This window comes from Lactuca serriola, chromosome 3 (assembly GCF_051521515.1).
Source record: "Lactuca serriola cultivar US96UC23 chromosome 3, Lser_US96UC23_V15, whole genome shotgun sequence".
NCBI classification, from domain to species: Eukaryota; Viridiplantae; Streptophyta; class Magnoliopsida; order Asterales; family Asteraceae; genus Lactuca; species Lactuca serriola.
The window spans coordinates 63,414,363-63,486,451 of NC_136410.1; the positions used below are offsets into that span (position 1 = coordinate 63,414,363).

Below are 72,089 nucleotides of genomic sequence, written 5' to 3' on the forward strand. Positions count from 1 at the left end.
CACCTATAGGTACCATACAACCTTTTTCATAAATCTCCCAATTACCAGAAACCAACATAATTCAACCGGTCAACCCTTGGTCCAAGTCCATGTCCACAGTCAAAGTCAACAGTCTATGTTGACTCGACTCGTCGAGTGCAGATCACCGACTCGCCGAGTCCTTCCTAAACTCAAGAAGTCGTGAAATCCTTGATTGGCTCGTCGAGTTTCCCTTTTTAACTCGTCGAGTTCATATGTGGCCATGCTTTGGAAGAAACCCTAGCCAACTCGCCGAGTTCAAGGCAATCTTCTACGAGCTCGCCGAGTTCATGGCCATCTTCAACGGACTCGCCAAGTTTCTCATTCAACTCGCCGAGTCCTTGCAGTTCTTAATTCATGCAGATGCTTTTTAAGCCATGGCAGGGTCCCAGATTACAGATCCAAGCTCCTAAGGCATGTTTATCACGTAAAGTTGCAAACTTTACGCACATGCAAGGCTCTAAAGGCCCTAAATGATCAATCTAAGATTTTAATGGAGTTTTACACCTTGGGAGAGTCTCATCCTTGTACAAGTTGGGGACTTTATGGATCTAGAGGTCAAGGGAAGTCCAGATCTGAAGTTACAACTTCAGATCTTAGCTTAAACATGGAGAGCCCTTCATAAAACCCATCCAAGAGAGGTTAAAAGAGAAATGACCTTCAGGAACAACCTAATACCTTCCAGAGAGTGATAACTGAGGGAATCCCTTAGCTTCCCACGAGTTCTTGGCCTTGCTTTTCCTTGCTACCTCAAGTGTTTCCTTCTCCAAGGTCACCCCTCCAAGCTTGAACACACCAAAGAACACACACACATAATTTAGGGTTTGAGAGGGACAAGAAGTAGTAAGGGGAGGCTGGTGGAGACCAATGACCCTTTAAATAGGGTGCAAAACCCCCAAAATTTAGGGTTTCATCTGCCAACTCCTACTCACCGAGTCCTTTAGTGGACTCGATGAGTAGGTCACTAAACACGCGTTCTATTCCTGCTGCTACTCGACGAGTAGGGCAGCCAACTCGTCGAGTAGGACATAAGGCCAATTATTCTTTATTCAAAATCCATACCTGGAATCGGGGCGCTACAATTCTCCCCTACTTGAACTAGACTTCGTCCTCGAAGTCTGCTGCGGTGAACAGTCCCGGATAATGCTCCGGCATCTCTGCCTCTGCCTCCCACGTCCATTCGGACCCCTTCCGGTGCTCCTATTGCACCTTCACCAAAGGTATTTCCTTGTTCCTTAGTATCTTCACCTTTCTCTCCAGTACGGCCACGGGCCTCTCCACATAATTCAGGCGCTCAGCGACCTGAATATCATCCAACGACACCACCACCTCCTGATCCATGACGCACTTTCGTAGCTGCAAAACGTGGAAAGTGCTGTGTATCCGATTAAGCTCCTCCGGCAGCTCTAGCCTGTAAGCCACCTTGCCAACCCTAACAATGATCCTGAACGACCCGATATATCGGGGACCCAATTTTCCCCTCTTCTTGAAGCGGATCACGCCCTTCCAGGGCGAGACCTTCAGGAGTACCATGTCCCCCACCTGAAATTCCAACTCGGATCAACGTTTGTCGGCATAACTCTTCTGCCGACTCTGAGCGGTCTGCAAACGCTGTCTAACCTGCTGGATCTTTTTGGTAGTCTACAAGACTACCTCCGTACTACCCATCACCCTGTGTCCAACTTCGCCCCAACAGACTGGGGTGCGACATCTCCGCCCGTACAATAGCTCGAATGGCGGGGCGCCAAGGCTAGAATGATAGTTGTTGTTGTAGGCGAACTCCGCAAGCGGTAGGTGAGAGTCCCAACTCCCACAAAAATCAATGACACATGCCCTCAAGATGTCCTCGAGGGTCTGAATAGTCCGCTCGCTCTGGCCGTCTGTCTGCGGGTGGAATGCTGTGCTGAAGTGCAACCGCGTGCCCAGCTCCTCGTGAAACTTTTGCCAGAAGCGGGAGGTAAACCTGACATCCCGATCAGAGACAATGGAGACGGGAACCCCATGGCGAGACACGATCTCCCGAACGTACAATTCGGCCAATTTCTCAGCCGATGAGCCCTCTCGTATAGCCAAGAAATGGGCGCTCTTGGTCAATCGATCCACGATGACCCATATAGCATCAAAACCCTTTGCCGTCTTCGGAAATTTGGTAATAAAATCCATCGTGATCTGTTCCCATTTCCACATGGGAATCTCTAGGGGCTGCAGCTTTCCATGCGGCCTCTGATGCTCGGCCTTGACCATCCTACAGGTCAAGCACCTCTCAACGTACCAGGCGATTTCCCGCTTCATGCACGGCCACCAATAGCTCAAACTCAAATCGCTATACATCTTGGTGGCCCCCCGGGTGAATAGAGAAATGAGACTTATGAGCCTCCTCCATAACCGTCTGCCTAACCCCACCCGTCATTGGAACCCAAACCTGACCGTATCGGGTTAATAGTCCCCGACTATCCTGCACAAACTGGGTGTTCTCGCCCTTGATCCTCTCCAGCTTCCAATTTTCCGGGCGGATGCCCTCAACCTGGGCATCCTTGATCAAACTCACCAGCGGAGAATCCACTGCTATCCTCATACATACCGCTGGGGTGGAAGAACCCGCTGACTTGCGGCTCAAAGCGTCTGCCACTACATTCACTTTACCGGGATGGTAAAGGATCTCGCAATTGTAGTCCTTGACTACGTCCAGCCACCTGCGCTGCCTCATGTTCAGGTTCGGCTAATCCATGATATGTCTCAAGCTATTGTGATCCGTGTAAATAGTACAACGGACCCCATAGAGGTAGTGTCTCCATAACTTGAGGGCAAACACCACCGCCCCCAGCTCCAAGTCATGCGTAGGGTATCTCGTCTCATGCGGCTTCAGCTGCCGGGATGCGTAGGCTATCACTCGTCCTCTCTGCATGAGGATCGCCCCTAAACCTGTGATGGATGCATCACAGAACACCACAAAATCCTCGACTCTAGGGATGAGAATTTGGCCCGAAAACCTGAACCAAACCGAGAACCGAACCGAAACGAATTAGACCCGAATAAGCAATTCGATTCGGTTTTCGGGTATCTATATAAGGCTTATTCGGTTTTCGGGTTATTTGGTCCGGGTTACCCGAATAAGGGCTTATTCGGTCCAAAGAACAGAACCGAATATGAAGAGTCGTTTTTTTCCCTTGCACAATTTACGTATTTGGTTCTGTGATCATCACAATCGATCCCAAAAAAACCAAATCGAAGATCGTTACCCACTTAATACACCAAATCGAATATCCTATTACACCAAATCGAGTCGACTACTTCCATATTGATGATTGCGACAATTTTGTTTGATCGATAGTTGCTGATTGCGAATTGCTCCTTCCGACAATTTTTTCTGATCAAAAATTGCTCCTTCGACATTAGTTTTTGATCGGCATTAGTTTTTGATCGACTTCCATACTTCAAACTTCTGTGAATCATCTCCTCATCTTGTTTACTAGTTTTTACTCCATTCAATTCATGGAAAATTGGGTTCCAAATCAAGAAACACAAGTAAGAATTTGTATCTTAATCTACTAATCAATCTTTCAATGTGTTATTATGTATGTTACTCATTGAAAATTGGATGTGTTAATCAGCTACTCAATCTTTAAATGTGTTATTATGTATGTTATCAATTGAAATTTGAATGTGCTATGTTAACAGTTAACTTTTTTTCTATAAGTCCAAGCAATGGGGACTTTAACCTTGAATAAGAGAATTTAATGAAAACAACAATATATGTTCTTTTACTTGTTTCATTCCATATTGATGAAGTTATTCGGGTTATATATTTATAGATAGATTTTTGGGTGTTTTGGATGTTTAATTTTTAGTGTTTAATTTGTTTCTTTAAAAGATTTGTTATGAAATCATAAGCTACAAAAGTAATACAAAATATTCGGGTTACTCGAGTTATTCGAATCATTAATCATCTTGTACATGTTATTTGGGTTATTCGGGTCGGAACCGAACCGAATCGAATAATACCCGAACCGAACCGAACCGAACCCGTATTGCTTATTTGGTTCGGTTTTCGGTTCATACAATTACCCTTATTCGGTTTTCGGTTTATTCGGGTTGGTTCGGTTCGGTTCGGTTCCGACCCGAATAACATCCCTACTCGACTCCCTCCGGAAGTGTCAATACTGGAGCCTTGCACAATTGCTGACGGAGGGTCTCAAACGCCCTCTGCAGCTCGGGACTCCATCAGAAATCCACTCCCTTCCTTGTCAGACGAGTGAGTGGCACTTCGATCTTGGAGAAGTCCCGTATGAACCTCCGGTAGTACCCTGCCAACCCCAGAAAGCTCCTAATATCTGAGGGAGATTTCGGAACCTCCCACTGCATAACCGCCTCGATTTTGGCCAGATCGACCAAAATCCCTTCCTGGTTAATGAGATGTCCAAGGAACTGGACCTCCCGTAGCCAAAACTCACACTTCGAGAACTTGGCGTACAACCGTTCCCGTCTCAAAACTCCCAACAGCTCTCACAGATGTTCCTCATGCTGCTCTCGGCTCTTGGAATACACCAAGATATCATCTATAAACACCATGAACGAGCGATCAAGCATCGATTTACAGACCCGATTCATCAGGTCCATGAACACCGCTGGCGCGTTGGTGAGCCCAAACAGCATCACCACGAACTCGTAATGTCCATAACGAGTTCGGAACGCGGTCTTCTCCATGTCCTCCTCTTTGACCCTGACCTGATGATACCCAGACCTCAAGTCTATCTTGGAAAACCAAGATGCACCCTGCAACTGGTCGAAGAGATCGTCTATCCTCGGGAGTGGGTAACGGTTCTTCACTGTCAACTTATTCAACTCCCGGTAATCGATACACATCCGGTGCGAACCGTCCTTCCGGATGAAAAGTATCGGTGCTCCCCATGGAGAAATGCTAGGTCGAATGAACTGCTTGCCCAGCAGTTCCTGCAGCTGCGATGACAGCTCCTGCATCTCTGGCGGCGCCAATCGGTACGACGCCTTAGCAATAGGGGCCGCACCTGGCACCAGGTCGATCCTGAACTCGACCTGCCTCTCCGGAGGTATCCCTAGTAACTCCTCCGGGAATACGTCTGCGAACTCCCTAACCACTGGTACGTCGGAAACCGAAATCTGATTCCTGGCTCGCGTATCTACCACATACGCTAGATAACCTGCACACCCGTGCTGAATGTACTGTCGTGCCCTGGCAGCTGAACAAAACCCTGATCCCGCTCTTGTGCCCTCGTCATATATAATCAGTTCTCCCCCACTTGGGGTTCGAACTACCATACGCTGCCCCTCACAGTCGATCATGGCACCGAATCGACTGATCCAATCCATGCCTACAATCACGCATACCTCCCCCATGGGAATTGGAATCAAATCTATCGGAAATGACACCCCGGAAATCTCCAAGTCACACCCTTGATAAACTGAAGAAGCAAAAACCCCATGTTCGTTGGCGATAGACACTCGCAACGGACACTCTAACTCGCCCACTAGCGCACTGGACTCCCTACTAAATGTCTGAGATACGAAGGACCGACTCGCCCACGAGTCAAATAAGACCAAAGCAGGCAAGGAGTTCACTAAAAACGTACCTAACCACAGGTGCAACATATAAGAATACAACAGATATAGGAAAACGAGATAAGGATAGAAACATACCAGCAACCACATCTGATGCTGCTCTGGCCTCCTCCGCTGTAAGCTAGAAGGCACGTCCCTGAGCCTTTGGAGGCTCTGCCCTAACTGGTCTCCCATCCGTGATCCTTAAAGTAGCCGGTGCTGGAGCCTGCGCCGGTTTGGCGGCGAGTAACGGGCAGTTGGCCTTCAAATGGCCAACCTGATCACAATGGTAACATAACCTCATACTCTGAACTGGGGCGGCCTGGCGACAGTCCTTCGTGTAATGCCCCTCCTTGCCACACTTGTGGCATCCACTACCAGCTCAACACACACCAGAATGACCCTTGCCACACTTCTCACATGTGCGGCTCTGCTGACCCCCGGTCCTAGTATCAGTGGTTTTAGACCGCTTCGGCGCTGACTGAGAATGTGTCGGGGCCTGCCGTTGTTCTCTCAACTGCTTCTCAATCTCCAACTCACGTCGTCTGGCGGCCTCCTGCAACTCTAGAAGAGTATCACATCGCTGGGTAGACACAAACTGACGGATATCCGTCTTGAGCATGCTTAGATAACGGGTCATCTGAGCCTGCTCTGAAGCAAACTCCGGGCATAACATCGCCCTCTCAGCGAACATCCGGGTGATCTCCGTCATCGACTCCCCATCCTGTCTCAAACTCAAAAACTCCTGTGCCAATCGCTCCTGCTCAACCCGTGGAATGTAACGGGCACGGAACATATCCCTGAACTGCTCCCAAGTAACAGTAGCTCTCTGATCATCAGAGTATGTCCCAGTCGCAAGTCTCCACCAGTCCTTGGCCCCAGACCTAAGCAGGTTCAGGGCACACCTGACCTTCTGGTCAGCAGGACACGAGCAGGTGAAGAAACACCCCTCCACATCGAAATCCACCTCATAGACTTGATGGGATCCTGCGTCCCATCAAAAGTAGGGGGCTTCGTGTTATCGAAGTCCCTGTACTGAAAACCTCTACCAACTCCTCCTCCTGTCGCTGATGCTGCTGCTGCGGCGGCTGTCTCTGCAAGGGCTGCATAGCGCTCATCGAAATACTCCACCATGGCGGTCTTGATCGATCCGAACATCTCCGGTAACTGAGCCCGGAATGCAGCAGCAACCTCATCATGCAGGATCTCTCGAATCCTGGCATCCAAATCCTCTGTACCCATCTGCACCACTGGCTCAGGTGTTGTCGGCCCCTCCTGGCCTCTGTCCCCTGATCCTGATCCCGAACCGGACCCAGCCACGAAGCGCCTCGTCATCACCATTCTAAAACATATCACAAGATATCAGATAATTCATATAAATCACTGGGAGCCAACTCCCTACTAACCCTAGGGATTGTGACTTACGTGACACACGTATAGGTCCTGTGCTTTCAGTAGCATGGGCCCCTACTACCTTCCACACCTACCCATATTTGTCCCAAGTATCACCACAACACCCTAACAATATGCACAACATGGTGAGCGCTCAATCCTCACTCCTAGAGGAATGCTAAATATCTCATAACTAACCTCCCGGTCTCACTCAATCCCTCCTATCCATGAAACTTCCACCAACCCTGCAGCACTAATGTATGCTAGCCATACATAACGCTGGACCCTATAGACTTTCGAATATCCAATCCTACCCCAAGCTCCCAATCAAACAAGAACAGAACATAAGGCCAAATCAAACATTCTCAGGCTATAAGATCTTAATTATGTACAACTGTGATGCATACATTAGACAACTACAGTAATGATGTCAATCTCACATAAGAAAAACCCTAGGCTAGCAGGCATTATGTATTCAGACAATTCTATCATGCAATTCCTGAAGATCCCTAGCCTAGCACTAACATGCTGTTATATCATATCATATAATCGATTAACTTGTATGGTATTTTGGGGTCTACTTACTGGCTCTGGCTGATCGTACGCCCTGCATCCTCCTTTATTTATTTTGAAAACCTTTTTGAAAAAAAAATCATTTTGAAAATCCTTTCCTTGATTTGAGACTGAAGTCACACGAGTGTTCCTCCAATTCACTCAAACCAAGGCTCTGATACCAACTTGTAACACCGAAAAATTCAAACCAAATTTAAACTTTCAAAACATGTCGATTTCATCAAAACATTACAACTTTGTTTTCAAAATACATTTATATCAGAGTTTTCCCAGAAACATAACATAATAGGAGGAGTTGTATGATCATGCCTTCGCCTTGTCGCGATCCCCTGATGTACCTGAAACAATAAACTGAAACTGTAAGCCCGAGAGCTTAGTGAGTTACCCCCAAAATACCGATACACATACAGTCCACATAACCATGTCACATCATAACATATCATAACAAACTGAGCAGAACAACACATAACGGTTCCACAACTTTACAGAATGGAATCCCCCTGGGCCCACAGTGTGAGTCTAGAATGCCTACCGGGCCCTCAACTTACATCTGGATTGCCACCGAGCCCTCAGTACGAGTCCAGAATGCCTACTGGGCCCTCAGCTCGTATCTGGAATGCTCTCGAGTCCTCAGTATGAGTCTGGAATGCCTACCGGGCCCTCAGCTCATATCTGGAATACTCTAGGGTTTGTTGGCTACCGCACGGAGCAGTACCACCACAACCCATCCCACATAACATAACTAATGCACATACAGATAGTCATACAATATCATAGGTAGGCCTACAGATCTACCAGACTAGCATGTCAACTGTCATACATCACCAACTCATACTCAACATATCAATAACTACTAGCGTATAAAATCCAATGAGCCGGCCTTGGTGCCTTAGACCCCTTAGTATAGTGAGGATAACTCACCTCGCAACTGTCGTCGGAAATAAGAAAGCTCAACCCCCGGGTCCAACACGAACTCCACCACCTATAGGTACCATACAACCTTTTTCATAAATCTCCTAATTACCAGAAACCAACATAATTCAACCGGTCAACCCTTGGTCCAAGTCCAAGTCCACAGTCAAAGTCAACAGTTTATGTTGACTCGACTCGTCGAGTGCAGATCACCGACTCGCCGAGTCCTTCCTGAACTCGAGAAGTCGTGAAATCCTTGATTGGCTCGCCGAGTTTCCCTTTTTAACTCGTCGAGTTCATACGTGGCCAAGCTTTGGAAGAAACCCTAGCCAACTCGCCGAGTCTTCTAACAACTCGCCGAGTTCAAGGCAATCTTCAACGAGCTCGCCGAGTTGTTCATCCAACTCGCCGAGTTCATGGCCATCTTCAACGGACTCACCGAGTTTCTCATTCAACTCGCCGAGTCCTTGCAGTTCTTAATTCATGTAGATGCTTTTTAAGCCATGGCAAGGTCCAAGATTACATATCCAAGCTCCTAAGGAATGTTTATCACGTAAAGTTGCAAACTTTACGCACATGCAAGGCTCTAAAGGCCCTAAATGATCAATCTAAGCTTTTAATGGAGTTTTACACCTTGGGAGAGTCTCATCCTTGTACAAGCTGGGGACTTTATGGATCTAGAGGTCAATGGAAGTCCATATATGAAGTTACAACTTCAGATCTTAGCTTAAACATGGAGATCCCTTCATAACACCCATCCAAGAGAGGTTAAAAGAGAAATGAGCTTAAGGAACACTCTAATACCTTCCAGAGAGTGATAACTGAGGGAATCCCTTAGCTTCCTACGAGTTCTTGGCCTTGTTTTTCCTTGCTACCTCAAGTGTTTCCTTCTCCAAGGTCACTCCTCCAAGCTTGAACACAACAAAGAACACACACACACAATTTAGGGTTTGAGAGGGACAAGAAGCAGTAAGGGGAGGCTGGTGGAGGCCAATGATCTTTTAAATAGGGTGAAAAACCCCCAGAATTTAGGGTTTCATCTGCCAACTCCTACTCGCCGAGTCCTTTAGTGGACTCGCCGAGTAGGTCACTAAACACGCTTTCTATTCCCGCTGCTACTCGACGAGTAGGGCAACCAACTCGTCGCGTAGGACATAAGGCCAATTATTCTTTATTCAAATCCATACCTGGAATCGGGGCGCTACAAATAGATTATATTATATTAATAAATTATTGTTGTTTGAAATAATAATAATAATAATGATGATAATAATAATAATAATAATAATAATAATAATAATAATAATAATATAGGAGATAAAAAATATTCAAACAAATTATTTATAAATTAGTTAAAAATAAATATAGTTTAAAGTAATTTTAAATAAAAAACTCAGTTCAATTTGATTTAAGCACAATTTTTTATATCTTTCTTATCGTATACTTAAAATTATTATAATATTAGTTACAAGTTAATATAAAAATTATTATTTGAATGATAAATACTTATAATATTATTTTTATAACATATAATTGTTAATATTTATATTACATTATTTGACACAAATCAAGAGTTTAAAACTCCCATTACATTCAAAAGGTTTTTATTAATATGCAATGCTTTTTTATTTTCCACTTATTTATTATACACATTGCAGCTATATTAGTAGCATATTGTAGTGTTTTTATTTTATTAAAAGCTATAGTGTTTTTCATATTATTTGTTATTTGTTTTATATACAAGCCGACATATGTTTTATATATAATTTCCACAACTTAAAATGTTCTATAAAATCATCAAAAGTTGTAGTATTTATTTTTTCATACTACTTAGTTTTTTTATAAATAGGAATCAATATATGTTTGATCTATAATTTACACAACATAAAACAGTCTATAAAATATAATTTAATGAATAACTAATGATATAAATTTATTAAAATTAATAAAACAAGTATATTAAATATAGAGTTTGTTTTTCTATTGACATTGATTTTACATGTATAAATATTAAATCAGAATTTCTTAAATTTTATTATTTTAATTAAATAATTATATTTGCGCACAACGTGCGGAGATTCGATTAGTATACTTATAAAAGAAGCATTTTTCCTTTCACCACATTCATTTGAAACTCCCATGAGACATTTTTACTCAAACCATATTCATTTGAAATCTCTTATTTGAATGAATACCACTTAAAAGTCTCTTAATAATGATTAATCATTCAAAGGTTTTATAATTTATATAATATGTTTAATAAACAATTAATGGATAGTCTACTATACAAGGTTAATCTCTTTGAGTAGACACACAAATACCAATCATATACAAAATTCACAAAAAAAACAAGTCGAAAGGTTTTTGTGTTGGTTTGAGAGCTTTGGACCATTTTTTGAGCCATGTTATTATGTTAAAGTTTTTAATTTGTAAGTTTCTTATATACTAATTCTTTTTGTTATTTTATTTTTCTTGTTTTAAGTATTCTTTTAAGACAATCATTGTATGTTGTGGTTGCGGTTTTAATGTAAATTAGATTAGATTCATGTTATCGATCATATGTTATGAAATATGATATAGATAATTTTTAATTAAATATTGTATATATGTTTGTATGTTTGTGTTGTTTCAAAGCAATAATTAATTAAAAATCATGGATATGTCATATCACTCATATTATCCATGTAACTCTCTTTTAAAATACAAATTATCTATCTTATCACTTTATATTTTAGTATATGTTTAACATTTTAAGTATAGTAATAAGTGCTTTTTAAAAGTTTTCTTTCACTTATTATTAATAATAAGTGGTTCAAAAATTAAGAAAAAATAGTTATAAATAATAAAATCAAATTATAAATATCATGGATATGTTATACTATCCATGCAAGTCTCTTTTGAAATACAAATTGTCAATCTTATCACTTTATTATTTAGTATATGTTTCATATTTGGATAATAATATTAAGTGTTTCTGAAAAGTCTTCTTTAACTTATTAATACTAATAAGTGGTTTAAAATTAATGAACAATAATTTTAAATGATAATATCATCAAATTATAAATTACATAACCTTAGCTACAAATAAATTGTATTTTAAATGAACATCATTAATGAAATTACAAAATAATTGCATAAATAACAGTTTAAATTAATCAATCATAATAATTGTTAAAAATTATACTAAATAGATAATTATATTTAATTCTATTAATATAGAAGGTGGGTTGATTTCAATGAATATGATTGTTCAAAATAGTTGAGATTTTATATATATATATATATATATATATATATATATATATATATATATATATATATATATATATATATATAGATAGATATATTAGTGTAAAAAAATATTATGTTAAACTTAATGTCAATAACATAATCATTATAAACATATATTTTTCAATATTCTAACAATATATTTTTAACATGCGTCGTGCAACGCGCGGGAATTCGTTTAGCATCATATCATATCATATCATACTATATTATAAAGGAAACATATTTCCTTTCACCACATTCATTTGCAACTACCATGACTTTTCAATTTTTTTATAATAATAATTATAAGTTGGTTAATAAGGTTAAATAAATATCAAACCTAAAGTGTAGTCATATATAAACTAAATTTCAATATTAAAATAATATATTTACTTGTACTTATAAAGTTAAGTTTTTTAACTTTTAACATATTATACTTAATTTATTAGTATTAATATATTATTGGATATAAACCATTATCATTTTGTAACAGCCCGGATTCCCAGGTATTATTTATTCTTATAATTTTTGGTGATTTGTGAGGAGACTCGACGAGTTGGAGCTCAAACTCGCCGAGTATGATCGCGGTTTGGCCAAGGGTTCGCGTCCTGACTCGGCGAGTCCACACTGTTTAATGAAGCCCTAATTTCCAGGGTATGAGACCTATTTAAAGGGGCTTATGGCCGTCATTTGCGGCCACCAACCCCAAAGAGAACCCTAAAGAGTCTTTGAGCGTTTTGTGGGAGAGAAGAGGAAGATCCTTGACTATTTGTGGGTGTTTTTGCATATAGAAGAGGATCAAGGTACGAGGAGACCAAAGAAGGTGCTAATCCAATGATTCCTGAGCTCAGAGACTTCATTTGAGGTAACCATTCGTTCCTTTCTCAGTCCTTGGTGTAAATCTTAGAGTTAGGGTTTCTTTGTTGAATGATCCATGGAGTAATTGGCCTCTTCTTGTGTTGGTGCTTTAGATCTGGACCCAAAGAGGTCCAGAGACTCTTTTCCCTCAAGCTTTTTGAGTGTTAATGGAGGCCACGAGCTTAGAATAGCATTATAGAGACCATATCATCAAATAAGGCCTTTAGACCTTTGCATGAGCACCAAGATTGTAACTTTACGTGATGTATGTGCTTGGAAGGACTGGATCTATGAGTTATTGGAACGGATCTGACCTCAGGAGTGAGTTTGAGTACATGCATGGCATAGACTCGCCGAGTCCGAAGAACAGACTCGACGAGTAGCATGAAGATTGTCCATAACCACTCAGCGAGTGGTCTTGCCGAGTTAAGGGGTTGACTCAGTGAGTCAGGGAGAGTCAGAGAGGGTTGACGGGTGGACTAAGTCAAGTTGGAACTCGCCGAGTTGTTCTTGAGACTCGGCGAGTTGAGTCGTGGTGGCCCCGCGATTCATGGCAGGTGGAACTCGTCGAGTCAGGGAAGTACTCGACGTGTCAAGAGAGGATCCTAGGGAGTCAGTGAACACGTATAGACTTGCCGAGTCGCTCTAGTGCACTCGCCGAGTCCGGTCAAAGCTGACCGTTGACCGTTGACTAGAGTGTACCAAGTGTTGACTTGATAGGGGTAGTCAACCTTAGTTGTGAAAGTGTTAATTATAGATATATTGTGTTATAGGAGGATTATAGCTCGGGGGATCGAGCGCGAGTGATTTCTGGGATTTGCGAGTTATCGAGATACGCGAGGTGAGTCTTCTCACTATACTTTACCTTGAGTAGGTGATCAGAGTTATGTGACAGAGTATTTGTATGCTATATGTATGCTATGTGTTGTACTGCATTATTTCTATGTGATTTATGTTGTGCATGTTTATAGAGTTGGAACCGGAAGGTTCACAGAGTTAGAACCAGAGGGTTCACAGAGTAGGGTCCACAGACCCACAGAGTTATAGCCTTGAGTGGCTAATATGTGTTATGTGTGGTATTTTGGGTAACTCACTAAGCTTTGTGCTTACAGTGTGGGTGTTATTTGTTTCAGGTACTAGTGATGACCGTGGGAAGGCACTGGCTTCATCAGTACACACACACAAGATTTTTATGTTATCAGATCTTGGGAATTTTATATAGCATGGATTGAGTTTCAAACATTAATGTTTTGTGAATGTTAAATGATTTGTGTTTTTATAAAATGCGAAAAATTGTTTTGAAATTTATGGTGTTACTAGTTGGTATCATATCCTATGTTTGAGGGATTCGAGTACACCTTCGGGCGTATTTGAACTCAAACTGAGGATTTGAGAAGTATTTTCAAAAAGAGTAAAAGATTTTTGGAAGAACGCAGAGCAGAGTTGTGTGTACGATCAGTCCGCGCCCGAACGGTGATTTCCCAAAATACCCTCATGTTATGTGATATTGATATTGATATGATGTATTCTCATGCTAGAGTAGGCTAGGTACTCCTATTAGGACTAGAGTGGCCTGATTTGTGATGCCTTAGCCTAGGGAGAGGTGAGCTGCTATGAGATGCTTTAGAGTGAGTAGGTAGCAGCGAGGGGGTTATGAGAGATCTGTTAGAGAGTGGATTATGCATGATAGAGTACTTGGAATTTGGGATCCGAAGAGGAGGACTTGGGGTGTATTCTGATACGGTACGGACAGTAGTATTGGGCCCGTACTACTGAAATCACCGGAGCGGTGTACAGCCCAAGTAGGAATCTTTGGAATACCAAGGATCAAGGAGGAATGAGTTGTCGAGTGTGAGTATGCTCGAATGGATTCTAATTTATCGTATGTTGTATTTTAGAGGTAAATCTGTTGGGTTTTGAGTAATCTAACACTTCCTAAGTGTGCATGCAACCCTAATAAACCTTGGATCTATGTTTGTCTAATATATGCAAAATAATAATTTTTCCAAGGTTCATAACCTATCTATCATGGCATGGGGTACTTTTAAACATAAAAGAATTAGATGAGATTACATACCTTTCAATGATGAGTTTGATTCCTAAGGAGTTTGAGGTCCTAGCACCAATAGTGTGAATGCCTCAAATGGAATCACAAATCACCACAAACTCTTGGAAAACTTTGAGAGAGTGTATACACACTTATAAAATCGGCCACACACAAGCACACATACTTTCTAGTTACACTAGTCACACTAGTGGCTATTTCATGCAACATAAGCATGCTTATATAGTGTACATGATTAGGGTGAAACCCTAATAACCCATGACTTTTCCTTTTCCAAGGATCCATGGGTTAAAAGCTCCATGGATCATCCATGGACTTCCATATAAGCCTAGCCCATTAACAAATGAGTGTTAGCCCACACCATACAAAACAATAGCCCACAATTTAATTAGTCTTCCTTTTAATCTCTAAATTAATTCATAATTAATTTAAGACTAAGACTAATTAAATAACATGACTTCATATTAATATATTATAACTTATAATATATTAATAATCATATGTGTATAACTCTCATAAAATTATCCATAAATAGTTTGGATGAAATGCAACCCAAATGGACCATGCCGGGTCGGGTCAAGTATATACCAAATAAGTTATGGACTTAGACACCTTATCCAACAAGATCATGGTGAGGACACGTCTTATGCCTGAGAGCAGTGGGGCCAGTGATGAGGAGATCCGCCGGATCATCCATGAGGAGGTGGCTGCGGCCATCAGGGCAGAGATACCAGAGATGTTCGGGTCTATCAAGACCACGTTGATTGAGACCTTCGACGAGCGTTATGCCGCTCTTTCTGAGGCTGCTGTTGCAGTGGCCACCACAGCTATTGCTGCCGCGAGGCCGCAGGGTGGTGATGCGTTGCTGTTCCGAGAGTTCAACAACACAAAACCGTCGGAGTTTGATGGGACCCAGGACTCGATGGCGGATATGAGATGGATTTCTGACATAGAGGGGTGTTTCTTCACTTGCTCATCTTCTGAGCATTTGAGAGTACGGTTCGCGCTGAACCAGCTTCGCTTGGGAGCGAAGGACTGGTGGAAGTTTGTGACGGCGCACGTTACGCCTGCTGAGCTTGCGGCAGTGACCTGGGAGAGGTTCACTGCCATGTTCCGAGATGAATACGTTCCCCAGGTGGAGAGGGAGCGTTTGGCCTAGGAGTTTCTGACCCTCAAGCAGGGTACTGAGTCTGTTACGGTGATTACTAGGATGTTCCATGAGAGGGTAATGTTCTGCCCTGAGCACGTGTCCACTGAGCAGGCACGTATGAGCCGATATTTGAGTATCTTGAGGCGAGACATTCGGGAGTTCGTGGCGAACTCCTCGTACCGGACATTTGCCGAGCTTCAGGCAAAGGCTCGGAAGAGGGAGATTGAGCTAGAGACTTAGGCCAGGGAGGAGGCGGAGTCTTAGGGGAGGGATCGGCGACCGGCACAGTCTCAGTCGGCAGCCAAGCGGGCCAAGGCCGCTGATCCCAAATCAGGGAGCCAGAAGGGCCGCACTTGTGGGAAGTGCGGCAAGGGTCATGATGGAGTCTGTAGAGCGGGATCTTGCAACAAGTGTGGCAAGGAGGGGCATATGGCCAAGGACTGCCCCAAGGGGTTTGCGGTGTGTTTCCACTGCAACCAGACCGGGCACCGGAAGGCAGAGTGTCCGCAACTGCGAGGATCATCTCAGGGAGCACCTCGGGGATCTGCCCCTGCCGCCATCAGAGCTACCGAGAGTCGGCCAATGAAGGCCGAGGCGCCGAGGGCGTGAGGGAGAGCTTTTCAGTTGACCGTGGAGGAGGTCCGCGCAGTGCCCGATGTCGTGGCTGGTATGTATTCTTTCGTGTATTTATTTTGATGTTGAGATATTATGCTTATATTATGTTATGCGTAGGTACTTTTCTTGTGAATTCTGTACCTGCCTTGGTGTTATTTGACTCGGGTGCGAGTCGGTCTTTTTTATCTTTGGCTTTTAGTCAGCATATCAGTGTTAGTCGTGAGGCGTTGAGTCGGCCTCTAAGAGTTTCCATAGCTGACGAGAGGGTGATATATGCCACGGAGGTTCTCCGAGGGTGCGTATTTGAGATTTTCGGTGTTGAGTTCCCGATTGATTTGGTTCCTATTGCGATGGGTGATGTCTGTGTCATTGTGGGCATGGACTGGTTGAGCAGATTCGGTGCGGTTATCGACTGCGAGCGACAACTGGTGACCATACTGTTGGATTAGTGTCTAAGTCCATAACTATTTTGGTATGTACTTGACCCGATGGTGCATGGTCCTTTTGGGTTGCCTTCACCAAAGCAACTTGATAGGATGAATTATGGAGAGAAAGGATTGAATATGATTTATTAATATATTATGAGAATAATATATTAAAGGAGAAATCATATTGTTTAATTAATATTGGTCAATAATTAATTGGTAATTAGTTTTGTGACTAAAAGAGATTAATTAAACTTAAGGGACTGGAATTGTAATTATAAGATAATTGCAATTTGGGCCATGGATTGCCTTGTATCAAGGGTTGGACGAATTCTTATGGGAAGCCCATAAGGAAATCGTCCAAGGGCTTGATTAAAGGAGTCTATGGGTTGCTTAGGGCTTAAGCAACCAAATTAGGGTTTCCTTGTTAGATAACCCTAATAGCCTCACTATATATAGAACCCTTTAAGGCTCAAAAACCTGGGGAACTTCTTTTCTAGGGTTAGAACACGTTTTGGGCAGCCTCCATCCTCTCTCCTCTTCATCCTCTTGCTTATGGTGTTTGTGAGCCATTAGAGGAGTGACACTTGTGACTCTAAGCCTTCCAAAGTCAATTCAAGGAGGAATTGGGATTGTTATTGCTACATAACAATCAAGGTAATATCATAAACCTAATTATATGTTAATATTGATTTCCATATGCTAGAATTTGGGTTTATAGTCTTGGATACAAAGCATGTACAATAGAGAAACCTAGATCCAAGCATTAGGGTTTGTATGAGCACATAGGATGTCTTATGACCAAAACCCATCAGTGGTATCAGAGCCTAGCTTGGTTTCAATTGTATTGATGCATTGCATATCTGGAAAATTCGTTTTTTGGGTTTCTGGAGGCTGGACTCGCCGAGTCCATAGCTGAACTCGCCGAGTCCAAGGTGACTCGACGAGTCCCGGCTTGACTCGACGAGTCAACTCGTCAGATGGGAGTTATCTCGGGATTTCTTGCTATTTTTGCATTGGGATAGTTACCTTATCATGTTAGATCAATATTAATCCGATTATATGATATATTTGACTATAATTCTGATCTAATTGAAGATATTTATCAATTAATAAGATAATTGTTTCCTTATAAGATAATTGATTAGATATTTTGACTAAATTGATAAATTGTTTTAGCAAGAAATCATTAAACAAATCAAATATGGATAATTATGTGATTAAATGTTAATTTAAATTATTTGTCATTTGATCCTTGTTTTAATGAAAAGTTTCATATTTTTCCCTTTAGGTTTTATAGTTTAAATTTGAACCCAAAAGTTTTGTTGTTTTGAAATTTAAATAGTTGAAACCCTTATGTTTTGAAAAAGGTTTCAAAACTTGCCCTCAAGTTTTGGAATTTAAATTTTGATTAAATAGTTTAATTTTGATGTATATTTAAATTCTAAACCCTAATGTTTTGAAATGTTTCAAAACTTGCCCTCAAGTTTTGGAATTTAAAAGTTGATTAAAAGTTTAATTAGGAATGTTAAATTCTAAAACTCTAGTATTGTTTTGAAAAAGTTCAAATCACACCCTTATGGTTTTATTAATTAATTAAGGTGTATAATTAAAAGAGGTTTAATAAATCCATAAAAAGTTTTGGTTTACAATTTAATTGAATTAAAGGTATAGTTATTAAATTTGACCACCTAGTATTTTAAAAGTGTAAAATATACCCTATACTATATGTAACATTAAAAGTCTAACATTATATATATGTATGAGTAAAAGTCAGTCTTACCGTTAGTAGGCCTCATTCACGAAGCTGGTCTATAAGGGGTGTTTAAGAAAATTGTCTATAAAATGGCGATTGAATGGGTATCCACTCTTACCCACCACACTCTTGACTAGTGGAGGGTCGTTAGCCGAACGGGTAGGATAGGACGAAACCTTCCATTATAAGTATAATGAAGTATAAAAGTAACTAAATGTTTTCATAAAATTCCCAATCTTAGTTACTTAGGCAAAAGTGAATTGATGCAATTCCATGAAATTACACTTTGTGCCATTGCGAAGACGTTAGTGGAGCGTGTGTGGTTTACCGGCACACTAAATGGTTCTAAGCAAAGGTAGCAAAGGGTGACTCAATGTTTGTCATAGTTCGGTGGAGCGTGTGTGGTTTACCGGTACATCGAATAGGTGATTGTAACATGTGAGGGCACCATGTAAGTTTGCATGGTTATTCACACCCGCTTTGTGATCCTCGGCATCCCAGTCACAAACAAGAGGGGCATATCGAGATTTAAACATGCCATTGAAAGTTCAATGAATCTCAAAGGATCTAGGAGTTTTCATAGATTAAAAACTTAAATTTCTTTTTCGTTTTTTGTGGTGGAAATTAGTGAATCGTCATTCACTTACCTTCAAATATTCTGCAATTAGGGTTACGACATCCCTCTCCTGAGTTGTAGAATATTGTGTTGGGTCCTAGCCTTAGTATTTCATTTGGGTGATTTACTAAGGACTCATTCAATCAACTAACTTGAATTTGTTTTTCTCCCGTTTTGTAGATGTCAAAGTTTGACAACTATGGTCTTCTCAAATCCCGTGGAATAAGTATTCCACATGAAGATGATATTCCACGATTCGATCGAGGAACAAGAGATCATACTTCACTTTCTCCACCTCCTCCAATTATTCTCCCTAACCCACAAGTTCGAAGGCTTGAAAAGTTCAAGATCACTCAAGCCCTTTTGGCAAGTAAACATAAAGAAGGAAAGTCGGTGTGTGCACACGTCCTAGGGATGAAGTCATACATTGATAGGTTAAGAATGTTGGGATCCGTTGTCTGTGAGGAAATGGCTGTTGATTGGGTTCTTCAGTCACTTCCTAACTCATATAGTGAGTTCGTAAGAGAGTACTATATGATGAACCGCGACGTGTCCCTTATAGATCTCACATATATGCTTATTGCTGCTGAATCAGCAGTGGTTTGGCGCAATGGAAAAGCAAAGTTGATTGGTGAATCTGCCTTCAAGACCTCTATGGATATAGACAATGGCGACGAAATACATGCTATGATCGAAAAGTTTGATCATAAGAGAAATGCAATGTCTGAAGTAGTTCCATGTGTTGTTCCAAAAGAGTCGATTTGCTTTTATTTCCAAGAGAAGGGGCATTGGAGACGAAGCTGCCCTATTTACCTAAGAGATCTAAGAGATGGGAGAGTCGAAACGTATGGCTCTGTTTTAGGTAAAATCCATTGACTAACTCTTTTAAGCTTCTATTCTAGATTCTTAATACATAATGTGATAAGATTACAATTGATGTTTTGTAGGATCGAAGAAAAGAAAGGAAGCTTAAGGGAAGAAGTGAGCAAAATCTGACCGTGAAGGAATGGATTTCGATCGCATTTCTCGAAGATTAGATTCTTAAGCTACTACTTAGAGTTAGAGTCAGATTGCTAAGAAAGATGTATTAGCATAAGTTTTCAATGAATTGCATTGTAAGGACAAATTTTTCCGCAATAAAATAAATTTTGATTTTAAATTTTATTTATTTATCCTTGCAATGGCGTGTATGAAAAATTGATGTTAAAATGTTTCTATTATTAACAGTAATGGATTTGGTTCTTATTATGTCATTTATGGGAAGTCGAGAATTTACCAAGTAGGGAGAGTTTCTCATCGCCCAAAGTTTCAATTGGACAGAAATTTGGAATCACACAACTTGGTTGCATGATGAATGAGAAATTTCATATTTGGAAATTAGACTAATTCATTGACAAAGTGTCAAGTGAAGGACTAGGAGATCGAGTACACAAAGTTGTGTGTTGATCAAAGTCCACCATAAGAGTAACAAAGATATTCGTCATGATTTACTAAAGGTTTAGTAAATATGATTATACATATAGGATTAAGTGTAATTCTAAATTGATTGAAAAAGTTTAAATCAATAGCAGAACGAATAAGAAGAATCAAGTAGGCAGAAAGATAAAAGTTTCTCCATTCTAAGAAGAAGGGAGAGTACCTTTTATGCTATATGATAGGTCTTAATGATTAAGAACCATATCTCAATTGATCCTCTAAGTGAGTCTTAGTACAGTTGTATGTTTAAGAAGAGGAATCAAGGATTGGAGAAATGGTTAAATCAAGAAGTCAATCATACTTCGTTCCAATAACAAGTCTAAAAGTTAAGATTGTGACATTGAGTGAAAAGTATTAAAGGTTTATAACATTCATCAAATGTGGAAAGTTGTGATGTCTTGGATAAAGACAAAGACCAACTAGGACCAATTTATGAAGAGTTTTGATAAAAGCTACACTAACTCTTGAGTATTTGTTTGCCAAGAAATGTTTTGACAAGAGAATCTTATATGTCAAGGAGTCAGTGGGAGTCTTAATGGTCTTGAAAGGTTTCAAGAACAAATCAAATAGACCTTATCGATCATCACTAGCACACGAGTTGAGGTTTACAACCTATCGTGTTGACATTATTTTGTTTCTGTGCCAATCCAATCGAGTTAATTATGCATGTGAGTTCTATGAGTTCTTATTTTGAACGCATAAAAGGCAAAGCACCTTAATCAATGAAAGGTACATTGATAGGAAAGAGTGAGCTGCTTAACTACTTGGAAGACATGGTGGGCAGCTGTGCTACCATAAGGCAAGAAATCAAGATTAAGAAAGTTCGGTCCATATGAGTTTGAATTTGTCATAAACTTTGGTTTTGACAAATTCACATGGATAGGAACAACTACACCGTTTAAATCTAAGTATCATAAGATTTCCTCCTTCATGAAAATGATTGTGAGGAAATGCTTTCACTAAGAAAGATTTTAAGAAGATAGTGATTGTAAAATTGCATTCTCGAATTCGATTATGGTTACGGTATCCCTTTCCATAATTTGAATTGTGAGGTTTGGCAATTGTTTACACACACATATGAACTATCTAAGGCAAAGGTGTATAAGTTCAATAAGCCTTGATAAAAGATTATCAAAGCACTAAGTATTAGAAACATGAACTTAAGAAATTCAATAAGCATTGTTTTTCTGAAAGTTAAGCTGTTTCTGAATACATGTCAAAGCTAGTGGGAGCATAAGTGTTATGTTTTATAATAATCATCATGATAGTGGGAGCATAAATGTTATGATTGTATGATTATTAAGGCACGTATTGCAAGTTGGCAATATTAATTATAGAAAACAAGAGTTATACCTTGCAAAGTCGTAAGGGTTGTAAAGTTGTTTTGCTATAATTAAGGGAGAGAATATTATGCTTCATTTCAAATCTAAAGGATTAGGTTGAGAAATGTTAATAAATTTAGTCAAGGGTACATAGTGTGTTCTTAAAATTTCGATTATGATTATGGCATTCCTCTTCACAATTCGAATTTTGAGAACATAGCAAATAAAACATTATGCGTCGTGTCCCATACGCTTTGGGTATAGGATCGATTGCAAATGCTTTAATATTTGACCATTCTAAAATTTTCCAAATTTCTAGCGCATTTAGAGGGAAAAAGGACAAGAATCGGTTTTGACTAAAATAATTAAACAACTATCAAAGGACAATCCAAAGCTTGACGAGGATTGGTCGCTTGTGAGTAGTTGGAAGCATGGTATTGGATGGACCATATCGACATTATTATCAATAGAAAGGATTCTATTAAGAATGAGTTGTCATATGGAAATTATGGAAATGTTTCCATATTGGATGGACCATATCGACATCATTACGAATAGATAAGATTCTATTAAGAATGAGTTGTCATATGGAAAATATGGAAGCGTGTCCATATTGGGAATTGAATATTGAAATCTATGTCTAGATTAGAAACTTTTATGCAAAAGGATGTTCAAAGGAATGTACTTTGAGTGATAGACATCATATTTAAGGAATTGTCTTGTAACAATGTCCGATAGAGGACTTTGTAATATCATTGGCAATAGTCTTTGTGACTTTGGTGCAGTGACATTACGAAAGGATCGTTGCATACAATGTTAGAATCTAGCATATTCTATAATTAGCAAGAATTTGATATTCTTTCACTTATGAAAAAGGATTTGGAGTTGTGAAATGAGAATGATTGGAAATGTGCTCAATTTGGTCTATTTCACAAAGTAAGAACCATAGGTAAACATTGTGTGCATGCTAAGAGCATGGGACAAGTGTAATAATTCAAGTAAGAAGTTGATTACCCGAAACTACAAATAATGAGTAATCGATATGGTGATAAATAAAAGGTGTTTTATTTATACTCAAAGGTCTGAGGCCATATGGGATTAGTATTATTCTTGTGTTTCACATTTGCATGTTTTGACTTCCAGAATAATTGAATTTATTAAGAATAATCGAATTATTCGAACGGACCACAGTCGTTCATATGTTGGAAGTAGATATGAATGAAGACTGTCGTGAAGTGGTGTGTGGATTGTCTAAAGAGCATTATACATAACCAAATGTTTGCTACAACGTTCATGAGTGCTTATGAATATGATTTGAGCATTGGATTAAACCCATGCTCACTTGGATCACTCCATGAATTGTATCATGAGTGATTAGTGAGACGATAACATCTTATATTCTTGAAACCGAGATGTGTGAGTTGTATCTTGCAAATCGGTTGCACATTGATAATATGTAAACGCACTAGTAACTTGGTGTTATAAAACATATTGTTGTGTGTGATTCGGTGCGTGAGTGCAAGCAAGCATTGTATCAAAGTTTATCCGTTCCTTGTATCCAAAGTAGGATAAAAGCAATATCTTTGGGCCCCTCGATGATTTAGTGATGACAAACGTAAATGCTCGGCCGGGCTAGGGCTAATTTGATTTGTTCAATTAGTCAGTCTTCATAAATCGGGAATCGAGATATAGTACAAAGAGAATGATTTGAAATCATATCTCATACGATATCTAGAATGGAGGAATATATGATCCCTTATCTAAGGACACGCGTATCTGATAGGATCAGAGTTGATAGCGGCTTTGGAAAGCTACGATTGCAGATCAGGATCTGAAGTCATACGCAGAATAGTTATTAGACTTATCCAAGTGGGAGACTGTTGGATTAGTGTCTAAGTCCATAACTATTTTGGTATGTACTTGACCCAATGGTGCATGGTCCTTTTGGGTTGCCTTCACCAAAGCAACTTGATAGGATGAATTATGGAGAGAAAGGATTAAATATGATTTATTAATATATTATGGGAATAATATATTAAAGGAGAAATCATATTGTTTAATTAATATTAGTCAATAATTAATTGGTAATTAGTTTTGTGACTAAAAGAGATTAATTAAACTTAAGGGACTGGAATTGTAATTATAAGATAATTGCAATTTGGGCCATGGATTGCCTTGTATCAAGGGTTGGACGAATTCTTATGGGAAGCCCATAAGGAAATCGTCCAAGGGCTTGATTAAAGGAGTCTATGGGTTGCTTAGGGCTTAAGCAACCAAATTAGGGTTTCCTTGTTAGATAACCCTAATAGCCTCACTATATATAGAACCCTTAAGGCTAAAAAACGTGGGGAACTTCTTTTCTAGGTTTAGAACACGTTTTGGGCAGCCTCCATCCTCTCTCCTCTTCATCCTCTTGCTTATGGTGTTTGTGAGCCATTAGAGGAGTGACACTTATGACTCTAAGCCTTCCAAAGTCAATTCAAGGAGGAATTGGGATTGTTATTGCTACATAACAATCAAGGTAATATCATAAACCTAATTATATGTTAATATTGATTTCCATATGCTAGAATTAGGGTTTATAGTCTTGGATTCAAAGCATGTACAATAGAGAAACCTAGATCTAAGCATTAGGGTTTGTATGAGCACATAGGATGTCTTATGACCAAAACCCATCACATACGAGACCCTAGTGGGAGAGTTCTTACGGTGTACGGCGAGGGTACACGTTCTGGATCAGCGTTTTGTTCGGTCGCTAGGGCGAGGCAGTGTCTACAGCAGGGCTGTAAGGGTTTTGTGGCGTATGTGATGGATACGCGGGTGGATTCCGAGAGACCGAGGTCAGTTGAGGAGGTTCCGATAGTGCGTGAGTTCCCAGATGTATTTCCTGAGGAGTTGCCGGGTGTGCCTCCTGTGAGGCAAGTGGAGTTCAGTATCGATTTGGTTTCGGGGGCCGCGCCTATCGCTAAGGTGCCTTATCGCCTTGCACCTCCAGAGATGCAAGAGTTATCCTCGCAGCTTCAGGAGCTGCTGGGGAAGGGGTTTATTCGGCCGAGCAGATCGCCGTGGGGAGCGCCTATTCTGTTTGTCAAGAAGAAGGATGGTTCACACCGGATGTGCATTGATTACCGGGAGTTGAACAAGCTGACGGTCAAGAACCGTTACCCGTTGCCGAGGATCGATGATTTGTTCGATCAGCTACAGGGAGCATCTTGGTTCTCCAAGATCGATTTGAGGTCGGGATATCATCAGGTGAGGGTGCGAGATGAGGACGTCCAGAAAACAGCGTTCATGACGCGTTATGGGCATTACGAGTTTGTGGTGATGCCTTTCGGGCTCACCAATGCCCCGACAATGTTCATGGATCTCATGAACCGAGTGTGCAGGGCTGGATCGGTCGGTGATTGTATTCATCGACGACATTTTGGTATATTCGAGATCTAGAGAGCAGCATGAGGAGCATTTGTGGGAGATCCTCGGAGTTCTGAGATCGGAGAGGCTTTATGCCAAATTCTCCAAGTGTAATTTCTGGTTGCGAGAGGTCCAGTTCCTGGGTCATCTCGTTAACCAGAAAGGGATATTGGTCGACCCGGCCAAAGTTGAGGCAGTGATGAGTTGGGAGGTGCCGAGGTCACCTTCCGAGATCAGGAGTTTCTTAGGGTTGGCGGGTTATTATCGGAGATTTATCAAGGATTTCTCTAAAATCGCAGTGCCACTCACCAGGTTGACCCGGAAGGGTATCGCTTTTTCATGGGGCCCCGAGTAGCAGGCCTCCTTTGAGACGCTTCGCCAAAGGTTATGCGAAGCCCCGGTGTTAGCCCTGCCGGAAGGGATGGAGGACTTTGTGGTATACTGTGATGCATCGATTTTGGGGTTGGGGGCGGTGCTGATGCAGAGAGGGCATGTGATAGCATATGCATCGAGGCATCTGAAGCCTCATGAGATGAGATATCCCACCCATGATCTAGAGTTGGGGGCAGTGGTGTTCGCCCTCAAGATTTGGCGTCACTACCTGTATGGGGTTCGGTGTACGATATACATGGACCATAAGAGTTTGAAGTATTTAATGGATCAGTCCAACCTAAATATGCGACAGAGAAGGTGGTTGGATGTGGTCAAGGATTATGATTGTGAGATCCTGTACCACCCAGACAAGGCTAATGTTGTAGCCGACGCACTGAGCCGCAGGGTGGAGAGCACCCCGCTGCGGGATGTATGTTTGAGATTGACCGTGATAGCTCCAATGTTGGACACCATTCGTGGGGCACAGGCCGAGGCTGTGCAACCTGAGATGCAGAAGAAAGAGCGAGTGGTTGGATTGATTTCAGAGTTCGTTACCGATGGTCGGGGCTTATGACATTCCAGGGGCGTATCTGGGTGCCGTTTGTGGGAGGAACGCGTACCATTTTGATGGAAGAAGCTCATCGGTCGAAATTTTCGATCCACCCTGGGGCCACTAAGATGTATTTGGACCTGAGGAGGGAGTATTGGTGGCCCTGTATGAAGAGGGATGTTGCGTGGTTTGTTGGGAGGTGCTTAACCTGTTGTAGGGTTAAAGCCGAGCACCAGAGACCGCATGGTAAGTTGCAGCCGTTGGAGATTCCCGAATGGAAGTGGGAACAGATCACCATGGATTTTATCACCAAATTGCCAAGGACTGCCAGAGGAGTTGATGCAATTTGGGTGATTGTGGACAGGTTGACGAAGAGCGCTCACTTTCTTGCTATCAGCGAGAGTTCTTCCGCAGAGAAGTTAGCAGAGATGTATGTGAGGGAAGTGGTATCTCGGCATGGGGTGCCGATATCGATTGTCTCAGACCGGGATGTACGTTTCACTTCCAGATTCTGGAAGAAGTTTCATGAGGATTTGGGTACTAGGCTGCATTTTAGTACCGCATATCACCCCCAGACGGACGGGCAGAGTGAGCGGACGATTCAGACGCTCGAGGACATGCTTCGGGCATGTGTGTTGGATTTCGGGGGGAGTTGGGATACGTACTTGCCCTTGGCGGAGTTTTCCTACAACAACAGCCATCATTCGAGCATTGGTATGCCGCCCTTTGAGCTGTTGTATGGGAGGAGATGTCGGACCCCCATTTGTTGGGGAGAGGTTGGACAGTGTGTGATGGGCTGTACATAGATCGTGCTTCAGACGACAGAGCAGATCCAGCAGGTCAGGCAGAGGTTGTTGACCGCTCAGTGTCGTCAGAAGAGTTATGCAGACAGACGCCGGTCCGAGCTTGAGTTTCAGGTCGGCAACCTTGTACTCTTGAAGGTCTCTCCTTGGAAAGGAGTGATTTGATTAAGGAAGAAGGGAAAGTTGGGGCCCCGATATATTGGTCCATTCTGAGTGATCGCGAGGGTAGGCCGGGTAGCCTATCGTTTGGATTTGCCAGCAGAGTTGGGGCAGATTCACGACACTTTCCATGTGTCGCAACTGCGGAAGTGTATAGCCGATGAGTCGGCAGTGGTTCCATTAGAGGATATTCAGGTGGATGCGAGCCTGAATTATGCTGAGAGACCAGTGGCAATCAGAGAACAGAAAATCAAGGTTCTAAGGAACAAGGAGGTACCCTTGGTTTTGGTTCAGTGGCAGCATCGGAAGGGGTCCGAGATGACCTGGGAGCCGGAGCATGAGATGCGTGAGCAGCATCCGGAGTTATTTGCAGAGCGAGACTTCGAGGGCAGAGTCTAGTTCTAGTGGGGGAGAATTGTAACAGCCCGGATTCCCAGGTATTATTGATTCTTATAATTTTTGGTGATTTGTGAGGAGACTCGGCGAGTTGGAGCTCAAACTCGCCGAGTATGATCGCGGTTTGGCCAAGGGTTCGCGTCCGGACTCGGCGAGTCCAAAAGGTGGACTCGGCGAGTCCACGCTGTTTAATGAAGCCCTAATTTCCAGGGTATGAGAATTATTTAAAGGGGCTTATGGCCGTCATTTGCGGCCACCAACCCCAAAGAGAACCCTAAAGAGTCTTTGAGCGTTTTGTGGGAAAGAAGAGGAAGATCCTTGACTATTTGTGGGTGTTTTTGCATATAGAAGAGGATCAAGGCAAGAGGAGACCAAAGAAGGTGCTAATCCAGTGATTCCTGAGCTCAGAGACTTCATTTGAGGTAACCATTCGTTCCTTTCTCAGTCCTTGGTGTAAATCTTAGAGTTAGGGTTTCTTTGTTGAATGATCCATGGAGTAATTGGCCTCTTCTTGTGTTGGTGCTTTAGATCTGGACCCAAAGAGGTCCAGAGACTCTTTTCCTTCAAGCTTTTTGAGTGTTAATGGAGGCCATGAGCTTAGAATAGCATTCTAGAGACCATATCATCAAATAAGGCCTTTGGACCTTTGCATGAGCACCAAGATTGTAACTTTACGTGATGTATGTGCTTCGAAGGACTGGATCTATGAGTTATTGGAACGGATCTGACCTCAGGAGTGAGTTTGAGTTCATGCATGGCATAGACTCGCCGAGTCCGAAGAACAGACTCGGCGAGTAGCATGAAGATTGTCCATAACCACTCAGCAAGTGGTCTTGCCGAGTTAAGGGGTTGACTCAGTGAGTCAGGGAGAGTCAGAGAGGGTTGACGGGTGGACTAAGTCAAGCTGGAACTCGCCGAGTTGTTCTTGAGACTCGGCGAGTTGAGTCGTGGTGGCCCCGCGATTCATGCCAGGTGGAACTCGTCGAGTCAGGGAAGTACTCGACGTGTCAAGAGAGGATCCTAGGGAGTCAGTGAACACGTATAGACTCGCCGAGTCGCTCTAGTGCACTCGCCGAGTCCGGTCAAAGCTGACCGTTGTATGTATATTAAATGATATCAATAATTATAATTATCTTTTTATGGAAATTAATCAAATTTGTCATTAATGTCAGAAATAACATTCTTTTTGAATAAATTCACATCTAGCTTTTTATGTATGGGCTCGTTTTTTGTTTCACTACTCATTCACTTAAAATACAATAAAGTTGAATAGAATATGAAGAACAAGTATGTATTCTACTAGAATACATTCTCATTCTACTAGAATACATTCTCATTCTTCTTGATACGAATTCATTCTGAAAGAATATTATTATTAATATTAATGACGAATTTAAGGAATTATTAGTATGGATATCATTTAATATACATATAATTACTATTATTTTTGTTGGTGCATTCTAGCATACAATAGATATATGAAACATTTGAACCTACCTATATATATATATATATATATATATATATATGTATATATATATGTATATATATTCTACATCAGTTTTCTTACTTCAAATATTTTTTTTTACATCAGCTTTCGACACACACACACACACATATATATATATATATATATATATATATATATATATATATATATATATAGAGAGAGAGAGAGAGAGAGAGAGATAGAGACAGAGACAGAGGAGGGTTCAATTGAGAAAATAAAGTTGGAGTATCGTTCATATATGGATATAACACGTAATAAAGTTTTCTTACTTAAAATATATTTTTTACACCAGCTTTCGTCATATATATATATATATATATATATATATATATATATATATATATATATATATATATATATATATAGTTTTAATATAAAATAATTTTTTTAAAGTTTCAGCTCTCGTTATTCATAAGTGAATAAAAATTTATCAGATTTTTATTACAATATATTCGTTATTTACTTATGAATAAAATGTATGCTTAACTTTTTTTTTTCTCAGCCGCTCATTTATTTTTGCCACAAAAGCCTCTGTCGTACCAGCAGAAATGGGAAAGGAATAGACATGTGTTTTCCAGCAAAACATGTTTCCTTAAACTATGCTAATCATTACCTTAATATATAAAAAACTTAGTTTTTTTTTTTCGTTTTTTTTAATTTTTAAGAAGCTATTTTTATCGAAAAATGATTTTAAATATACCAAAATTCATGATTTTTTATTCTCTACAAATAGACATCCATATTGATATAGTTTTAAGATAAAATAATTTTTTTTTTATATTTTCAGCTATCGTAATTTATAAGTGAATACAAATGAATCAGATTTTTCCTACAGTACATTCGTTATTCACTTATTAATAAAAACTATGATTAATTTTTTTTATAATTTAAATATCATTCATATATGAATATAGCATATAATAAACATAGTATATTCATATTTAAATATTAGACGATGCATTCACTTGTGAATTACATAGTATATTCACTTGTGAATATTAGATGGTATATTCACTTATGAATATTAGATAATATTTTCATATCTGAATATTACATAGTATTACATGGTATATCACATGTGAATATTACATAGTATATTCACTTGTGAATATTAGATGATGTATTCAGTTATGAATATTACACAGTATATTCGCATATGAATATTACAAGGTATTTTCACAAATATATATATATATATATATATATATATATATATATATATATATATATATAATTTTTATATGTTATTCACATATGAATAACATACACACTTGCATATATGTTTTTTTGTTTTAATAATCATATACTGATTCAGGTGAAAAAACATATTCATATATGAATATAACGTGGTAATTTAGTTTATGCATTTCATTAAAGAGTTGGAGTGCATTCAATTTAACTTTTTTAAAAATGTTAAAAATATGATATTTTGACTATTTAAATCTTACAAAATAGTAGATTGATAGAGAATTATATGAAATTTTTCAAAAAAAAAAAAAACGATTTGATCTTTTTTTAACCTTTATTTTGAAGTTTTATTTGATAATCGGTGTTGAATGAATGATATGAAGTAAATTTTTTTTATTACCGATGATGTTGATCTAATGACGCTGGGAGTATAATTAATCGTAGATGTTGAAGATATTATCGTATTCAAGCAGAATTGAAGGTTGGATTAAAAGAACCAAAAACGAGTTTTTGTTCTTAACTGATGAATCATGTTGATAAACATGTTATTGACGAAGATCGATGATTGATTAACACTGGATGATGGTTTAATTGAAGAAATCTGGATGATTGTTGAAGGTTGGAGGAGAAATTTGGATGATGAACGATCGATTAGAATTGGGTTTGAACTGTTATCTATATCTATACAGTTACGTATTTGAGATTGAAGGTTATTATCATATTTACAAGTTTGTCACTGTGTCTTTTTATGCTTAGATTAAATGAGTGACTGGGAATGATTCTTTATTCTCAACTTTTTTTATTTTCTCAATTGAACCCAACTCTTTCTCTCTCTCTCTCTCTCTCTATATATATATATATATATATATATATATATATATATATATATATATATATATATATATATATATATATATAGAGAGAGAGAGAGAGAGAGAGAGAGAGAGAGAGAGAGAGAGAGAGAGAGAGAGAGAGAGAGAGAGAGAGAGAGAGAGAGAGAGAGAGAGAGAGAGAGAGAGAGAGAGAGAGAGTCTCACAATGATACCTAGAGATTTTACTTTCACGTGTAATTGAATGCACAATAATAAAATTCTCAACGAATATCTACAATTTTTTAATGCATATCTACAAGTTTTCATAAATGGCCACCAATATTGCAAAAAGTACATACCGATCCTCAAACTTATGCATTTACCAATATTAACACATTTTATATATGTATTTTCTAAAGTGTTGTATATAAGATTTGCTAAAATACGAGTTTTAAACATGTACTTATCTTGGATGGTTTGTTGATGTCTAAACATGATTAAGGATGTTATGATTTATTATTTAATTGAATTGTGTTTTGATCACCTTTAAATTAGAACTCTTAAAATTAACTTTATCAAAAAAAAAAAAATATACAGTTATGATTACATTACAGACAAACAACCATATTGTTATTTTTTTAATTTTACCACAACTTTAGAAAAAAAAGAGTTATAATCTCAATTAAAGTCACATAACTATAACCCTTTTTGTTTTCAATAAAATTTATGTTATCAAGAAGGAAATGTTTTAATTATGGAAATAAAGTTAGTATCAAGTAGTTTGTGCCCAAATTTGATTAATTAGAATATGTAAAAATTAGCTGCTCGTGGTGTATGTTGTAATAGCTCATTTTAACCCAAATCACAATACTTTTTAGTATTGGGTTTGCAAATATGATTAATAATACATTTTAGTATTCATACGGCATAATGGTTATTGTCTATTTCTAATTGAACTCACATAAAAAATAATAATCCCCATATACCAAAATAATAGTATTTATTAGAATTCAAAATCTTGTCTTCTACTCTTCCATCATCATTCCATATTCAAGGATATTTATGCGAAAGAGTTTCCTTATACAAGATTACGTATGAACCTAAGTAAGAAATAATGACTAATAGTAAATAATACTACAATTTAAATAATATTCAAACAATGATTTAAAATTTCCTAATATCTTTAAAACTTAAAAAACACAATGAAAAATATACCATCAATTATTCACCATCTTGACACACGATTATAATACATAACCGATTTTACAAATATCCCTCAACCAAATTAATTTGTTTAACACAATAGTTTTTTACTAAAAGATTTTATAATATATTTTTAATTGGAGGGGAAATAAAAATAATATTAATCTTGCCAAAATTATGGTATAATAAAATTGAAGAATAAGTTATTATGAATTTATGAATTTAGCAATTAGTCTATTTAAAATTTAATTTCTTTTGGCAAAGTAAAGTTAAAGGACTTAATTTGAGGAAAACATTTTATAGAAGGATCATCGTTGTAAAATTTAAAATATAAACAAAAATAGAGTCTTACGCACGCAAAGGTCTCATCTCCCTATAAATAGAGTAACCCAACTATTCACGTAAATCAAAAGGTTTCTAGTTTTCTTAAAACTCTAAGTTAGGGTTTTTCTTTCGGTTCTCAATCTCTTCCCGTCGTTCTAAATTATGGCCACGTCGTCTTCAAAGAAGATCGTTCTGAAAAGTTCCGACGGTGAGACGTTCGAAGTTGATGAGGCGGTGGCGGTGGAGTCTCAGACGATCAAGCATATGATCGAAGATAACTGCGCTGGCAGCTGCATCCCTGTACCCAACGTCACAAGTAAGATCCTCTCGAAGGTGATTGTATACTGTAAGAAGCACGTCGATACACCGAAAACCGACGATAAGACAGCCGAGGATGATCTGAGGGCGTTTGATGCCGAATTCATGAATGTCGATCAAGGCACTTTGTTTGATCTTATTCTGGTGCGTAATTCTTTTCGAGGATGATCTGAGGATGATCTATTACTGTTTCTTACCTTCTTGTAATGTTTATCCTTTCATCTGTTATATACATGTTTTCACTCTTGTACACCAAGATCTTCAAAAATCAATTACATGTATTTATCATATAAATTGTTTTGTTGAGAGAGATGATATATGAATTAATGTTATGGTTTATTGTTTAATGATTCCTTTTTATTTTTCAGGCTGCTAACTATCTAAATATCAAGGGCTTACTGGATCTGTCCTGTCAAACTGTTGCTGACAAGATGAAAGGCAAGACTCCTGAACAAATTCGCGAGCTCTTCAACATCAAGAACGATTTCAGTCCAGAAGAAGAAGAAGAAGTTCGCAGGGAGAATGCCTGGGCATTTGAGTAAATCATGTCGGTCTCAACTGTCGATAGCTAGTAGTATATAAAGTCGGTGACTTGTTTTTTTATTAACTTTTGTTTTGGGGGTGTCTGAATTTTGTCTTTTAGTCGTTTTGGTTTTGAAGCTAATAAACTTCAAAGTGTCTTGAATTCTTTTTGCTTCAAATGGGAAATCTTGACTTTTTTTTTTCTTAATTTTTGCATAGTTCTTTTTTGTCATCTGGTTATGTGATCAAAGTTTGGGTGTTTGTTTCTGTTCATAACTTATCTAAAGTTTTTCTTTATCAAATTAATGTGTCTTTATAAATTTGTTTTTCTTTATCAAATTAATTTTTCTTTATCAAATTAAATGGGTATGAGACCTGTATATTATACGGATTGATTTTAAAAAAATTAAACATTAAATTAAAATATAAACAGAAAATATTTTTTAATATACAACTTTAAAATAAGAAAAAAAAATGTATTTATTGCGATTTAATATCATATATATGTTATTTAATATTTTATATATATAAATATATGACTTTAATTTTAAAAATTGAAACAAATCAAAAATTGACAAGTGTATAATATTTAATTCAAAAATACCATAAAATGACAAGTGTCAAAACTCATAAAAGAATGACATGTGATAAAAAAAAAACTCTTCATTTATTAAGGAGGATGTGTCTTTATAAATTTTCAATGTTCTTCCGTAAGTAACCGTGACCTTTATTATATTTGCTAGGAGAGGTGTTTATTATTGTATATCCGATAAAAAGTAATTTTTAATTGAACCTATCCAATCATATATTAGAAATTGGATATTGCCAAACTGATCTATTCCAAATCGAAATTGAAAGATTTTATCCAATGGAATTTCATGTTGGATATCCTTTATAAAAATATCGATATTAATAAATTTTTATAATTGAAATCGGATAATAATTTGATAATTTAAATTGGTTGGTAATGTGGTTGGATCGGTTCAAGTTTAATTGGATTTTCATTGTCAAACAAAAACCAAACCTATCCATTGGATATTGTAGTTTCAGAACAAACTCATCAAAATATATTGGATATCAAATATATGTTTGTTGGTTGGTGATCGGTTGATACGTATTAATTTGGTTATTTTTTTGCTCACCACTCTTGTTAATGGTTGTATTTGTTGTAAAAACATTATTGAAATATTAATATTCAAAACTTTTAATTAATTAAAATAATTTACTTAATTCCAAAGTAATTATTAATTAATTTATTAATTTCTTTATAAATTTACATTTCATTTATCTTCATTTCCTTATGTTATTTGTGTCATTACGCTAATCTAAAAAGAACATACTATTATTAGAAATATTACCAAAACACTTAATGATCTTGGATACTATTTCTAACAGTCTCCCATTTGAACAAGTCGTTAACTTTTAAGATCAAAATATTTTACTAACAATCAACAGATAGTAGTCATCCAATACAATCGCCAAACTTCGATTATAATCAAATTTTAGTTCTTAGACAAGTGATCAACTTATTACTTTGTTTGAGATATCTCTATGAACATGAGACATAAATATAGTTCAATCTCAATGTTCAACATTCTATTTCCTGATTAAACGATTTTTGACAATACATCTGACTTCTAAGTCGAACACAATAATTTAGTTAGGGCTTGGCCAAACATTTTAGATGTCAGCACCAAATCATCGAGGGCTCATAAATATTGGTTTTCTAGTTACGAGAAGAAACAAATAAATTTTGACTACATAATTTTTAACTACTCGTCTAATCATAAACGAACATATATTTTATGACTACCAGTTACAAATAGTGTTGGAGTAGACAAATGTACAACAAATTTTGCAAAAAAAAAAAAAAGAAAAAAAAAAAAACTTATATGCATCTCAATTTGAAGAATAAAAAATATTGTCATCTTAGAATTACTTGTGACTAGAATTACTTGTGACTAGATCCACGAGGTAGTCTCTAAGTACGTGTTGTTCCAATACTTAAAATATTTATTTTCAAGTACTCATGAGTCTTAGCGCAATCTTAATTGCAATGCTCATATAAACTTGGTCAATCAACTTATACCCATGACAATCTTAAATCACTCACTCACTTCCTATAGTGTGTTTGACTTTGGAAATTTGAACATAATTAAATATTTGGAAGTAGGTTCAATACATGTAAAAGTGAAACACAATATTTGAATTAACACAACTTTGATAGCAAAGAAAAGCTTTTCATTAAGACACTTTCAAATAAACATCAAAATGGTTACAATTCACAGTGTTATATGTTTCATAATAATTCAAACTAAACAACTAAAATATTATATCAGTTCACTATTTAGTCTCATGCCAATGGTCTTTGCATTACCATCATGTTTTTCTCTTAATATTGGTTTTGTGAACATATCAACATGATTCTCCTCGAATGATACTTGATTCAGGATGATATCTTCGTGTTCTACTATATATCAAACGTAATGGTACTTTCTCGGCATGTGTCTACAATTACCATGGTCTTTAGGTTCTTTAGTCAAAGTGAGGACACCCTCGCTATCACAAAAGGTCTCCAAAGGCTCTTTAATTCTTGGAACAACTCCAAGATCACGGAATGAAGATCTTCAACCATGTAGCCTTCTTAGCAGCTTCACTAGCCGTAATGTACCTAGACTTGCATGTCGAGTCTGCTATAGTCTTCTGTTTGGAACTTTTCCACGTAACAACTCCTCTATTTAACAAAATGCCCAACCTTATTGTGTCTAGGTATATGATATGATATGTGATTGGGACTTAGCACCGTCACTTGATGATTCCTGCTAAGTAGCGTCCTGTAATCACAACAATGAAGAAATAATGTCAGTCGATGTTCAAGAGTGGGTCCAGGACGAAGCTCTGATGGTCTAGTTAGTATGTATATAAGAATAAAGCGATTACGATTTTGGAGAGTAAGGAGGCGATCCTTTCTTTTGGAGAAGAATGGTTCTTTTTATACCTGTTGTTCTCTACACATTATCCCAACAGTATATACTTTGTCCTGTCTGGGTCGACAGGATGTAGAGGAGTCCCATTGATGGATTGTACACCACTAGTGGTCATCTGCTATTGGTACAAAATAAATAGAGGACAATGTCATGGGCACTACACTTGTCGCTCTGGGAAACAACCAGTTGTGTTTTGTCTTGTTATGGACCGGAGACTATCTTCATGAATTGGACCTGGACGCGAGGGCGCCAAGCATCAGGGTCCTATTGTGAGGGCGAGGGCAAGGGTCTGGCGCTAGGACGGATCACGACCGTTAGTTATGCCGTCATAAGGATAGCGATTTTGTTATCTTTAATGTATTTTTGGTGCGATACGTTAACATATAACTTCATATATGTGGGCTAGTGTTTCGTTCAAAGTTTAATTTACATAACATTCACTATTTAAATTTTACATATTTTATTCAAACTTAGAGAAAATAAGATCTATGTATAATGCTTCTTTCATCTCATATTTCAACTTAAAGGAAATAAGATCTATGCATAATGTTTCTTTCATCTCATATTAAAGAAGCAAACATAAAATTTGTAAACAAAATAATAACATCTTAATATACTCAATTCACAATTTAATACATAAATTCACAGTTTAATAGAATACATATACAGGTTCAAACTTACATCTGATTATGTTTGGAGCGTTGGAGGTTGTATTAGATAACAGTTCACACACACATCACAATTCACAACTTAAAAAACCTAAACTCATATTATTTGAGAAAACATCAATATAATAAAAACACATTCTAAATTCACATTAAAACTTATAAAAATTCATACATATACTGCTTAAAAGTTATATAAAAATCATTTACTCACAACTAAAATTTATAAAAAAATCATGCATTTACAACTTAATACTTACAAAAAAAAATAATGCATTCACAACGTAAAACTTTTTCTAATTGAAACAGTCATATATATATATATATATATATATATATATATATATATATATAATTCATGCATTAATAACTTAATAAATATAAAAAAAAACATTTATTCACAGCTTAAGAAACTAGTCCAGACATTCATTCATAGCTTAATAAACCAGTTCATAAACTTATTCACATAATTCAAAGCTTAAAAACATACCTTGTTTTCAGTGAGACATTTCATCAAACACCTTCAATTCATCCTATGTCCAAATCAGAGATTGTTCCCTTACTTCAAATCCATGAGCACATGTGGTAGGTAGAAACAACTGTGGTGCAATGTAATGACCCAAAAATCATAGAAATTTAAAATTTCCAAAAACAACCCATTTCATCTGTAAAGTGTTTATAAAACCATTGTTTCAAAAGTTTTATTCAAAATCAGAGTGTCCAAAGATCTAATGTCATAAAAACATGAATATGCGCACAATCATGCATTCGCTTTCCCACGATCCTCTGAAGCACCTCTAAAAGTAAATTAAAACTATAAGCCAAAACTTAGTGAGTTCCCCCAATGTACCATCAGACAACACAACAAACAATAACATGTAAATATGAGCCTTCAACCTAACTGGACCGCCTCGCAGGGCCTACAACCTATCTGGACCGCTCTCCGAGCCTTTGGCATGACTGGACCGCCTTGCAGGGCCTACAACCGATCTGGACCACTCTCTGAGCCTTTTTCATGATTGGACCACCTCGTAGGGCCTACAACCTATCTGGATTGCCCCGGGTGTTTTGACCTTCAACACAAAGGAAGACCACCTCAGCCCAACCATAATATGTTGACATATGTAACAAATAAACATAAACACATAACCAACAAATATAGATAATCATACATATCTACTACTCAGCCATATACTAGCATAATACTATCCTATAACCAGGATACATAATCTAGTGGTCGGTATTGGTGCCTTCGAACCACGGGTAGCATAAAAGTACACAACACCGCGTACAACTCCAACACCAACTCTACCGATCACCTAAATGAAACCGGTGACCTTAAGCTTAGTTAATAATCCTAACAGACCTAAAATACCCAAACTACCCTTAGGTCAACCTTGGTCAAAAGGTCAAAGTCAACAAACTAGCTGAGTCAACCCAACTGATTACACTAGGTGTACTCAGATGTATGTGGGGCGTACTCCTCTTGACCAAGAAGTCGAGGGTTTGACCACATACGTGCAACCTACCATTTGGTATGCCCAACGTACGCACCTGGTCACCTCAACTTCTTATTAAAGACTTAATCCATCAAGTCCTTTCGTCCAAATCCAGATCTACCCAAAATGACACTATAAATCATAAAGTTTCCAACCTTATGACTTTGCATGGCTAGAAGTGCTTAATACCAACAAACCCTAACTTCTTAATCCATTAGGACATCCTAGCACATGCATGGGGAAGTACTAAGATCCAGGATTACATTTTTATGGTTCCTAATAACTCCATAATGGATAAAGTTTCAAACTTTATCCATTATAATGGTCCAACTAATCAAGATTTAGTCTTTAAGTCATAAAGGGACCAAAAGTGTATCTTTTTTTAACTTAATCCATTAGGTCCAAGTCTCAAGCCTTTAGATCTGAATCAATATGATGTTTAGATGGATAAAGTTTCCAACTTTATCCATAACAAGGTCACAAACTTTTAAGATCTAAACTTTATGCACTAAAGTGACCAAAATCTCATAACACCAAAGACTAGCTAGATCTATCAAATGCATCATCAAGATTGAAACTTTATACCTCTAGAAGAGAGATCAAGATGAACAAAGTCTGGATCTACAAGCTCCAATGCAACCAACACTTCTCCAAAGAGATCCTTCTTCTCCAAGATGCACCAAGAACACTCCAAAGCACTCAAGCACACCTTCTTTTGCTCAAAAGGCTAAAACTAGGGTTAGGGTTTTCAAGGGAGGGTGTTGGAGAGGCGGAGTTTGGGAATATAATGGGTTTGGGGAAGTTAAGGAGCATAAATAAGGCTCAAACCATGGAAATAAGGTTTAGGCACTGATAGCGTAAGTCAAGCGTACTACCGATATGCCCAACATACTCATGGATGCCATAGTACGCCCAACGTACTTCCCCCGTACACCTAGCATACATGTTTAACCCAAAACCTCCCTAACTTCAAATGGTAATAACTTCTTTGTTTCAAATCCTATTTCGACGATCTTAATATCTACGAACAGGTGTTGAGGAGCCCCACAATATTATCTAAATATTTTAAACTAAAAACTTCTTGAACAAAAATCCATATTTCATGCAAGAAGTCTGAAACATCAGTTTTCCCGTTTTGCCCCTTTGACTCCAACACTAACCAAGGGCTTGGATCACATAACCAATATTATCAGCATCCAATATGGTCTAAACCCTATTCCCTTGAAGCCCAAGTCCTTTACTTGATCCATTTATTGTCCAAAATCATGAAATAAGAAACTTCTCGAAACAAGATGTTACAAGCGACGTCGGTTGTGGTAGAGGTGGAGTCACATCGGCGGTGGTAGAATCAGATCTGGATGTCAGATCTGTTGGTGGTGATTTATGTAACACCCGTTATCAGGTATTTTCTTTTTAGCCCTTGAGTTTGTTGTAACTTGCATTTTGGCCGCTTACGCTGGTCGTACTAGCCATGTACGTTAAGCGTAAGTCATCGAAGGAGTCAAAGTGGAGGAGGTAGTACGTTGGGCGTCCATGTCAGTATGTCGGGCATACTCATGCAGTTCTTAAACCCTAAATTTTAGGGTGTGACCCCTATTTAATCAATTTATCCATCCTTTGGACATCCTCTCACCCAATCTCCATTCCCTCTAAACCCTAGAACGAAACCCTAACCTTAAGAGTGTGATTTGAAGCTTGAAAGTGACCTTTATGTGTTCTTGGTTGTGAAGGAAGGATCATTCAATAATTGGTGGTGCTTGCAAACCTTTGGATCCAGAATCTATACCTCCTTATCCATCTTCTGAATGTATAAAGTTCTTACAGTGGGACTTATGTTATTAGATCATGTTTTGCATGGTTTATGCTTCTTTTGTCCCAAGACTTTCACCCATGTGACTATGGTGTACTCCAAGGCTATTGAGATGTCCTTTCAGAGGTCTTAGAGTGTTGTGAGTCATAAAAATGCTATCTTGACCTTCTTATTTCCCTCATGCAAGTGTTTTGGAGCTTTTGGTGATTATGAAGTTAGGGTTTATAAGGTTAACTCTATTTAGCCATGCAAAGCCTTAAAGTCAGAGACTTTATGGATTAGGAAGTTCTTTTGGGGCTAGATCTAAGTTTGGGATGAAAGTCTTAATGATTAAGACGTTATTATGGAAGTTTTCAGACCTGCTTACATACGTTGAGCGTACGCCTGGCTACGCCCCGCGTAGCCAGATGTGGGCCCGACTCTCCTGATTTGCACACTACGCTCGACGTAGAGTTGAGTACGCCGAGCATACTAACCAAGGGTTTACTTTCGTTGACTTTGACCAGTTATGTCTTAGATGGATTGTGAGGGTTTTTGTAAGGGCAAATCGGTCTTTTACTCTGAGTGTGGACTAGACTTGTCTTGGGCTTAATAGTGTGTGTGGGAAATACCTTAATTATTAATTAAGGTTAATTTGTGTATTTAATTAGGTAGAGTCTACTTCCGGCAGTTCGGGTGTGAGTTTTATTAGTCATCAGTACCAAGTGAATCTCCTCACTTATTCTTACATGTGTTGTGGAATAGTTGTATATATATATATATATATATATATGCGATGACTAGTTAGGTCTAAGTGTTATTACTGTGTTTGCGTTGTTGATATGTGTTGAGACTTTGGGTAGTCTCTAGGGTTGCTGATAACCCACAGGGCGTGCTATTTGCCAACTGAGACTTCGGGTAGTCTCCAGGGTTGCTGATAACCCATAATTGCTTGATGTGTTGTGTTGTATGTTGTATTTTTGGGAACTCACTAAGCTTTATTCTTATAGTTGTTGATTAAATTTGTTTCAGGTACTTCTGAGGACCGCGGGAAAGAGAAGGCTTGATTGTACACATTCGCCGGGAGATTATGTAACTACATATTTTGGGACACTTTGATATTTTGATGTGGAATTGTATTTGACATTATGACTTTTCTTGGGATAGTTTTTATGAAAACTGTTTTTATATGGATTTAAAAATGAAAATTATGGTTTGAAAATTTGGATGTTACAATTTGGTATCAGAGCCCTGGTTTGAGGGATTTGGATGAACTCTAGGGGAATTCCAAACTCAAACTAAGGATCTGAGGATTTTTATAAAAACTTTTCCAAAAGAATGAAGAATTCCAATGGAGGAAACCCGGGTGACATAGTGTGTACAATTATCCAGAGCTCGAGCGATAGTTTCCCAAAACATCTCTACTATTCTATGAGTAATGTAGAGTTAATGTCTTATAAACTGATACAATTGCATACTAGTGATAGGTTAAGGATCCTACAGGAAAAGTGTGATAGGATTGCCTAAATTGTGATGCCTTTATCCTAGGAGGTTGCTTTTATAAGATTGAATATATCATTGCTAATTGGCTTAGTGTATGTTGTATAATTATACATAGTTAGGGTTTTATAGCCTTAGAATGTCTGATTTATCCTTTCTTCTTGTTCCTTGTTTGGTTGTGGACTTGTGGTGGAATCATTTATTCGACTGTCTATGGAGTCTTGTATTGTTACGATTGGCATGTGCGAAGCAAATGACGAGGATAACAAAGATCTTGTTAGGCAGAGCGGTGCTGGGGAGTAGTATAGAATGAGTAACTAGATGTTTAGTAGTGATTCTGAGGAACTGGAAGGGTAGGTGTATAGATGTTCTTAAGGAATAGAGTTCTTGTGACTTAGGGTCTTGAGAGGACGACTTGATACAAATACGGGTTAGTGTGGAAGGTAGTATTGGGCCCGTGCTACTAAAAGCATCGGATCTGTACGCGGCTCGAGGAGAACTCTTAGGGAACTAAGGAACTTATAGGAGTGTGTAAGTATTTGTGTATCCGCTTTATCCTGTTGCTGATGATTTTTGTGTGTGTTTCAGTATCGTGGTTACTTGAGGTTCAGGCTCTAGCGACCCCGAGAGGGCGAGTGCGAGTGATGAGGATATTTGTGGGATCGTTGCCACCGAGGTGGCCGCGACAATCAGAGGGGATATACCGGAGATGTTTTGGTCTATTAAGACCATGCTAATTGAGACTTTCGACGAGCTCTATGTCGCTGTCATTGAGGTTACTGTTGTCGCAGCCACTACAGCTGTTGTTGCTGCGAGACCATAGGAGGGTGATTTGTTATGGTACCGAGAATTCAAAAACATGAAGCCAGTAGAGTTTGATGGGACCCGGGACCCGATTGTTGTGATGAGATGGATGTCCAATGTTGAGGGTTATTTTTACACTTGCTCCCATCCAAAGAATTTGAGGGTTCGTTTTACGCTAAAACTGCTTCGCTTGGGAATGAAGGATTGCTGGAAATTTGTGACAACTGACTATTCTCTTGCAGAGCGTACTACAATGACATGGGGGAGATTTACTGAGATGTTCAGAGATGAGTTCATACCAATGGTTAAGAGAGAGAGAGAAAGAGAGAGACAGACAGAGGTTGGCCTAGGAGTTCCTGTCTCTCAAGCAAAAGACAGAGACATTGACTGAGATTACTAGGATATTCCATGAGAGGGCCATGTTTTGGCCTGAGCATGTGTCAACAGAGCAGGCACGTGTGATTTGGTATTTGAGTATTTTGAGGAGGGATATCTGTGAGTTTGTGGCGAACAATTTGTATCGAACATTGGTTGAGCTGCAGACCAATGCCAGGAGGAGAAAGATCAAGCTAGAGACCCAGGTGATAGAGGGCAGGGAGATTCAGATGAGAGATAATAGACCAGTGCAGTTGCAGTCGGCGACTAAGCGGCCCAAGTCTGTTGACTCGAGAGCTGGAGGCCAGAAGGGTCGCACTTGCAGCAAGTGTGACAAGGGTCACGAGGGACCTTCTCGGTCTGGTATTATTTACTACATGTGTGGAAATGAAGGGAATATGGCGAAGGATTGCCCCAATGGGTTTTGAGTTTTCTTTAGTTGCAACCAAACAAGTCGCTTGAGGGTCCGAGTGTCCTCAACTTACATCCAGGATGGTTCAGAATTCCCTGTGACCCTGCGTATTACTGATGGCCGGTAGGGGAAGGCTGAGGCTCTAAGAGCTCGAGGGAGAGCATTTCAGTTGATATTGGAGGAGGCCAGAGCAGCAACTGACGTTGTGGCTAGTATGTATTCTTTATTTATTTTGCTGATTTATTTATGTTGCTTATGATATTGCTTATGTTAGGTACTTTCCTTTTAAACTTTGTACATGTGCTAGTGTTGTTTGACTTGGGTGTGAGTCGGTCTTTTGTGTTATCATCCTTTTTCATGGTTTTACTATTACACGAGAGGCCCTGAGTAGGCCACTGAGAGTCTCTAGACATGATGAACATTTGGTCTTTGCCACTAATGTCTATCGGGGCTATATATTGGAGATTTTTGGTGTTGGGTATCCGATAGATCTTATCCCTATTGTGATGGGAGATGTATGTGTTATCATGGGTATGGATTGGTTGAGCCGATTTGGAACTCTGATTGAGTATGAGCGGCAGTTGGTGACGGTTCGAGATCCTACTGGGGAGCGATGACATTTACGACGAGGGTACCAGGGTCAGCTTTTTGTTTTGCCGCCAGGGCGAGGTAGTGTTTACAACATGGGTGCATGGGATATCTGGCATATGTAGTGGATACCCAGGTTGATGAGAAGAGACCGGTTTCCATTTCTGATGGTCCTGTTGTACGCGATTTCCCTGATGTGTTTTCGGATGAGTTGTCGGGTGTGCCTCCTAAAATGCAAGTGGAGTTTCGGATCGATCTGATCCCTGGTGCGACGCGGATTGCCAAGGCACCGTATTATCTTGCATGTCCTAAGATGCAGGAGTTATCCTCTCAGCTTCAGGAGCTGTTAGGAAAAGTTTTTATACGACCGTGAAATTCTCCGTGGGGAGCACCGAACCTTTTTGTCAAGAAGAATGATGGTTCACACTGGATGTGTGTTGATTACCGGGAGCTGAACAAGCTGACAGTGAAGAACCATATGCATTGCCTAGGATTGATGATCTATTCGATCATTTGCAGGTGGGATCTTGGTTTTCCAAGATTTATATGGGGTCTGGCTACCATCATATGAGAGTGAGGGATGAGGATATTCATAAGAGAACCTTCTGAACTCGTTATGGGTATTACGAGTTCGTCGTGATGCCTTTTGGACTCACCAACGCACTGACGACATTCATGGGTCTCATGAACTGGGTGTGTAGGCCCATGTTGGACAACTTAATTACTATCTTTCTCTATTATATCTTGGGCTATTCGATGACCTGGGAGCAGCATAAGGAACATTTGCACGAGATTCTTAGGGCTTTGAGGATGGAAAGGATATACGCCAAGTTCTCCAAGTGTGAGTTCTGGTTGAACGAGGTTCAGTTTCTGGGACACCTCGTCAATCAAAATGGTATCCTTGTTGACCCAGTCAAGATAGAGATAGTGATACGAGGCGAAGTGCCAAAGTCTCCATTTGAGATTCAGAGCTGCTTCGGTTTGGCGAGATATTATTGGAGATTTTTTCGAGATTTCTCCAAGATTATAGTTCCTCTTACTAAGTTAATGAGGAAGGATGTTGTGTTCAGTTGGGGGTTTGAGCAGCAGACATCATTCGGGACACTTCGCCATAGACTTTGTGAGGCACCAGTACTTTCCCTCCCTGAGGGAGTTGAGGATTTTATGGTATATTGTGATGCATCCATTTCAGGTTTGGGTATTGTGTTGATGCAGAGAGGGCATGTGATTGCATATGCTTCAAGGCAGCTGAAGCCTCATGAGTTGAAGTATCCCAACCATGATTTGGAATTGGGGGTGGTGGTTTTCGCTCTCAAGATTTGGCGCCATTATCTTTATGGAGTTTGGTATACCATCAACACGGGCCATAAGAGCCTGAGATATCTTAGTGATCAACCTAACCTGAACATGAGGCAGAGGAGGTGGCTGGATGTAATGAACGATTATGACTGTGATATTCTGTATCACCTAGGCAAGGCCAATGTGGTAGCGATGCCTTGAGCCAGAGGACGGTCAGTACCGCGATTCAGGATGCGTGTTTGAGGATGACTGTGATGACCCCAGTCTTAGAAACAATCAAATAAGAGTAGTCGGAGGCCATAAAGGAAGTGAATCTGAAAAAGGAGCGGGTGATTGGTCAAGTTTCAGCCTTCGATACCGAGAACAGGGCTATTGACTCTTCATGGACAGGTTTGGGTACCATATATGGGTGGGACTCGACGGATATTTATAGAGGAGGTCCACAAGTCGAGATTCTCCATTCGTCTGTAGCCTACCAAGGTTTGGGATTTATTGAAAGATGATAGTGTTGGTAAGAGGATCAACGCCTATGAATCGTGTATTTGGAACTGAGGATGGACTGGGGAAAGTTATGTGTCAGGCCGCTTGTGAGGGTTAAGGTTTTAAGTTGGACATGTGGTGAGCCAAAAGTATCAATATAAAAGTGTAGAGCTCTTCAATACCTTTATGTGGATATAAAGAATGCCAAATTCGGAGTTGAAACGTAGAAGTTATGATTGTTCGAAGTTGGAAAGGATTAGGGGAAAAATTTTTCTCATGACATGAGCATTAGGAGCTCGCGACATGAGAACTGTGCAGCCCAAGCCCACGATTTTTAGGGTTTTCAACATATATAAGGGTTAGTTCCATGTTTTTAGCATTTTATGAGTCCCCATCATATCTAGATCATCTTGAGAGAAGCCTTAGCCACCCTTTCGCCATTTTGAGCCTCCCCTCTCATCTTTCATCAATTTATGATGATTTTGGTGCTCTGAAGAAGAAGAAGAAGATGTTCCTTTTGCTTAGATCCATCAAGCAGGCTCCCTCCACACCTTAAAGATCGTACCTTGGACCACGGTAAGTACTCAAGTTCCAACCTTTATGTGTTATTGTTCTAGATTTAGACTTTTATGTCTTTTTCTTCATGTTGGAGGTGGTTTGAGTGGTTGGATTCCATAAATTTGGCAACTTTATGGATCCATGAGTTCCCTTTGAGGTTTGGTGTGCTAGATTTGTGGTTTGTTGAGGTTTGGTCCCATGAATGAGATTTGGATCTCATTTTCACCATTTTGACCTAATCAAGTTCAAGACATGCATGTTCATAAAGCAAGATTTTTGTGTTGCTTTTGATGTATGAAAGCCCTATGGAAAGTTCGAATAGATGAATTACTAGATTAAGGACTTAAGACATTAGGATTTAGCATCAAAAGTGGCTCGCGACGTGACACTGGGAGTATCACGACGTGAGAGTGGTTTTTATGTGATTGTTTTGACTGACCGAGCTCACGACGTGACCAAGGAAGTTTCACATCGTGAGGTTTGCTGGGTGGGTCATCTGAAACCATGTTGACTGAGTTGAAGTGAGTTGAATTGGGATCTAGCCGAGTGCATTCTCACGACGTGACCAAGGACTGGTCATGACATGAGTGTCAACCGATGGAGATGTTGACTGTTGACTTTGACTTTCACCGTTGAATTTGACTTTGGCCAGGGTTGACCAAGTTTGACTTAAGGATTTTTTTGGGTATTTTGAGCTATAGTTAAGCCTTGGTCCCTATCTGTTGAATAGGTGACCTGTAGAGTTAGTTGTCGGAGCATAGATTCATTCAGATTGTTTTCAGACTGAGAGGTGAGTTTTCCTCACTGTACATTCGGGTTGAAGGCACCAAGGTCGGCCCATTGGATTGATATCCTGGTTTAACTTATCTTATTATGTTGTAGTGATCTGTTAGATCAGTGTCGTAGTTTATAGGATGTTGTTATGTGGTAGTGATTTGTAGATCTGCCTGTTACCTATTGACTGATTGTATGTTTATCTGTTATGTATATGTCGACATATTGTGTTGGGTTGAGGTTGTATTGCTTTTGTTCTGTAGGTAACAAACCCGCGATAATTCCATATATGAGTCGAGGGCCGATTTGCATGCCACACTCATACTGAGGGCTCAAAAGCATTCCAGATATGAGCTGAGGGCCGGTTGGTATGCCAGACTCATACTGAGGGCCCGAGGGTATTCCAGTCCGATGACTGAATGGACCCGTTGTATATTGGAATTCCAGTCTGATGACTGATTAAGTCAGGGGTAATCCATACCGATGGCTGTGGACCCAGGGTATTCTCGATCCGATGACTGAGTAGACCCGTTCTATATTGGCATTCCAGTCCGATGACTGCATGGGCCAGGGGTAATCCAGACCGATTGTTGTGGACCCGGGGTATTCCATTCCGATGAATGATTGGACCCAACATGCTTGTTTATATATGTTATGTTGTGTGGTGGTACTTTGGAGGAACTCACTAGGCTTTGTGCTTATAGTTTCAGTTTATTATTTCAGGTACTCCAGAGGATCGTGTAGAACCGAAGGCATGATCGTGTACATCTTCCTGTATTTATGACATTGGATCTTGGGATACTCTAATTTTAAATAATACTTTTGAAACATTGGTTTTATAAACACTTTACAGAAGAAATGGGTTGTTTTGACAAGTTAAAATTTATTGTGATTATTGGATGAATATTCGTGTGAATCCAAACTCAAACTAAGGATCTGTGAAAGTTTTCAAATAGGTCCAAATTATTTTCAAAAGTAACCAAGAAAGGATGAGATGTGTACGGTCATCTGGAGCCAGAAAGTTACCACACTGTTACTTGTTTATGATGATTATGGTAGAACTACATGTTAGTGATAGGATAGGGATCTTTAGAAATTGCATGATATAATTTACTAATATATGATGCCTGATAGCCTAGGATTACTTCTTGGATGAATTTGACATCATTATTGTAGTTGCTTAGTGTGTGCATCATAGATGTACATTACAAAGATTATATAGCCTGAGAATGTTTAATTTAACTTTGTTTCCTGCTCTTGTCTTATCAAGGGCTTAAGGTAGATTCAAGTATTCGATTGTATATGGGATCCAACATTATGTATGATTATCATGCACGGGCTGTTGTAGGGTTAGTGGAAGTTTCATGAGTGGGTGTAGTTCGTAGCAGGTCAGCGTGAGAATGATTAGCCACTCTTGATAGAGTGAGGACATGATGAGGGTGTATCCTAGATGCTTGGGCCTAGAGGTTGGGAATTTCATTTGAGGATATGCCTAATTTTTATTGTGTCTTAGTGCCAGTTGACTCCACTGTTCGAATGTTGCTTGCTTCGTGCTTTATAGTACTTATAATTATGAGAGTTAGCTATCAAATGAATATGTTAAATTACATACTATGAAGATTAAATAGAGTGAAGGATTTTGTCATATTATGCAACTCTTGTCTGAGTCTAACTGTTGTAGGGTTGAGTCCTTTAATCGAAAGGATTTTGTCCTATTGTGCAACTCTGGAGTACCTAAAACCATAAACCAAAATTGTAAGCATGAAGCTTAGTGGGTTCCCCCAAATTACCAACACATAAATAGATAACATATACAACAACATGTCGGGTCCCATCAACCATCGAGTTGGAATACCCCAGGTCCAGTCACCCTCCGGGTCCAATCATCCTCAAGATGGAATACCCTAGGTGGAGTGACAATATAAAGTGGGTCCAGTCAACCATCGGGTTGGAATACCCCAGGTACAGTCAACCTACGGGTCCAATCATCCTCAGGATGGAATACCCCGGGTTGGAATGCTAATATACAATGGATCCAGTCATCCTCAGGATGGAATACCCTCGAGCCCAATAACCATCGGGTTGGAATGCCCCCGATCTGTTGGCTCACGCACATAGCAGTAAATCCTCAACCACCAACTAACATGCACATATAACAGGTAAACTTATAACCAATCAATACACAATCAGGCAGATCTACAGATCACTAAGCATAACATCATCCTATATACCAGGATACCGATCTAACAGATCACTACAACACGATAACATAGTATCACATAACTGGATATCTAATCCAATGGGCCAGCCATTGTGCCTTCGACCCGTAAGTACAGTGAGGAAAACTCACATCTCGATCTAATCAATAGCTGATGAGGTCCTGACTCTGAATCTCTACTCTAACCGACACCTATTCATCCAAAAGACCAATTCTCAAATACCAACCAAAATATCAATTCTCAAATACCAACCAAAAGTCCAATTCTCAAATACCAACCAAAATACATGAAATACCCCTTGGTCAAAGTCAAAGTAAAATTGGTCAAAATCCATAAAGTCAACTGATTCAACCCATCCGGGTCAACCCAACTGAGTCAACTCAACCGAATTGACACAAAACGCGTACGTGGGGCGTACTCGAAATGTACGCAGGGCGTATTCGAGCATTAACCATTATCGGGGACGTTGACCACGTACGCGTTGCGTACTCAGATTACGCAGGGCGTACACCCAGACTTCCCAAAATCCATTAAGAGCTTAATTCCTTAAGCTCTTATGCCCATTTCCAGATCCAAGGCTAAATCGTCCTCAAGATTCATAATGGTTCCAACTTTATGACTTTGTATGTCCATTAAATGCTTAACTCAACATTTTAATACATTAAGTGTAACATCCACAAAGTTCATGAACAATTTAAACTTTTTAAAAACCAATCCACAATCATCATTGTTTACAATTTAGTTGTCAAAACATGTTTAATATCAGAGTTTTCCCAAAATCACAAATCAAAACACGAGGAGGTGCACAATCACGCCTTCACCTTCCCGCGATCATCTGAGGTACCTGAAACAGAATCCAAAACTGTAAGCCTAAAGCTTAGTGAGTTCCCCTAAATTACCAACACACAAACAAATAACACACATACAATGACAGCATACTATGGGTCCAATCAACCATTAGGTTGGAATACCCTAGGCCCTTAACCACCGGGTTGGAATGCCAAGATACTATATGATGACGTGCCCTAGCGCGCACAGAGGATCCGCACCCGATTGTGCCAGAGAATGCCCTAAGGCATGACGCACCCGGTAGGCTAAGCCCGACAGAATCGAGCACACGTCAGCGTCCCTAAGAGCTTGGCGCTCGCGAAGAAAGGATTTGCCCCTCCTGGGGCACCTTCCCCTTTAGGAAAAGTATAACGGTTAGGCGACAAAGCAGATGCTCAGAGCATTGCTGCCTGAACCAACCATTGGATCTGACAGATTAAGGAGCACGATGCACCAATCAGCGTCCCCGATCCTGTTGGGTCTAACGACCTTGTCCTATAGGACTAACAGAAGGGTCTAGTATAAAAGGCTATCCTAGGTGCCTTGGGAAGTAAGTGATTCTCTCTCAGTTTTACCCACAATACAACCCCAATCCTATCCATTGACTTGACAATCAGAGCGTTTACCTGGGAGCCCCTCCTGGAGAACGGATGACGGCCCTTTCTTGCTGTGACCTCGCAGGTTCGCTGGAACTACCAAGAGCGAAGAACGTTACTGAGGAGGAAACATGTCACATCATTTGGCTCCATCCAAAGTGTGATGAAAAACAAACCAAAAGCACATTATTCATTAGTGAAAAATGGCGTCCGGTAATACAAGAGGGACCGGTGGAACGCCAACCAGCCCTATTAGGCTTATGATGTCGCTAGAGCAAACCACTACTCTCATTCACACAGTAATCGTCGAAGAAGCATCAAAAGAAGGTGGTTCAACGGTAACTGTTGCACTAACAATCGGACAAGAACAACCGGTCGACAGAGAGCAACCTTTTTCCGCCGCTGTGTCAACACAAAGCACTCTGATACAAGCATCCCAACTGTCGGTGATACTAAGTAGTATGATGCCGCCAACGGTGGAAGACGCTAGAGCCATACCGAGTCTCTTCCACAGATACTGCCAAAGCAGATGGCAGGCGCACAACCAATGGTTTTCCAGACAGATCACCGCTAAACCAGATGGCGGGCGCACAATCGGTGGTTTTCCAGACACCATCGACAAACTAGACGGTAGGGGTACAATCGATGTTCCTCCAGACACCAACGATAACCCAGATGGTGGAAGAAACACCTATGACTTTTAAAATGCCACTATGGGACCAGACGGTGAGAAATCAAACAGTGGCCGTCCGAACACTCCCATTTGCAACAAACATTCGTCTCCCCTCCATAATCCCACATTGCCAGCAAATTGTGCCCAATAATCCCCATGCACAAAACTCATCCTTATTATCCACCCAAACATTAACCTTACCATTTACATGCCACGCATTCTACAGGCCAAACCTCGACCATTACCCATCATATAACAACATGCTTATGCAACCCCATGGTACTGCCCAACAGTACAACCCACAGGGTGCTCTTCCCATCCCAAACCAAGACTGTCTATCGCGTATCGTTATATCTCTGTTCACCAAGGAGATTTTAGATTACGAAATCCCAAACATAGCAAAAATGCCACATTTAAAGACCTACAATGGCACCACATATCCTGATAGCCACATTGGCATGTACGAGTGGATGATGACATCGCTCAAACTGGATGAGCGATTCTAGTGTTCGTACTTCCCAACCACGTTGGATGGAAACGCACGAACGTGGTTCAAGACGCTGCGACCAGGGAGCATATACAACTTCGGGCAGTTAAAATACTAATTCCTGACAAATTTCATGTAGTTGTGTAAATACAAGGGAGATTCACAATCAATTATTGGCTACAAAGAGAAGGAAGAAGAGAAAGTCAGAGAATACTTCACTAGGTTTACTAACGTCATACTAGACATCCCAGGCCACGACGAAGGCTTAATAGCAGGCGCCTTCACATGGGGAGTCTTGCCAAGACCCATATCTCAAAAGCTCATGGGAAAGAAGCCACAGACATGGGCAAAGCTAAAAGAGAAAGTAGAACGCTACTTGATGAAGGAAGAAGGTGAAGTAACGAAACAAGCATACCTAAACACCATGACCGCCTCAGCCACAAAACGCCATAGCCCACCGCCACCCCACCCAGAACCCCAAGGCGGGGGCTGGCACTTTGGGCAAGGAAAACACTCGCATGGATGCTTCAGGCCATTCCAAAGGGATGAAAGGTGGGGCAGGCGGCCGGATGTCTATGAAGTCTCTGACAAACAGCCAGTAAAAGGAGGGAAAGGATGATTCTGTGAGTACCACAAAAGAAAAATTCACGACACCATCAACTGCTTAGTGTTAAAAAGGAAGATGGAAGTAAAACAACTGAAGGGGAACCTCATCGAGGTGACACGAAGCCTTCACGCCAAGTTTGACGTAGAGAACACCAAAGATGTAGCCAGTAAGCGCGACCAACCTCGCAAAATCCTGATAATATGTTTCAATCGGGGAAGGTAGGAGGAACATGATGACATTGACGATCTCACCAGAACCATGCAAGGGTTGAAGTTTTCAGCAAAGGACCCCTATCTAAAGGGATGACGGGGTGACGACCCACTTATAATCCAAGGGTCTATCAAGGATGTGACGATCCACCGAGTATACATTGATATGGGCCGCTTGGCGGACATTATTTACGAGCACTGCTTCTCCTTCTCCTGACAGATGGAAGGAGAACCTCAAGCCTACAACGACTAACAGGCTTCATAGGGTACAACCTATGGCCCATAGGCACAATTCATCTACCTTTCACATTGACCAGCCACAACAGAGAAAAAAGGAAGACAACCCTAATAGACTTCGTTGTGATAAGACACCCGACAGAACACAACGTTATCCTCGAGCGGACAGCCCTGCTCAAATTTGGGGTAGTCCCGTCAACGATGCATGTGATTATAAAATTCAGCACCACAGAGGGGCCGGGGATAGTCCTTGCAACGCCACCAAGGGAGTTACGGTGTTACGAGATCATGCAGCCAAAAGAAATAGTGCAAGAAAACAAGAAGTCGCGCATCGAGCCGGCAAGTGACAAAGAAATTATCAATAAAGAATACTCGGACCAACCGGTCAGCGTCGACAACAACCTCCCACCAGCCACGAGATAGGCGCTAGTCAGCCTCTCGAGAAAATATAGGAAAGTCTTTGCTTGGACTCCCACAGACATGGTAGGGGTAGATTGAAAGGTTATAGAGCACAAGCTTATGATTAAACTAGGAACCATGGAAACCAAGCAAAAGAAAAAGTTCAAGGTGGAGATATGAACAAGGCAATCAACACCGAAGTTTTCAAACTAACCAAGGCAGGAATACTAAGAGAAGTGATTTTCCCAACCTGGATTGCCAACCCTGTCATGGTAAGAAAGCATGATGGCTCATGACGGATGTGCATCGATTACTCTGATCTAATCAAGGCATGCCCCCAAAGACTGTAACCCACTACCATAAATTGACCAAAAAGTCGAGTCCTTGCAAAGCTTGAACCTAAATTGCTTCCTAGACGTGTACAAAGGATACCATCAGTTCTTGGTAAACAAGGACGACGAGGAGAAAACAACTTTCTACATAAACCATGGCACTTTCTGTTATACCAAAATGTCGTTCGGTCTAAAAAACACAAGGGAAAACTATCAACGACTAGTCGAATCCATTTTTGCCAAGCAAATCAGAAGAAACATCGAAGTTTACATTGACGACATGCTCATTAAGACCCCCGATGAGAAGAAATTACTGGACAGTGTAGAAGAAACATTCATAACACTAGAAAAGGTCAGGATGAAGCTGAATCCAGGCAAGTACACTTTCAATGTTGAGGTAGGTCAATTCCTTGGATACTATATTACTAAAAAAGGGATACAACCAAGCCCGACCAAAGTTGATGCGTTCATGGAAGTGCCATCCCCAAACACCCTGCGAGACGCCCAAGGACTGAATGGTAAGCTAACGGCGTTGAACCGTTTCATTTCTAAGTCAGCATAAAAGGATTTTCCGCTCTTCCATGTTGGATTAGGTGTCTAAGCCCATAGCTATAATTGGTATGTACTTGATTTGATGGTAGCATGGTCCTTTTGGGTTGCCTTCACACTAGCAATTAGACAGGATGACTATTAGAGATAGAGGATGAGTTTATTATTAAGAATACTAAATTGGTGCATAAAAATGATTTATTAATATATTATAAGAATAATATATTAATTAGAAATCATATTATTAATTAGTATTTAATTAGAAATTAATTCGGAATTAATTTTGGGATTAAAGGAACTAATTATAAGTGCAGGGGCTATTTTGCAATTATTTGATAGTTGTGGTTTGGGCCATTGGATCATCCTTATTAAGGAGGACTGAAAATCGCTAAAAGGCTCTAGAGATTTTCGTCCAAGCCCTAAGGAAGGGGTCCATGGACTTGCTTATGCCCTAAGCTAAGGAATTAGGGTTTCCACCTTAAAACCCTAGCTACCCTCAATTATAAATAGAGCCCTTTGCCTCATGAATTCGTGCACCCTCTTGAAACCCTAAAAGAGATGAATTTCTGAGCAAGTTAATCCTCTCTCCTCTCTCTCATATTCATCATCTCTCCCTAGTGTGTTTGTGAGCCATTAGATGTACTACGCTTATGGTACTTGTTCTCAAAAGCAAGGATCTTCAAGAACTGGTTGTTATTACTATATAGCAACAAAGGTATGTGTTCTAATATTTCTTATGTAGATTTCGAAATATTAGATGCATGTTAGGATTTTCTATTTTGTGTTTAATGCTTGTATGTCTAATAGAGAAAACATAGATCCAATCTAGGGTTGCATGCACACATAGGATTGTTTGTATAAAACCCATAAGTGGTATCAGAGTTTTGGTTTTGTTTTCAATTAGATTTGATGCAATAGATTGAACTTTACACGATTAGGGTTTATGGAAATTAAACCCTAGGGATTGGATTTTTCAAAATTTGGGTTTCAAAACCCTAGGTTCGAAATTTGACTAGGGTTTTTGAACCCTTTCCTTTGACCCTCATGATTTTGATTTTTAGGGTTTGCTAACCCTAGAATTTTCGAAAATGCCTTCCCCGAGATTAGATTTCGAAAATCTATGGTTTTGGGTGGGTATTATCTTTTAATTGTTTAAATAGACAATTGATGGTTTTGAAATATCCCTTCACAAAATTTCGAAATCTAAGGGATAAAGGGATTATGTTAAATTATTTATTTAATTTAATGGATAATCCTTATGAGATTTAATAATTTAAATTAAATGTTTAATTTTAGATAATTATTAAATCAAGTTTTTTAATATTTAAGATTTTAAATTAAAAGGTATTAATTTTGAAAATTTGAAATTAGATTAAAAACCCTAGTATTTTGAGATGTTTAAAATACACCCTTATACTATATATATAATTAAAAGTTTAATATTATATATGTATATGAAAAGTCAGTCTTACCGTTAGTAGGCCTCATTCACGAAGTTGGTCTATAAGGGGTGTTTAAGGAATTGGCCTATAAAATGACCGCCATTGGGTATCCACTATTACCCACTACACTCTTGACTAGTTGAGGGTCGTTAGCCGAACGGGTAGGATAACACATTAATCCTCTCATTAATAAGTATAATGATAAATATAAAGTAACTAAGTGTTTTATAAATTCCCAATCTTAGTTACTTTAGGAAAATGTGAATTTGATGCTAATCCATGAAATTGCACATTGCACTTTGTCAGGTCGTTAGTGGAGCGTGTGTGGTTAACTGGCACACTAATATAGACTAACAAAGAGTGGAAATGGGTAGATCGTAAATTATCGTTGATCAATGGAGCGTGTGTGGTTAACCGACTCATTGGTTAGGTGGTAAATGACATCGAGAGTACCAAGCTAATTTGCATGGTTATTCACACCTTGTTTGTGATCCTCGGTATCCCAGTCACAAACTTGAAGGGAATAATCGAGATTAAACATGCCATTGAAGAGTTTAATGTATCGCAAATATCTGGCAATTTCAATTAATAAAACCTAATTTATTTCGTTTTTCGTGGTTGAATTGGTAAATCGTCATTTACCTACCTTCATAATAATTTACAATTAGATTACAACATCCCTCTTCTAAATTGTAAATTATTGTGTTAGGTCCTAGCCTTAATATTTCATCTGGGTGTTATATTAAGGATCAAATCAACTCACTTGAATTTTCCCTTTTGTAGATATCTAGTTCTAACAACTATGGTCTTCCTCAATCCTTTGAAAAAAGATTCCCTTTTGACGTTGATCTTCCACGTGTCGATTAAGGTGAAAGATCATTCCCTTCCTCATGCATTAGTGGAACTGGAAATCATACTTCACTTCCTCCACCTCCTCTAGTGATTCTACCTGACCCATGTTTTCATCGACTTGAAAAGTTGAAGATCACTCAAGCCCTATTGGTATGTAGACACCAAGGTGGAAGTTCTGTGTGTGCACACATCCTAAAGATGAAGTTGCACTTTGATAGAATGGGAATGTTGGGTGTCGTTTTCCGAAGGAAGCTAAGTGTTGACTTGGTTCTTCAATCGCTTCCTGATTCATATAGTGAGTTCGTTAAGGACTACTATATGACAGACCATGATGTGACCCTTATTGATATGACATATTTGCTAATTGCTGCTGAAGCAACAATGCTTTGGCGCACTGGTCAAGCAAATTTGTTTGGAAGATCTACCTCCCAAACTTCCATGGGCGTAGGCAATGAATGCGATGATAGTCCAGAAATGATTTCTTCTCCTAAGGGAGAGTAATTTGGCAAGGTCATAAAGTCTGACCGTAATAAAAAAGCCAATTCTGAGATAGTTTCACGTGTCACTCCTAAAGAGTCCATCTGTCTCTATTGTCGATTGAAGGGGCATTCGAAGCGAAGCTGCCCTGAGTACCTAAGAGATCTTAGAGATGGTAAAGCCAAATTGTATGACTCTAATTCAAGTACATCCACTATCTAACTTTATTAAGTTAATGTTCGTATATTCTTAATACATGATTTGAAAGTTGCATTTTGATGTTTTTTAGAATCTAAGAGAAAGAAGGAAGCTTAAGGAAGAGTAAAGGCTAATTCTTATCTGAGGAAATGGATTTCAGTCACATGGTGATCATGATTTTGAGCTGCAACTTAGGAGTTGTGATAGATTGCTTAGGAATATTTAGAAACATAGTTTTCATGTGTATTTGCATTGTAAGGATAAATGTTTCTGCACTTTATCAATAAAGCAAATTTTGTGGTTTATCTTATTTACTTTATGATTGCTTGCGATGGCATTTATGAAAATTAGTGTTTATATTTCTATTATTAGCGATGCTAAAATGGATTTGATTCTTAGTTATATACCTTGTGGTAGTGTCACAATTTACCAAATAAGGAAGAATTCTCATCACCCAAGGTTCAGTTGGACATAAACTTGGAATCATACGATTTGAATTGTGTGATGTATGAGAATCTTGGTCTTTGGTAAATTGAGACTGATTCCTTGTTCACATGTATACATGAGTCAAGTGAAAGACTAAAGGATATAGTACACATTGATGTGCACTGGTCAGATCCATCACAAAGTACGATAAAGACTATTTGTCATGATTTACTGTTGGTTGAGTAAATATGGTTATGCTTATAAGAGTAAGTATAATTTTGATGCCTTGAAAAGTTTCAAAGTATAGCAGAACGGATGACAAGAATCAATTGGGCAGAAAAACTTTCTCCAATCTAAAAGGAAAGGAAAGTACTTTAGTATTATGTTTTATGATCATCCTAATGATTATGGAACCATGTTACAGTTGATCCTTTAAGAACATCTTAGTGCATTTGTATGACTAAGAAGAGGAATAAGGAATTGTTGAAATGGTTATATTAAAAAGGATGAGTCATACTTCATTCCAAAATCAAGTTTTAGAGTTATACTCTAGTTACTCCAAGTTGTACCTTGAGTAACATGTTCTAAGTAGGTTTATAACACCTCAATAAATGTGGAGTAGAAATGTTTTCTTACTCTTGCACATTTGAAATTGGTAGTTGTGATGTTTTGGCTAAAACAAAGACCAACTAAGACCAATTAGATGAAGTGTTTTCTTAAGAACGCACACTAACTCTTAAATATTTGTTTGTCGAGGAATGTTCCTGGACAAATAATCTTATATGTCAAGTGGTCAGTGGGAGTCTTAGTCGTCTTGAATAGTTTCAGGAACTAATCAAGAATAAACCTATTGTGTTGACATATTCTTGTTTCTGTGCCCATTCCAGTTAAGTTGATTATGTATGTGAGCTCTATGAGTTTTCATTTAACTCCATAAGGCAAAGCACCTTGATCAGTGAAAGTACATTGATATGTATGGGTGAGCTACTCAATAACTTGGAAGCACTAGTAGGTCGTTGTGCTACCGGATGGCAAGAAATTAAGATAGGCAAGTTCAGTCCATATGATTTTGAATTTGTCATAAACCTTGTCTTATGATAGTGGTTGGAAATGACAAATTCACATAGATAGGAAAACATACACCATAAAATATAAGTGGTAAGAGGTTTCTCTCTACTTCATGAAAATGATTGTGAGGAAACGCTTTCACTATTAGATTTTAAAGGATTGATTAATATCATTAGTGTTAGCAGTTGTGATAATGGCGTTCTCAAATGCGAGTTTGATTACGGCATCCCTTTTCATAGTTCAAATTATGAAAATGGAAAATAGTTTGAACATTCGGGACTTATTGCTATAAGTTCAGAAAGGGTTTAGATACAGACATGAGCTATCTAATGAAAGGTGTGTGAGCTTGAGAAGTCTAGATAAGGACTTATCGACGCATTGTGTATCAAAAATCTGAACTTTGGTAAGAAAGTCAATCATTATTGATTTCTAGAAGTACAACTGATTTCTGGGTATATGTCAAGGCTAGTAGGAGCTTAATTGTTATGCTAGTGGGAGCATAATTGTTATACTAAGTTTTGCAAGTAGGCAATGTTGGTTGTAGGAAAGAAAGGCTACAAATTTGCAAGTTGCAAAGTTTGGAAGTTGTTTTGCTATAGTAAGGCATAAGGGAGAGGGCATTAATACTTCATTTCAAATCTAAAAGTTTAGATTGAAATTCGAATGGAACTTAGTCATTAACATATATGAATATCATGTTGAAATGTTTCAACATAGGAAATTCGATATATGGAAATATTATAGCAAGAGACTGATCATGTATCATGTAAGACATCATGAATCAAATCCCATATGCTTCGGGTATAGGATCGATTGCATTAAGTGGGAAAAGGACTAGAACCTGATATGACTAAGGTTATTAAACAACTGTTAAAGGAAAATATGAGATTCGCTAAAGATTGCTTGCTTATGGACAATTGGAAGTATAGTAATGGATTGACCATATTGACGTAATTCTAGATAGATGGAGTTCTGTTAAGAAAGGATATCATATGGAAATATGAAAATGTGGAAATGTTTTTCATTATGGGAGTTGGATATTGAGATCTATGTGTTACCTAGAAACCTTTATGCAAGAAGGATGTTTAAGGAATGTGCTTTGAATGTTAGACTTAATTTCCATGGAATTGTTTTGTAACCAATCTCTAACGGAATGCTTTGTAATATCATTGGCAAAGTCTCTATGACTTTGGTACCTTGACATTACAAAAGGATCATTGCATGAAATGTTAGACTCTAACAGATTCTAGTAGTGGCAAGAATTTGGTATTCTTACACTTGAAATAAGGATTTGGAAATGTGAAATAAGCATCATTGGAAACGTGTTCGATTGATCTAAATGACCATAGATAAACATAGTGTGCGTGTTTTGTGCATGAAATGACTAATGTTTTTAATTCAAGTATTAAGTTGATTACTCGAAACATTATACAATGAGTAAAGTCTAATTAATATGGTGATTAAATAAAAGTGCTTTTATTCAAATGTTTTGAGACCATAGTTAATTAGGTTATTCTTGTGTTTCATTTCATATGTTTTACTTCCCGGATAATTGGATTATTCAAACTATCCACAACCGATCATACATTGGAAGTAAGTAATGAAGTAAGACTGTCATGAATTGGCTTGTAGATTGTCTAAATGTTTAGACATTGCAAATGTTTGCTGCAACATTCATGAGTACTCCTGAAATAGGATTTGAGTATTGGATTAAACCCACGCTCAGAGAATTACTTCATGGATTTTATCACGAGTAATTCTAAGATGATAATATCTAATATTCTTGAAATGGAGACATATGAGTTGTTGTTTACGAGTCAGTTGTGCATTGATAATACGTAAACGCATTAGTAAGTTGATGTTATAAAACATATTGTCATGTGTGACTTGAGGAGTAAATAGTGCAAGCATATGAGTTGAAATTTATGCTTTCCTTTTACCCTAAATGGGATAAAAGCGATATTTATGGGCCCCTCGATGATTTAGTTGTGACATCTAAAGCGCTTGGCCAAGCCTGGACTAAGTTGATGTGTTCAATTGTAGTCTGAATCAGTTGTCATGAATCTGAAATAAGGAAATAAATCTTGGACAGAGAGATTGATTATAATCCATGTCTCATGTGCTACGATTGCTAGTCAAATTTTGAATTCATACTTGCAATTATAGTTATTAGACTTATCCAAGTGGGAGACTGTTGGATTAGGTGTCTAAGCCCATAACTACAATTGGTATGTACTTGATTTGCTGGTAGCATGGTCCTTTTAGGTTGCCTTCACACTGGCAACTAGACAGGATGACTATTGGAGAAAGAGGTTGAGTTTATTATTAAGAATAATAAATTGGTGCATAAAAATGATTTATTAATATATTATAAGAATAATATATTAATTAGAAATCATATTATTAATTAGTATTTAATCAGAAATTAATTCGGAATTAATTTTGGGATTAAAGGAACTGATTATAAGTGTAGGGGTTGTTTTGCAATTATTTGATACTTGTGGTTTTGGGTTATTGGATCACCCTTATTAGGGAGGGCCAAAAATCCCTAGAAGGTTCTAGAGATTTTCTTCCAAGCCCTACAGAAGGGGTCCATGAACTTGCTTAGGCCCTAAGCTAAGGAATTAGGGTTTCCACCTTAAAACCCTAGCTAGCCTCAACAATATATAGATCCCTTTGCCTCTTGAATTCGTGCACCCTCTTGAAACCCTAGAAGAGCCGAATGTATGTGTTCTAATCTTTCTTATGTGGATTTCGAAATATTTGATGCATATTAGGGTTTTCTATTTTATGTTCAATTCTTGAATGTCTAATAGAGAAAACATAGATCCAATCTAGGGTTGCATGCACACATATGATTGTTTGTATAAAACCCATCATTCGACACCCTTAAAGGGTGTATTGAAAAGAGCAGCTTCTAGTGGACAACGACAGCAGAAGCAGTGCTTCAGCAAATCAAAGAGGCCCTGCACAAGTTACCCATGTTGGCTAGTCCCGTTCCAGGCGAAACACTGCAAGTATATATCTCAGCCTCGGATGAAGCCATCTCTTCGATCCTAGTCGTGGAAAGGGAAGGCAGGCAAGCGCCAATTTACTTTGTCAGCCGAGCACTATAGGGTCCCGAAATCAACTATCTAATCCTCGAAAAGATAGTGTTGGCACTCATCTATACAGCGTGACACCTATCCAACAAATACTGCTCAAGCCAGAGACGTCCGGTCGATTAGCGAAGTAGGAAATTGAACTAGGCTAGCATGACATCGGGTAACGCCCTGTACCAGCATTAAAGGTCAAGCACTAGCAGATTTTCTACTCCAAAATCCAAGGCGAGGAAAAGACTACAACTCAGGAAAAAGGATAGTTGGGAACAGACGAACCCAGGAATAACCAGAAGTGGACTTTGTATACTGATGGAGATCCCAGTAAACAAGGATTAGGAGCAGGCCTGATCTTGACAAGCCCGGAGGAGGGAAGAAATCACTTATGCCCTCTGCTTCGACTTCCACACCTCCAAAAACGAAGCGGAGTACGAGGCCTTGCTAGTCGGCCTACAATTGGCAAAGCAAATGGGCGCATAAGCAATAGTAGCCTCAACAGATTCAAGATTGGCCACTAACCAGATCAACGGAGAATTTGAAACGAAGGACAAACGAATGGAGAAGTACGTGAAGGTTGTGCAAAGGCTTGTCGAATCTCTCAGAGAGTTCACCATCAAGTAGATCCCAAGAGGATAAAACAAAAGAGCAGATGCCCTCGGTAAATTAGCGTCGACATGTTTTGATCACTTATCCAAGAAGGTCCTCGTGGAAGTGCTTAAAGAAAGAAGTATAGACGAACGACGGGCGCACACCCTAGTGCCGGACAGGCATACATGGATGACACCGCTTATTAAATACTAGCAGGACGGCATTCTGCCAGACGGCCATGAAGAATCCAGAAATGTACGGATCATGGCACTATTGTACGCAATCATGGACGGAGTATTGTATTGGAAGGGATTCATGTCGCCATGGTTAAAATGTCTAGAGGAAACCAAAGGCAAGGAGGCTCTTCAAGAGACGCACTCCAGCCTAGCAGGCGCACGCGAAGGGGCAAGGGACCTAATAAAGAAAATACTTCGAATGGGCATCTACTGGGCAACCATACACCAGGATGCGTTGGAAGTGAAAGGAAAATGTGTAGAATGCCAGGCATACTCTCCAATCCAAGGGAACCCCCCAATGCCTCTAACAAGTATTTACAGCCCGTGACCCTTCTATCAATGGGGAATAAACATAGCTGGGCCGTTTCTAGATGCCCAAGGCAAGGTAAAATACCTGGTAGTTGCAGTGGATTACTTCACAAAATGGATAGAAGTTGAGCCGTTGGCGTGTATATCAGTGAGACAGATGATAAAGTTTATGTGGAAGAATATTGTTACAAGGTTTCGAATACCAAAGATACTCGTTAGTGATACGGTTTACAGTTCACTGAGAATCCGTTCCTAGATTGGTGTGTCGACAAGGGGATCAAGCAACGATTCACGTTGGTAGCACACCCCCAGGCGAATGGCCAAACATAAGTGTCCAACATAACGCTAGTAAATGGAATTAAGAAGCGTCTAGGAAAAGCTAAGGGCAAATGGGTCGAGGAGCTACCAAGCGTGCTCTGGTCATACAGGACGACACCAAGAGTAAGCACGAAAGAAAATCCTTTTAGCCTAACCTACGACACAGAGGCAATGTTGATAGTAGAGTTGAGAGTAGGATCGTTGCGCACAACCCATTTCGATGGAGCAAACAACAACAAAGATCTAAGAGCAAACTTAGATCTCATTGAAGAGAGACGTGAGCAATCAAACATTCGTCAGGAAGCCAACAAACATGTTGTTGAATGGTACTATAATCAAAGGGTCAAGGAGTAAGCTTTTAGAGTGGGGGATTGAGTTTTGAGGAGAAATGAGGCAAGTAGAGCCCAACCACTAGGAAAGCTGAGCCCCGCTTTGGAAGGGCCATACAAGGTCATTGAAGCCAACCACGACAGCGCGTACACGCTAGAGACGATGGAAGGCAGGAAAATTCCAAGAACTTGGAATGCCAGAAACCTAACGAAATTCAATTTCTGACACCCGACCCGACCCGGTCACTCCAAGGGTACCTGACGCCGAAGACTTAACGCGCTTAGGCATGTAACTCTATTTTTCCCTTTTTACAAAGTAGTCGATGTACCGCAAGGCTAAGCATCCACCTTCTTAAAATACTCAGCGTATTCGAATGGTTTTCCTATTATAACACTCAACATATTCAAATTCGAATACTTAGTGTATTAACAAGGCTCAGAACAAGCCATAACACTCAAATACTTAGTGTATTTAGAAGGCTCAGAATAGCCATAGAACTTAAATACTTAGTGTATTCAATAGGCTGAAAACAAGCCATAACACTCAGATACTTAATGTATTTACAAGGCTCAGAGCAGCCATAGAACTTAAATACTTAGTGTATTCAAGAGGCTCAAAACAAGCCATAACATTTAAATACTTAGTGTATTTACAAGGCTCAGAACATCCGCCAAACTTAATGCGTTTCTACGGCTCAGAACTGCGATCAAATCAAAATACTTAGTGTATATACAAAATTAAACACACCCAACAATAAAAAATAAGGATCAAAAGAAAAAAAAAACATGTGCCCAAAAGAAAATAGTAAACACAAAAAGCGTCAGTCGTATAGCAAAAGATAAAGAGTTATTACAGACAAGGCCTGGAAGGCCACCACGATCAAGAACTGTCAAGACACATTACAACGAGTTACAAAAGCTTCAAGTTTTTTTTCACACCCCTAAGGGGAAGCACACGGTACGTAAAGTATCCTAAGAACTAACTAGGCAAGTATCACCGTCATCACCATTACCACCGCCACCATTGCTTCCGTTTCTGCCAACAATTACATCAATCAGCATGCCATCAGGGATCTCGTCAACTTCCTCCAAAACGCAAAGTTGTCGCATGCCCTCCATGTCCAAATTCCCCAAGCCTAGAATAGATGCATGATCCATCGTGGCGAATGCAAGAAGGGAATCATTAAAGCTTGTAGTATGGCTCGACCGGGAGTCGCTGTCATTAGGGTCATAGGAACCGGAATCCACCTCAGCTTTCAAACCGCTACGACCAGACTCCTCTCAAGCAACAAACGTGCATGCCTAATCCGAATCATAGCGTCAGTAAACTCTGGATATTCAATCAACTTGTCCATAATACGCACGACCCCCACACGCAAAAACCAATCCCGATCACGCTGCGTGGCCTCCACCTCAGCCCGAGCATTCGCAATCAGCTTATCGCGATCACAGACATCACGCTCCAAGCTCTTGCTTTGAATCAAGAGCCCTTCATTGGCCTGGGTCAGGGAATCTACCTTCGCTTCATGGACGGATTAAACCTCTTCCACAACAGCCTTCTCTGAAGCAAGTAGAGCACACTTCTGCTCAAAACCATGAACATCATTTTCAAGCTCAGTATTCTGACACTTCTGGCTGGCTTCCTGGACACCACAACCTGAGTGGGAAGCTTCCATCTCATTGAGTAGTTGAATTCGGCGGGCACTAGCAACAAGATAGAACATGGTCGGGGCAGTAGTGTGAGACATATTATGGGACAAGGTGGGGCTACCCATAGCCTCCGTGTCAGCAATAACAATGGGCGAGAATGCATGGTTAGCAAATTCTATAGAGTTGGTATGGACAGACAAGCGAGACTCATTTTGCAAACTCCAAGTAGGAACAAACACATTGGAACCAGAATCGCCCCCACGAACCCCATCGCGAGGTGATGTCTGGTGCAACTCAGCACCCCTGGAACCTCCAGGGGGAGAAAGATCAGAAGAAGATTGGGGAGCAGAATGAACAGGAACTATGGGTTGCTTGATCGCCCCTCGATCCCCCTCGGACTATTGTGTGTCATCATCGAGGATCACAACAACTACCTCTGGCATAGAAGATATCAAGTTCAATAGACGAGTAAGGTTGCGTCTTGATTGAAACCGCCTCCCGATGTTAAAAGCACCGTTGGAGGTCTCTCCCATAGCCAAGATGGCTTTTCATTTAGCAATAGCCTGCCGAGCGTCAAAAATGATGCCATCCTTGCGGTCCTCAACCACCTCTGTATGGATATAGCAGGCAGCAGAAAGAGGAGCAACTGTCGAGATAGGTCGGGTGGACAAAGGTGGCTCTCCAACGGATGCCGAAGATCCCCCTACCACCGGTGGCATTGGAGTAGCAGTCAAAGCAAGCCAATCAGCGAGGCGAGGCGGGGGAAGTGTCTAAACCATACTAGTCTCCCAGTGCTCCAACTTCCCCTGGTATCACTTCCGAAAAACCTCGTCCATCGACAACGGGGATTCAACACCGGTCAAAGCAATGGCAAGTCAGAAATACAAATAACCAAGTAGAAAAGTCCACCATCCTCTCTCTCTCTCTCTATCAAAAAAAAGACCGGGGGGGGGGGAGAAGGAAAAATAGTAGGACTACTTACCATCAAAAATAGTATAGAAGATGGACATTTTTCCTCGATGCCTCCAGGAAGGACTCATTCCCACACCAGCAAGAAGTACCTTAGAATATTATTCAGGTTCATCTTGAGCATTTCTCAAGAGATCGGCGACGGCCTGGTTGTGGTGAAACAATTTAGGAGCGACATCATCAAAGTTGTTCGCCCGGTACCGACCATTGCTAACCAGATCGCGATTAACCCACAACCATTTATCTTACCAGTGCTTAGGGGTTTTACTATCAGGAACTAAGGTATGCCCCCCTCGCAAGACAAAAAAGGTATATTTGTCGCCAGTGGCACAAAACCTGAAGAAGTAGTTGAAGATGAAGTAATCAGGAAGTAGCTCGTTGGCTTAACAGATCATATCGAATGCTACTACCTTGTTAATAGCATTGGGAGTGAGCATCTAGATGTTGCACCTATTCTTCTACAAAATTTCTTCCTAAAAGTTAGAAAGAGGAAGATGCAGATCGGCGTCAAGGGTTTTCAGGTTGATACCCACCTTGCCCGGTGGAGGAGATAAGATCATCGATTCCGGCGACAGAAACTTAACTCCGTCCACCAACGAAAGGCCGTAAGCATCTCCAAGAAGATTGAAATCGGCCTCAGATGGAATAGCACCAGATTGAGCAACCATACAGACAAAGAAGAAAAAGGAAAACCCCTAGAAGAAGAAGGAATTGAAAACAGAAAGAAGTGGCGTAACCAGGATACGCTCTTTGACTTTATAAAGAATAGAGAAAGGCAGGATATTCAAAATATCTGAAGTGATGATGTAACTGACTTCCATAATGGGCGGTTACATCACCATAAAAATCGAAGCGACGGTTGAATCGAAGCCTGACGCGTGTACCAAGCAGCTAAGTCCACAATGTCATAGCTAGTCTAACAACACTATGACAATTGGACTTGGGGACTTGATGACGTACCCTAGTGCGCTCAGCAGATCCGTGCTCGGTCATGCTAGAGAACGCCCCAAGTATTGACGCACCTGGCAGGCTAAGCCCGATGGAATCCAGCTCCCGTCAGCACCCCTAAGAGCAGGGCGCTTGCGGAGAAAGGCTCTGCTCCACCTGGGGCACCTTCCACTCCGGGACTTAAAGTGTAATGAAATTCATGTAGCAAGGGTTTTTTGGTAACTATTGGATTTAAATTGAAAAGGATTGGTGGAGTCAGTGACCAATCTTGTACAAATGGAATGAAGTTTAGGATGGAGACGGGGTTTAAACTCGTCACTTCCCTTCCGTTCCCCTCGTCACATACTCCTGAAACCCTAACCCTAAATTGTTTTCATCCGCCACCTTTATCACCCTTTTCTCTCCAACCGCTGCCTCCTCCATAGCCGCCATCGTGAACCACCACAGCTTCCACAGCCGACGAAGACAATATTCAGCTGACGTCACGTCTATTAGGGAGGTCGAAAGACGAAGTCTGAAGTTGTTGTCGTTGTTATCTCTCTCCGGTAAAGGCACACCCCTTCCCACCACCTTCATTCTTTTGTTCCTTCATCCTGCCATCGCTACCACCGCTCCGACGGCGGTCATGTTTTGACAACATCCTTTCGACCACCTCCAACCACCACAAGGGTGGTTGTGTTGTATGTGTTTTGTGTGTGTAAATATTTCAGTATATACCGATGCGTATGTGCGTGTTTCAGTTAATGGCGCGGGTATGTGGGTGTGTTGTTGGCTGGAAAACGCAAGGGCCACCATGGCAACTAACCACGGTGGCTGACGCCCTTAATACTTTTCTGCCACCACCAGCGACCGTCTGTGGGTGGATGTGTGTGTTATATGGTGTGTTTGCATTTTCTTTAGATGAGATGTTGTATGAATGTTCTTGGCTAGAGAAATCAAAGAAATCCCATTACCACCATTGTGAGGTGGTGGCTGCCACCTTCTCCCGCCATTTGAAATGGTGGTTGTCGCCTCCTGCCGCCATGGACCGCCGCCGACCACCACTGCCCGAGGTGGCAGTGGGTGGTGCCTGATTTATTAAACATATATATTTAATTAATTAGTTAATCATCTAGCTTAAGGAGTTGGAAACCCTAATTAGGTTTTAGAAAGCCCTAATATCAAGAAACCCTAATTTTGGAGTTGGTTGGAACCTGAATTTAAAACATTAATTAAACTCAAAATAATACTCAATAGTTCTATACAATTAACTTAATGCAATATTGTACTTAATGGATTAAGTCCTTAAGGGGTTAAGTGTGGAACACTAACCCTAGTTATCATTTTATGTGAAAAAAACCTAGAATTAAGGAGCTTTATTTGGACAATGATTGGGCGCGTATTTGGGTTGTTAATTACATTATCATTTCATCCGAGAATGACTAAGTCAAACCTTAATCAGTCCTACCCTTAGGTGATTAAGTCCTTCATGGGTTAAGTGTTCGTACTTAACCCTAATCATCATTTTATGTGAATCCCTAATCGTCATTTCATGTGAGGTGGTCATTATTGCAAGTGACTATGACCTATGATCAAGTATTAACTCAAGTATCTTCCTATAAGTGTGCGGAGGTGAGTTGATGTCGGTAGAGTTATTCATTGCTACAGTGGTTATCTACGTGCTTATCGAGGTGAGTTTCACCTCACCATACCCATGAGTCGAAGGCATCAATGCTGGCCCAGTAGTTTTTGTTATCTGTTAGTAGAGGGATGCCCTAGGGACTGTATATAATCATGTAGGATAGACTGAGGACTCTTGATCTAAGCTCAATTACTTGTTCCTTGTTTGGTTGTGGTTCCAGAGTAGGATCATCTGTCCATGTGACTATCTCACCTCTGAGTATATACGACCATGCACTCCTTGGATTGTTGATATTTATTATGTTGATATGATTTAGTGATCTGCTAGACCTGTGTTATGGTATTGAGTATGCTGCTATGCTGTAGTCATCTGCTAGATCTGTGTTTTGGTATTGAGTATGTTGTTATTTTGTAGTGATTTGTTAGATCTATCTCCTGGTATTGAGAATGTTTCTTTGTGGTAACAACCAGCAGAAATGTATGTTACTTGTGCTTGCTGGTTATCATCTATGGAGTGCCCATAGGGACTGTCTGTGGTCATGTAGGATAGCCTGAGAACTCTTGGTCTAGGCTCTCTTGCCTATTCCTTGCTTGGTTATGGCTTTAGAGTAGGATCATCTGTTCGGGTGGCTATCTCACCTCTGGTTACTTATGGTTACGTATTCTATGGAGATTGGCTGGTAGCAGGACTGTATGTTGTGACAAGACTAGTAGGCAGTAGTGAGCTGTATGATTGATGTTTTCCTGTATTATGTGTGTACTTGATCATGATTTTATATATGTCGAGATATTGTGTTGTTGGATTAGGTGTCTAAGCACATAACTATAATTGGTATGTACTTGACTTGATAGTAGCATGGTCCTTTTGGGTTGCCTTCGCCATAGCAACCGGACATAATGAGTTTTGGAGTAAGAGGTTATTTAATGATTTATTAATATATTATAAGAATAATATATTAATTGAGAAATCATATTATTTAATTAGTATTGATCAGAAATTAATTTGGAATTAATTTAGTGATAAAAACAAACTGATGAAAAGAACGGGGATTGATTATGTAAATCAATGATAGTTGTAGTTTGGGCTAATGGATCATATTGATAACGAGTGGACGAAAATCTATGGAAAGCCCATAGAGTTTTCATCCAAGGCCTATCATATGGGGGTGTATTGATTACTTAGGGGCTAAGCAAGGGAATTAGGATTTCCAGTTGAAAACCCTAGTAGCATTAACTATAAAAGGAACGCCAAGGCTCATGAAATCGGCCACTTGATTCCTTAGAAGAAACCCTAGATGAAAATCTAGCTAGCGTTTTAAAAGTTTAAAATACAACCCGTATACTATTAATATATATATATATATATATATATATATATATGATGAGTCAGTCTTACCGTTAGTAGGCCTCATTCACGAAGCCGATCTATAGGGGGGGGGGTATAAGGAAACTTCCTATAAAATGGCGGTTGAATGGGTGTCCACTCTCACCCACCGCTTCCTTAATTGGTGGAGGGTCGTTAGCCGAACAGGTAGGATAGGACATTAATTCCTCATTAATAAGTATAATGAATATTATAAAGTAAATAATTGTTTTATAAAATCCCAATCTTATTTACTTTAGGAAAATGTGAAAATGATGCTAGTCCATGAAATTGCACTTTGCTCCTTGTCAAGTCGTTAGTGGAGCGTGTGTGGTTAACCGACACACTAACTTGGACTAACAAGTGTGGTAAAGGGTATCTCGAGAATTACCATAGATCAATGGAACATGTGTGGTTAACCAGAACATTGATTAGGTGGTAAATGACATCAAGAGTGCCAAGCTAATTTGCATGGTTCTTCACACCTTGTTTGTGATCCTCGGTATCCCAGTCACAAACTTGAAGGGCATAATCGAGACTAAACATGCCATTAAAAAGTTCAATGAATCTCAAAAGAATCTAGGAATTTCAACTCATTTAAAACCTAATTCTTCATTTCTTTTTTGTGGTGGAATTGGTAAATCGTCATTTACCTACCTTCAAATAATTTGCAATTGGATTATGGCATCCCTCTTCCGAATTGTTAATTATTGTGTTGGGTCCTAGACTTAATATTTCATTTGGGTGTTATATTAATGATTCTTTATCTAATCAAAACTTTTTTCCTTTTCTTGTTTAGATGTCTGGCTCAAACAATGCTTCTGGCTCGATCTCTAACTCCTCAAGCTTCTGTTCTCTTTTGAAAATTTGTGGGAGGGTCACTTTCGATGGATCCAATTTCAGTGATTGGATTCACAACATTCGAATGGCCCTACGATACGAGGAAAAAGAATATGTCCTCGACAGAGAACTCAAAGAGATAGATGAAACCAAAGCTATTACTGAACAAATAGTTGAGTATAGGGCTCATGAAAAAGACGTGACAAAGGTGTCGTGTATTATGGTAGCCACTATGACTCCTGAGTTGCAGCGGTTCTACGAGGACTACTAGCCTTACGACATGTGCCAAGATTTGATGGAAAAGTACCATCAAAGCGCGAGTCAAGAAAGGTACGAGATTTCCTCCTCGCTAATAACAACCAAGATGAAAGATGGAGATTCCATCACAACCCACTTGAAAAGGATGCAAAGGTATGTGGATCGTTTGCTCAAGTTGAATGTCAACTTTAACAAAGAGTTGGCGATTGATATAATCCTACACTCTTTTCCTCCTTGTTATGATCAGTTCAAGATGACTTATATGAACAAGGAGGAAGTCACCTTGAGCAAGCTTCAAGGTTTGTTGAGAACTGCTGAGAGTGGACTTAAAGGCAAAGTTGTCGAGGCCGCCTCTACTGCTGCTGCCGTGGTCCTCGCTATAGGACATGGTAAAGGGAAAAAGAGGAAAGCTCTCTTTAAGAGCCATAAGGAAAAGTCCCATGATGGATCCTCTTCAAATGGATCCAAAGTTAAAGCCGATTCTGCTACTCCCTCATCCGATCCTAAAGAAGCAACGTGCTTCTACCTTTACGAGAAGGGGCATTGGAAACGAAGCTGCCCAAAATACTTGCAGGACATCAACGATGGGAAGATAAAGCCCTCCTTCATGGGTATTTATACCATTCAATCTAATAACTCATCAC

General features: G+C 39.6%; 1 protein-coding gene across 1 annotated transcript; it reads left to right on the forward strand.

The window, feature by feature from the left end:
* Positions 1-32,837: 32,837 nt before the first annotated feature.
* Positions 32,838-33,792, forward strand: LOC145094480 (SKP1-like protein 1B). The gene is made up of 2 exons (XM_079032660.1): positions 32,838-33,212; positions 33,437-33,792. Exons 1-2 carry the CDS (start codon positions 32,913-32,915, stop codon positions 33,608-33,610), a joined length of 474 nt encoding a protein of 157 aa, XP_078888786.1. The 5' UTR covers positions 32,838-32,912; the 3' UTR covers positions 33,611-33,792.
* Positions 33,793-72,089: the final 38,297 nt, after the last annotated feature.

Bases quoted from the DNA above. Each gene is read 5' to 3' on its own strand.
- LOC145094480 (XM_079032660.1), top strand. From the start codon at position 32,913: ATGGCCACGTCGTCTTCAAAGAAGATCGTTCTGAAAAGTTCCGACGGT. The intron at 33,213-33,436 runs GTGCGTAATTCT...TTTATTTTTCAG, and splicing joins CTTTGTTTGATCTTATTCTG to GCTGCTAACTATCTAAATAT.